The sequence below is a fragment of the Zootoca vivipara genome, chromosome 3 (genome assembly GCF_965207765.1).
Source record: "Zootoca vivipara chromosome 3, rZooViv2.hap1.1, whole genome shotgun sequence".
In the NCBI taxonomy this organism is placed as follows: domain Eukaryota; kingdom Metazoa; phylum Chordata; class Lepidosauria; order Squamata; family Lacertidae; genus Zootoca; species Zootoca vivipara.
Window position 1 is genome coordinate 101,510,302 of NC_142586.1, and position 61,233 is coordinate 101,571,534.

Consider the following 61,233-nt stretch of genomic DNA (forward strand, 5'->3'; position numbering starts at 1 on the left):
GGTTTTGTTGTTGTTTTGCAGAAGTGTGTATATTGGACAAAACTGCATGCAAAAATTTGCAAAAATGCTGATGCACTTTCATGAATTTTCATGTTCCACAAACTGACGTGGAAATGTGGAGAGCTGAACTTAAAATTAGAAAAATGAGAACCTGTTCACCCACTGCTACTCCAAAGTATGTGTGTAAAAAGGTTGCAGCCCAAGTCCCCAAGTTTGGGACACTCAAGGCAACTGCTCTGTTGCCCGTCATTTCCCCCCCCCACCAATCTCCAAAATGTTACTTTCTGCAAAGCATTTGGACAGTCTATGAAGAAGCGAAGCATTTCCCCTTTTGATGAAAGAGGAAGAAATGGTCCGGGATGGACCACCTTTCTTCCCATATTAGAAAAAGGTTTAGTTTTGTAATAATCGCCCCTTGGCATTCATTCTCAGTTTAATTTAAAGGAATGGAAATGGAACTCAGGGGTGGGTAGAAACTCTTGGATGAATGGCTTCCCTTAAGTAATCTGTGCTATTACATTAACTTTTCATTGAATGATATATGGTTCAAGGCTAATTGTATTAATTCACAGCGAGGCATTGCAGCAGAACGAAGGGCCTCTGTGCTGCATAAACAGAGCAGAGGGGGCCTGTTACAGATCAATATAATCCTAAAATATTGATTTGCTCTCCTTTTCTCAGAGCAGTGTCCTTGGGGAGGTCAAGGCGCTTTTTGCAAGGTCATTTCCCTTTAAAGGAGAGAGGGAAATGAGAACACAGGGCAAACTCTGAATATTTCAGTTTGTGGCTTCAGGATAATTTAATTTTAAAAAATTCAAGACTGGAAAGAAACTCAGCGAACGTGCTGTACAGTTGAATTAAAAAACAACCCCACCCTACTAAATTATAACAATGTCCCAGTCAGTCAACCATATTTCCCTCTCTGCTCTCATTTTGAAGACATATCAAGCCATATTCTGAAAATTAAAAATAATTGTTTTGATACTATGCAATACTATACTATACGGAGACATTTAAATGTTTCTTTGATTGTCCTTGAATCTTCCTGCCACACTTGCCATTCCCTTCTGCCATACTGGTGTGAAGCATCAACCAAAATGGTCAAAGGCCTGGAAACGATGCCTTATGAGGAATGGCTTAGGGAGCTGGGTATGTTTAGCCTGGAGAAGAGAAGGTTAAGGGGTGATATGATAGCCATGTTCAAATATATAAAAGGATGTCATATAGAGGAGGGTGAGAGGTTGTTTTCTGCTGCTCCAGAGAAGCAGACACGGAGCAATGGATTCAAACTACAAGAAAGAAGATTCCACCTAAACATTAGGAAGAACTTCCTGACAGTAAGAGCTGTTCGGCAGTGGAATTTGCTACCAAGGAGTGTGGTGGAGTCTCCTTCTTTGGAGGTCTTTAAGCAGAGGCTTGACAAGCATATGTCAAGAATGCTTTGATGGTGTTTCCTGCTCAGCAGGGGGTTGGACTGGATGGCCCTTGTGGTCTCTTCCAACTCTATGATTCTATTTTATTTTATTTTAATAATATATTTATTAAGGATTTTCTCAAACAGCAAAACATACAAAAATACAAAACACAAAAAGAGAATGCAAAAAACAGAAAATACAACAATGCAAAAAAATACAAAAAATACAAAAAACAAAAATTCTAACTTATGACCCTTATTATCAATCTATTGACTTCCTCATTCCTCCTCCTTCTGCGATTCTTTGCATATCATCCATAGTAAACTCTAAATCTTATATAGTTTCTAATTATTACTTTAATATAATCTTATTTCTCTATCTTTTACCTCTTATCCTTTTATATTATATCCAAGTCTTACTTCTTAATTAAGTTATCATTTACTTCTAACAATACTTATTTCACAACAATGTATTATCTACAACCTCTATTTTATCTCCCTCACTTCCACTAATTCTAGTCTATTATATGCTTATTCTTTAAATAAATTTTAAATTTCTTCCAATCTTCTTCCACTTCTGCTTCACTTCGATCCCCAACTCTATGATTCTATGATCCTTTTGAGAACCACTGCTGTACACAATGAGCAAGAAATGTTAAATCTAGAGCTGAGAAGTCATTTCCCCCTAAGAAAATGCCTGAGGTTTTTCCGTTACTCAACCCTCCTAGCAAAGAAGGTCACTTTGCAGTTTTTTCTCAATAGCTCACACACACACACACACACACACACACCCTGGAACAAGGTTAGGTTCAGGACGCAATTTTCAATTGTGGCTGAAAACGCAACAGCAAACCCTGAAGAAATAAGAAGGAAGCTGTGCTAGTGCCACGGATGCTACTAATGGTGAGCCCCAGCCCCAAGAAACTGTTGGAGAGATGTGGTGAAAGGGCCCGCCTTACCTCTGCCTGCTAACAGGGTGGAAAATTTTGAGAGGCTGCTAGCATGCAGCTCTAGTAAAATCACGAAAGTAGTTATCCAGTTTGAGAAACACCTTTAGGTAAAAAGGTAAAGGACCCCTGGACAACTATGGGGTTGTGGCGCTCATCTCGCTTTCAGGCTGAGGGAGCCGGCGTTTGTCCACAGACAGATTTCCGGGTCATGTGGCCAGCATGACTTAACTGCTACTGGCGCAACGGGACACCGTGACATAAACCAGAGCGCACAGAAATGCCGGTTACCTTCCCGCCGCAGCAGTACCTATTTATCTACTTGCACTTTTTGGCGTGCTTTCGAACTGCTATGTTGGCAGAAGCTGGGACAGAGCAATGGGAGCTCACCCCATTGTGGGGATTCGAACCGCCAACCGTCTGATCGGCAAGCCCAAGAGGCTCAGACAGGTGGCTGGATCTAGAGTATATCCTGGCATATGGCTAAATCCTATAGATTGTGGTGTTTTGGTGTGTGTGTGTGTGTGTGTGTGTGTGTGTGTGTGTGTGTGACGTGAACCACCCTGAGATCTATGGATGAAGCGTGGTATGCAAATTTAATAAATAATAGTCGTGGGGTGAGATCCAAGCTATACTGAAGCTCACATCTTTGCAACAACTTACCCCTTTCTTTCAGGCCAAAGCCACAGCAGATGCTGACCTCTCATTTTTGGCAGGGTGGTTAGGAAGGGAATGATTACTTGCAAAATATGTGAATTTGAGCCACATTTCTGTACTGTACAGGTGAGGCTTCTGCTGTGTTTCCAATCATGATGTTTGATGCGTGTGGCAATTAAGAAGGAAGAGAACTGACCTGGGAGGGGGTGGTTGCTTCCTGCCTCTACGATCCCAGGTGCCCTTTGCAGTTCAAGAAAATTTTGTGCTACGCCCTTTTTGTTGTGCAAATGACAACACCAGCAATGGTCTGTTAGGGAATGTCCTCGTGAGCCCTGCTTGTAACTCCAGTCGAACCACGAATGAATTAAACAGCTAAGAGCAAGATCTGGAAATCAGTGATCTCACCAACCACTCATCTCCACGCTGAGGAATGACACCAAAGCAGGTTGCACCCTTCACTTTATTGCATTATCAAATCTAAGCCTGCACACCATGTTTGCCCTTGATCACCTCTTCTGCAAGCCCCAAGCCCCCCATTGATAGCTGCATCAACCTCTCAGCAGGTCACTTTTGTAACGACTGCAGAGGCACGACTTCAGACACCTTCCCATGCAGGTGTTTCTTCCTTTCTGAGCTACAGGGAAACAACAAAGAAAAAAATCACTGCTGTTTGCTGAGAAGTGGAGGCTGGTGCATTAGCACGAATGGAGCAGGGTCTCCCACCAGTTAGCTTTCACAAACCCTCCAAGTGTCCCTATTTTCCAGGGACAGTCCTGGATTTACAGAAGCTGTCCTGGTTTCTGATGCGATCTCGGAATGTCTCGCTTTTCCTTAGGGTGTCTCTATTTTCATCGGGGAAATGTTGAAGGATATGGAGTTATGTGATCCCCAAGCCAAGGAGATAACTATACAACCTTTATAAGACATCTGAAGGCAGCCCTGTATAGGGAAGTTTTTCAATGCTTAATGTTGTTGTTGTTGTTGTTGTTGTTGTTGTTGTTGTTATTTATTATATATGTTGGAAGCTACCCAGAGTGGCTGGGGTAACCCGGTCAGATGGGTGGGGTATAAATATTAAATTTGTTGTTGTTGTTGTTGAATAGGACATCCCGATTTTCATCGGAGAAATGTTGGAGGGCATGCCGTGGATGTCTGCATTCTTTATGCTGCAGGAAGTAACAAGAAATACAACTTCTAATATCCATACTATGGTCATACCAGAGTAGAAAAGAGTCTGATAGACCACATGCCAGTCAAAAGATTTGTATCATAGCTACTGATAAAATTGCCAGATGGTGTTGGAGCTCAACTAGTCTCTGACCAGTGGGCTTTCACTGAAGGACGTGTGTCATCATTTTATCATGTTTTTATATACAGTCGTACCTTGGAAGTCGAATGGAATCCATTCCGGAAGTCCATTTGACTTCCAAAATGTTCAGAAACCAAAGTGCGGCTTCTGGTTGGCTGCAGAAAGCTCCTGCAGCCAATCAGAAGCTGTGGAAGCCCCATCGGATGTTCGGCTTCCCAAAGAACGTTCGAAAACCAGAACACTCACTTCAGGGTTTCAATCGTTCGGGAGCTGATGTGTTCGGGAGCCAAGGCGTTCAAGATCCAAGGTACAACTGTATGTTGGAAGTCGCCCAGAGTGGCTGGGGGAACCCAGTCAGATGGGAGGGGTAATGATGATGATGATGATGATGATGAATAGGGTGTGCCTAGTTTCATCAGAGAAATGCTGAAGGGTATATTTTCAGCCAGTCCTCCACCACCACTTCCTGCCCCTCTGCCTCTCCCCGGCTCTCACCTTCGCTTTTCAACATCCTCTACAGTCTCCGGCAGCTCCATGTTTAACGTCTCAGGGAGGAAGAAGGCTGCCGAGCCGCAGAGCACGGCCATGATGCAGTAGATCACTTGGGGCAGAAGCTTCCATAGGCTGTCCAGCATGAAGACGAGAGGAGCCACCGAGCCACCCAGGCGTGCCATGAAGGCGCAGAACCCTTGCCCATTCTGCCTGGAAGCAAGGGAGAGGCATCCCATAAGGCTCAAGTCCTGCAAAGATATGCTGGGCTTGGGATGTCTTTGTTGGACGATCCCATTCTCAGCTTATCGGTCGGGAAAGTGGTAGCTGGGATGTCCACGGACAACTGGAGGAGACCATTGGCAAAATGGCACCTCTTTGGTGGCTCGTTTCATGTAGTGCCTCACTTTAGCAGCAGCAGGGGCTTCCCCTCACTCTGCTCGCTCTGCAGCTCCTTGGGAGGCTGCTGGCTCTTTTTGGAGCTGGAGCCCAGAAAGGGAATCCAGGTGGGTAGGAAAGGGGGATGCATGTTATGGCGGTGTCTCTCCCCCGCCCCTGGAACCCACCCCGCTTCTCCCATGCATTTGTTTGTTTGGTTGTAAGTCTCTTTGGGTTGCCCTGGGCAAGAGAAAGCAACTAACAAATTCAGTTATGAAGAATAATATTAATAAGGGCTGAAGTGACTTGTAAATGTTTAAGCCTTCCTAGCTTAATGCCATATTGAAAATAGAACCGCTGGTATCATAATGGCACAATACTGTATTGGCTTGAATATAAGCCGCATCCGCAAATAAGCTACACCTTTAAATTTCGGCGGCTTGGGGGAGGCTTGGGAACCTTATGCTCCCAAGCTGCTTCCTGGGGGAAGGAGCCGCACCGCTTTGCCGGTGGCGTAAGGTCGTGAATATAAGCCACACTTTAACTTTTCACAATCGGAATTTGGGGGGGGAGGTGTGGCTTATATTCAGGCCAATACGGTACTTATTTAATTTTTAATTTTAATTTTCTTAGTTTCCCAAATTTTAATAAATCAATCCAAATTATTTAAATGTATGTGTGTGTGTATATATATATATATATATATATATATATATATATATATATATATATAGTTTTCCCGCTCCTGTTGCAAACATATGTCCACTTCTTCCTGATGTGGCCACTTCATAATAGCATACAGTGGTACCTCGTGTTACAAACACTTTGGGTTACAGACTCCGCTAACCCGGAAGTAATACCTTGGGTTAAGAACTTTACCTCAGGATGAGAACAGAAATTGTGCTTCAGCGGCGCGGTGGCAGCAGGAGGCCCCATTAGTTAAAGTGGTACCTCAGGTTAAGAACAGTTTCAGGTTAAGAACGGCCCTCCAGAATGAATTAAGTTTATAACCAGAGGTACCACTGTAATACAAATCTATGGTGCGACCACACTTGGAACATTGTGTAACACTCTGGTCCCCTCAACTCATTCACCACATTGGCTATCCCTGAATAAATCAATTGAACATTGCAGCTGTAATTTTTTGGTAAATCATTTTAGAAAATCCAATGATTGGACTGTATTTATTTGGGGTTTGCAGATCCTGAAGGACGGAGGAGCATGCATAAGAAGGTCTAGCACAGGCATCCCCAAACTTCGGCCCTCCAGATGTTTTGGACTACAATTCCCATCTTCCCCGACCACTGGTCCTGTTAGCTAGGGATCATGGGAGTTGTAGGCCAAAACATCTGGAGGGCCACAGTTTGGGGGTGCCTGGTCTAGCATCATGCCACGGCCATGCACAGGCTTCCAGCGGAGTTATCTACGAGCTGAGACAGGAGCTCCTCCTTACCTGAGGACAGTGGGGTAGAGTTCCGAGGAATACAAGAAGATGGTGGTGAAAGCAGCTTCAGAGAATCCTTTGCCTATGATGGCAACCACAGAACGCAAAATCCCCAGCGCTAGGACGAGAAGCAGTTGGAGAGGGTGAAAGGAGCTACTACAAGCAAAACGTTTGCATGTGCAATAGGAAAAATCGGTGCTAAGAATCCTGAGCATGTTGGCACCTCCTGCAACATTGTCATGGATCCCAGAAAGCCACTGCTTTGTTGATGTCCCTGATGGCACAGCTACACTAGCAACTCTCACCTGGCTTCGATACCCATAAATTTGCTCAGGAGGATGCAGGGGCTGAATTCAGTACTCCCACCCTCAAGAAAGATGCCATCCATGATTGTCCCATGAACAGCTCAGAGGTGTGGGGGTTGGAGTTTCATCCTGTAACGCACCCTTTTTGCATGCTCAGAATTTTATTTAGTGAAGTGATCTGGTTGCAACGTAGAGACTTCATTTGCTAGGCCAGGCGGCAGGGCTGTTCCCCCCCCCCCGGCTCCTCCATGTAACCGCAAACACAACTTGGCTGCCTGGCAATGGCAGGATAGCAACTCGGGGACGGCCCTATCGGTAGGCAGAGTGAGGCAGCTGCCTAGGGGTCTTGAGAAGGAAGGGGGGCAGCTTCCCAGGCATTCTTTCTGAGCCCCCTCAGAAGGACAGGGAAGCTGCAACATGATCATTTGCATCCATTTTCTTGGCTTGAACCACGTTTTAAAAGGAAAACCACCACAACAAGAGGCAATAGGAATAAAGCAAAGCTACTTACACCTTGGGACAGCAATGTTGACTCCTATGCATAACCCGGTTAGGATGAGTGACCAGGCCTGGCTCGGCTTCCGTCCAAATCGATTCACCACGAGGTACACAATGAGTTTGGCCGGGATCTCAATGACCCCAAAGACAAACTGCGTCATGTACATGCTCAGGCCGAAGCCAGTGATGTTCAAGCTCATGCCGTAGTAGGAAAAAGCCACCCCAAACCTGAAGGGGAGGGAGATAAAGAGGTGGGCGGAGGAACCCCAGACTCAGGCCCAGAGAGGACGTCAACCCACGGGTGAGGTGAGGAGGGAGAGAGAAAGAGGTGTCTCACCACACGGCCCCCATGCAAAAGGAGATTTTCCTCAGCATCGGTGTTCGGAAGATGCTCACGTAAGAATAACTCCCACCTAGCTTCTGCTCTACCATGGCTGCTGTCTTGCTCAGCATCTGAAGAAGGGAAGAAGAAGAAGAAGAAGAAGAAGAAGAAGAAGAAGAAGAAGAAGAAGAAGAAGAAGAAGAAGAAGAAGAAGAAGAAGAAGAGGAGGAGGAGGAGGAGGAGGAGGAGGAGGAGGAGGAGGAGGAGGAGGAGGAGGAGGAGGAGGAGAGGAAGAAGGAGGAGGAGGAGGAGGAGGAGGAGGAGGAGGAGGAGGAGGAGGAGGAGGAGAAGAAGAAGAAGAAGAAGAAGAAGAAGAAGAAGAAGAAGAAGAAGAAGAAGAAGAAGAAGAAGAAGAAGAAGAAGAAGAAGAAGAAGAAGAAGAAGAAGAAGAGTAGTTTGGATTTGATATCCTGCTTTATCACTACCCGAAGGTCTCAAAGCGGCTAACATTCTCCTTTCCCTTCCTCCCCCCACAACAAACACTCTGTGAGGTAAGTGGGGCTGAGAGACTTCAAAGAAGTGTGACTAGCCCAAGGTCACCCAGCAGCTGTATGTGGAGGAGCGGAACGCGAACCCGGTTCCCCAGATTACGAGTCTACTGCTCTTAACCACTACACCACACTGGCTCTCAGGAGTGGAGGACTTCCTCCTGGTAGACCATTTGGTCCACTGTCTCCCATCCTGGCTCCGCCCCCTGTGGCTATTCGGCTTGAAAAAAAGCTTTCCATTGTCACCAATGGGGTTCCCCCTGCTCCAAGCCTAATTGCTAACCAGTGGGGGGTTTTCTGGGGCTGTTGTAGCACATGGGGAGCAATTAGGCATGAAGAAATCTTCCACTGACACACATACAAATTATCAGAATTCGCTATTGGCTTGCATGAGCGACAGCAGACAACTCAGTGGGGAATTGTCTCTCGTTCTCCCTCCACTAGTAAACCCTGTTGCATCAGGAGAAAGTAAAAACAGAAACAAAACTGGGTCTGAAAGCCCCACATTTTAAAATAATAATAATAATAATAATAATAATAATAATAATAATAATAATAATAATAATAATTTATTATTTATACCCCGCCCATCTGGCTGGGCCTCCCCAGCCACTCTGAGAGAGAGAGCACGCAAATGTCAGATATTATTCATATTCTTCAGGTCTCTGGCTCAAACCATTTCTGTAGCAGGATTTTGAATATTTAAACAGGCTTTAATTGCTCGGTGTTTGTTTTATTTATAATGGTTTACCCCCATCTTTCTACCCACAAAGGCACCCTCCCACAAGGCAGCTCGTAATATGCATGGAATTAAAATCCAACGGAGTCTGCATTGATAGTATAAAGTACAAATGTAAGAAAACATCATTCAGTCTTGTAGGATAAAAATTAACAAATGGATCCTAATACATTGAAAAAGGGAGGGAGGGGGCACCCTGAGAATGAGGGTGAGGGTGAAATTGTGGAAGCAAAGCAAGGCTGAACAACTCTGTAGCAACGCTACGATATCTGGTTTTCAACATTGCGATAAATCGCTAGCTAAACGTTATGATATACTGATATTATCACGATGGCTGAAATAAGGATGGTGCTATGCAGAGGCCTGGGCTGGCTTCACGGTTTTTCCTGCATTGTGATTTTCACATAGTGCACTCACACATACATACATCATGATTTGTGATATCCGAAAAACAGACTCTGGGCAGGCAGCCCTCACCGCTGTTCCATGTTGCAGTCTGTGGCATTTTCCATGGCAGTAGCAGTTGGTGGTATAGGGGTGTGTGTGTGTTCTCCAATCACGTCTCTTCATTATTAGTTCCCGATGCCCCTACTCAGTGCTATTTTTCTAGAAAAGGGGGTTTCCGGAACTCTTCATAAACACCTCCCTTGTTCTCTTAGAATGGCAATGGTGCCCACCACTGTGTTCTGGTGAGTTCCGGCTGAAAAAATAAAATAAAGCCCTGCCCCATCTCACCTCAAGGTTAATCTTGGCAGCAAACTCCTTTCGTCCATTCATTTTGGCACAAGCTTGCAAATGCCCGCGAGCTTCCTTCAGCTTCCCTTTGGCCAGCAACCACCTGGCAGATTCTGGGACCCACCTGTTAAAAGAGAAAATGATCAGGTTGTGAGATACATTGCCCATATCCTCCAGCTTATTTTGAAAACCCCTAAGGCCACGTCGCGCAATACGTTGAAAGCCAGTCTAATTCCACTTTAAATGGTCGTGGCTTCCCCCAAAGAATCCTGGGAACGATAGATTGTTAAGTGTGTGGAGAGTTGTTAGGAGACCAATGTTTCCCTTCACAGAGCTACAGTTCCCAGAGTTCCTTGGGAAAGGGGATCAGTTGTTAAACCACTCTGTGAAGGGAGTAAGGGTCTGCTTAGGGTTATCTGATTTATTAGTAGTAGTATTGTTATTACCATTGATTTATTATAATCCTAGAATCCTAGAATGATAGAGTTGGAAGGGACCCCAAGCGTCTTCTAATCTAGCCCAACCGCTTGCAGTGCAGAAATCTCAGCTAAAGCATCCATGACAGACTGCCACCTCACCTCTGCTTTAAAACCTCCAAGGAAGGAGAGTCCACAACCTCCTGAGGGAACTGTTCCATTAATCATCTTCTAAACTGCCATCTCAAGGTCATTTACACATAATTAAAAATGCTTAACAGCACAAAAAATATCAAATACATTTAAAAACAAGTCTAAAACCTTAACAAGTAGACACATGTGGCAAAGGCCCATTTACCCAGCTGGGGAAGCCTGTCAGAACAAAAAAAATATCTTCAATTGCTTCTGGAAAGAGCAGGTATTGGGCACCTGTTGTTTCTCAACAGGAATGCTATTCCACAGTGATCTGCTGGGTTTATCAGGCATAAGGTGGTCTCTCAGGTAACATTTTCCTCAGCTGCAGAGGACATTATATGTTAGTACCAACACCTTGAACGTGGGGCCTGGGGCACCTCCATTAGTCCAAGGTTATAGCTTCCTAAGGATGCTTTTCACTAAAAAAAATGGTGGGGGGGAGTAAGCCATAAACCTTGGCATATACTGCGTCCAAAACATGTAAGCAGCATGAGGAGGCATGATAATTGTTAGTTTCTCAGTTCTAGGAGTGGGGAGGTGGGATTCTGAAACATACTATCTCGCTGCCTGTCACCCAGGTTCTAGTTCAGCCTGAACATTCAGCTCTTGGCGAAGGAGCAACTTGGTGAACTATTACTTATACAAGATGCCGGTGCGTGTGGATTTGACATTTGGCTCCAGGTGTCAGATGGCTCATTTCACTTCATACCAAACGTGCTGGACACAGATTAACATAGATTGACACCCTTCTATTAATGTGTACTGGTGCCTGTGTTGGATGCAAAGTGCACAAGTCAAAGAGGCAAGACCCCTTGATGTCTTCTTCGCAGGCACTGGCTGCATGAATACCACACATTTAAAGCACATTCCTGCCCCCAAAGTATCCTGGGGACCGTAGTTTACCCTGAACAGAGCTGCAGTCCCAAACACCTTAGCAAACTACAGTTCCCAGAATCCTTTGCAGGGGTGCTATAAATGTATGTTGTGCTTGCAGCCACTGTTACCTAACGTAATTCTGGTGGGAAAGTTGAGAGGGCAAAGTTCCCAGAGGGAAGGTTTGACGGGTGGGACCAGAGCGCTCGGGGGGGGGGGGAGAGACTCCAGAGGAGGCAGCACAGGCTCCACAGCTGAGCAGCTCAAGAGGAGAGGGTGCTCTGCCAGCCCCATCACCCCAACAGCGAAGGGGGGGGGGGAAGAGGTGCAAAGAGAGGAGGAGATTTCAAGATGCCAAGGGCATTTTGTTGGCGAAAGTCCCGATGGGCAGTGCTTCCGGATTCTGATTCGGACTAGGACAGTCATGGATTTTGATGCTCTGTCTTGTACATATGTATATAATAAAAATCTGCAAAAACCAGGCACAGAGTTTGGAGCGTCTTACTCGTGAGAAAGCAACCAGCATCATTACATGTACACTTTGGGGGTTCGTGTGAAGAATTGGATGTCGCCTTGTACGCCTCCTTCTGGCAACTCCTGCAGCCAAGGCTGGTGCCAAACGTATTGCTGTGCTTTCCTTTGGACCACACCAGCGAGGCCAAGAGAGGGTCTTGTCATCTGGGCAACCCAGGACCTCTATACACACTGGCCAGGCTTGTGCCCCAAAGAGGTCACTTCAGTGCTGCTAACGCAGCAGTTTGACTTCACCCCTTGAGGCACACTCCATTTTCTCTCAAGACAGATGGATGCCAACAACAACAGGTTGAGTTGTTAATAGGAAACCAGGGTTTCCTGGTTTGCTGAAGCTACTTACGCCAAAGGAGGAACAAAGTGGGAGTCATCAGGCAGCATACACCAGCAAATGTCTCATTCCTTATAAACCATGAATGATGACCCTTGGGGCCTCTCCCAACTCCACAATTCCATGATCCTATTGCTATCCAGATGGGTTAGCCAAACTTATCTTTCCTCCACTCTTTCCAGGCATGCAGTGGCGGAGGAAACTGCTCGGGCGCCTGGGGAAGCTGCCCATAGGGGCAGGACGCACCGCAGGGCCTCCGGAGTCTGCCTGCCTCCTCCCACTCAGCAGCCCTACAGCTGGGGAGGCAGTAGGTGGCCCGTTTGGGCAGCGTGGAGCCTGTACCCGCCCAAGCCAGGAGAGACACGGTGGCTTGGATGCGCTGCAGGCCCCGCGGTGAGTGCCACCCGGCATTTTGTCACCCTCCTCAGTGGTGACACCCAGGGAGGCCCGCACCCACCACACACCCCTTCCCCTGCTCCTGCAGGCATGGTCCACAATATAAATCTCCATGTCCGAGCTCCTTTGTTTCTACTTTCCGCTGGAGCTTTCTCCACTAAAACCCTCTCTTTAAAGCTCAATCGGAGCAAATGTCAATCTGCAGAAAAGCCAAATTGGTGTTTGCTCTGGTTCAGCTTTAAAAAGTGGGTTTTCGTGGGGATGCTTAGGGCAAAAAAAAAAAAATTAAAAAAATGGGGGGGGGACCTGTTTGGACAAGGAGCATTAAAGCACAGATCTCTGTCTGGAAAGTGAGTAGCAAAAGGCAAGTCTGGATCGGGCCAGACTGTAGAGCAACAAAAGCAGGACAAAATAATAACCCAGAGCACTTGTGGCATAAAAACTTCTGCAGGAAGTTATGGGATATGCACTTAATGGAATTGATGCTTTAGGCCTGCCCCAAGACTTTTGCAGGCTCAAAGAGTATTGAGTGCAAATCATAATGAATGCACATTAAAAAATGATGTCTGGAGGGCCCCACAAGCCCAGAGCAGGTTGCAAATTAAAACAAACCCATACAAATGCTAAAAACAAAACAGACGGTTGCAACCAGCCAACCGAACAAAGCATCTATAGTAGCCCTGAAGTCTGCTATAAGCCAGTGTGCCTAGCTAGGTTTCCAGCTGGTTCTGTGAAGAAGATGCCCTTGAGGAAAGGCAGAACCACAAGCCATCATGCAAGGTTAGTTTCACCCACCACATAGAGACCACGCCCACCGCACATGGCAAAGTAACAGCAAAGAGCAGCCACCGCCAGTCTCGCACCAGGTAGGCGATCAGAGCGAGAAGCATATTCCCCATGCTCCAGAAGATGCTGGTTATGATCCCAGAAACGGTACGATGCTGGATGTCTACCCATTCCATGCCTGGAACATAGAAATGGAGTTTAGCACACAGACAGACATACACTTGATTGTGACAGCCCAAAGAGAACAGACCTAGATCTTGCTGCCCAGACCCATTGTTTGTATTAAGCCTTCATCTAACCATCGCCTATGTTTGGAGTGAAGCAGCAATGCTCAGTAAAAGAGGCCAAGTCAGCTGCAGTGTCTTTGTTTTCTGGTGGAGACTGGCTTTTGCACCGCTTCTAAGCTAGCCTCTTTTTAAGGACTTGAACCTTGCGGTGCACATAGCAGCTGCAAGGACAGCTCTGTTGGTGCCAGATAGAAAGATAGATAGATGATAGATAGATAGATAGATAGATAGATAGATAGATAGATAGATAGAGTGGTCCGTCGACTTAAGAACTTAATCTGTTCTGAAGGCACATTCGTAGGTCGAAAAGTTCATAAGTCGAAAAGTGGTTTCCCATAGGGAAAAAAATATTCGGAAAAATCCATAAGTCGAGGAAACCGCATTTAAAACCGCCAACGGTTTCCGTTTGGATGTAGAAAAATCCGTAAGCGTGCGGCCATTTGTCCCGTTCGTAAGTCGAAAACTTCGGATGTCGAGTAATTCGTAAGTCGAGGGGCCACTGTAGATAGATAGATAGATAGATAGATAGATAGATAGATAGATAGATAGATAGATGATAGATAGATAGATAGATAGATAGATAGATAAATAGATAGATAGATAGATAGATAGATAGATAGATAGATAGATAGATCTGATAGGGGCAGATCAACTATGAAACTAATGAAGCTTAAGTTTCAGGGCCCTTAATCCTGGAGGGACCCCAGACATTACTTTAGTCCACATCGCTTAACAAATTTGGGTCTAGTAGACCCAATTTGAGTTGTGCAACTCAGATTGATTGATTGTTATATATATTTCAACAAGTTTGAGAGTCAGTAGCACGGATGTTGTAACAGTTCTAAAGGTGTGGAGATCTACTATGCAACAACCATATCGGAGAAGATAACTGTGGATACCCAGACCTTGTTGGTTGTTAAGGGGACCCCATAACAGTTCGAGTTTCAAAAATGTAGGTCCACCACTCACTCACTCTGTGTCTCTGCATATACACTGAGGTCCACCAACTGGAAGCAGGCAGAATATAGTGGCTGAGGGGGAAGACACAGGATCAAAGAACACGTTGCCTCTGGCCCAAGATGCTGTTTTCATTGGCAGTAGAACTGAGTCCTTTTACCCCTGACCATACCTGCCAAGTTGCTGTCAGAGAAATAAGGGACCGGCCGGAAATAGCAGACCGGAAGTAGCGCTGCCGCCATTTTGGAACTGGGCGGAGCATGCTCAGAAGTGACTTTTGATGCTGCTTTGCCCAGTTCCAAAATGGCCACCGCGTCAGAAGTCGCTCTGCAGCCATTTTGGAACTGGGCAGAGCAGCATCAAAAGTCGCTTCTGAGCATGCTCCGCCCAGTTCCAAAATGGCCGCCGCGCCAGAATAAACCGGAAAAAAACAAAAAATAATCCGTTTTTTCAGCTAGGAACAGCTGGAAAAACGGGGATTTCCCGGGGAAAACAGGAGACTTGGCAGCTATGCCCCTGACCTCACAATTGGCAGATGCAGATTTAGGGGAGTGCAACTGGTTTGGTTGCACTGGCCGCAGAGCCTTGGGGGTTCTGTAGGGGGTGCTACAAGTAAACTGGAAGGTGAGGAATGGGCCCCCTGGATTTTGGCATCACACAGGGCACTGCTGAAATTTGAGAGCCCAAGGTCCACACAGCTCCTGGTGGTTCCCCACCTCAGCCAAGCTTTGGGTCAGGCAGGACCTGATTCTGAATGTGTCTCTTGAAACTACATATGGTGATTCAGCACATGGGCGTACCCAGCATGGGGCAGGGGGCAGCTGCCCCCCCAGAAGCAGGGCAGCTGGAGAGGGCAGGCAGGCTGAAGCAAAACGGCAGCAGCGGCAGCGAAGCTGCCTCCGTTGAAAAAAAAACCTGGACCTGGACCTGGGCTAACTTCAGCCTACACTCCTTCAAGTCACAGCGAGCACAGCACAGAAAGTGCTGCCCCACAATGCTCTGCGGCACCTCATTTGCCTCATTTTAGTCACTGCTGCCATTAAAGGAGCAGGCGAGGCAGGAGTACAAGCGTGGGTGGCTCCATGTGCTGCCTTGTAAATGACCCCCTTTTCTCTGGGGTGTGCGGACATTGACCATGCCTCCTGGGGGGATCCTGGCCACGTCATTGCCAGCTAGCCAATCGGGTGGCTGGGGGGCGTGGCTGGTGTGCCCCCCCCCAGCATTGATCCTGGGTACGTCCATGATTCAGCATGTCCTCGTTCAACTTATGTTTTCAAAGGTGGTTCAATATATGTGCTGTTGCACCGCAGGGGAAGGGGAGAGGGCATCAAAGTCCTCTGCATTGCTTAACAAATTTCCAGATCATGGGGACTGTGACCTTTTTCGCTTTTGCTTTTTGCTACAGAAAAAGTAGAGATTCCTAACACACCCAGTTCTGTGCTAGAACCCAGAATCACAAGCTTACAAGGTGAAATCATGGGCATTTGGGATATACTTGATTCCTGCACATATCTTCCGCAAAGGTTCCCAGCTCTACGGCTACAACTTATCAGCCTTGAAACTCTTGTTGTGCTTACCCAGAGGCACCACGATGAGAGAGAGGCCACAGATAGACATGCCTGTCAGGGTCCGCATGACCGCCAGCATACTGTATGTAACAGACGCAGAACTCACCATCCCACAAATCAGGGTGCACACATAGGACACCAGGAGCATGGTCTTCCGGCCGAACCTGCCACAACACCACGGAGGAGGAAAATGTTTTTGTTTTTGTTTTGTTAAAAGGATCTTTATTTCAATTCTTTAAAACATTACAAAATATAACAAAAACAAAAAAAAGATTTACAAAATGTAAAGAAACCGAAAAAGATATAAGAATATCAAAAGCAAAACATAAAAATAAATGCTCAAAATAAAGTTTAATCCAAACTTATACTCCACACAATACACATCAAATGATATACAAAAAGTTTAAATCAAGATGAAATCAAATCACAAAATTTCAAAAAGAAAACAGGGGGGGGGGAGAAAAATTTAAAATGCTTCCGATTGCTAGCATATCGCTTCCTATAGCTTTCACCCGTCTTAACTCGCTTTCTTAAAATTCCTTTATTTGAACCACCTACCACAGGTGTGCCTTCTTCCTTTGTCTAATAAATATCTCTCTTTATACGTTACTTAACTTAAGCAAATCACCAGATCTGTTTTTATACCTTCTTTTTTCAGAAGGTATACAGTGCAGGATTGGCAAGTAAAAATAACAGAATTTGTGAATTTAGCCAAAATGACTGCAGCCATAAGGAACATCTGTAGACCAGAACTTCCCTCACCTGATGCTATCCAGATGTTGATGGACTACAAGTCCCATCATCCCTGGCCATGCTGGCTGGGACTGATGGGAGTTGGAGTCCAAATATCTGGAAGGCATCCTGTTAGGGAAGACTGCCATAAAGTGTGGGGGATCAAATTGGGCAGGTAAAGGTGTTTGTCATGTGAAGACAGACAGAACAAAAGGTTTCAATAAGGAAGAAGCGTGAGAAGATTACCTGTCTGACAGGTAGCCAAAGATGAGAGCTCCAAGCATGACGCCAATGAAGAAGAAGGTTGCTGTGGCGTGATTCAGCTCTTTTTGCTCACAGACCAAGTCCCACTGGAACAAAGGACCCAGAGCAGCATTTAGAATACCTAGAGGCAGCTTGATTCAAGGTTGCCACCATTTCCCCCCAGCGGGACTCCTGTGTGCCTTAAATACACAGACAAGGATTTTGGAACATAAACACAGGGTTAATTTCAAATAGATCTGCTTTATTAATCAAAACTGCAGCAATGCCACTAACTACACTAGGTAAAGTATGGAAGAGCAATTTTGAATTGCCTATGTCAGGTGTGTGGAATCTTTGGCCTGCCAGATGTTGCTGAACTACAACTCCCATCAGCCCCTGCAAGCCAGGCCAATGGGATGGGATGTGGTAATAATAATAATAATAATAATAATAATAATAATAATAATAATAATAATACCCCGCCCATCTGGCTGGGCTTCTCTCTCCTGATAGCCAGCAGGTGAAAACAGCCTATTAAATCTATGTCCTATACAGGGAAGTTTTTAATGTTTGATGTTTTAATGTGTTTTTATATTCTGTTGGAAGCTGCCAAGAGTATTAAGCTAATGAATTGTTGTTGTTGTTGTTGTTGTTGTTGTTGTTGTTGTTGTTATTCTCCACCCCCATCGTTCTGCCCAGACACTGAGGTCCAGCCATAGCTGCCAAGTTATCCCTTTTTTAAGGGAAATTCCCTTATGCTGAATAGGCTTCCTCGTGAGAAAAGGGAAAACTTGGCAGCTATGGGTCCAGCGCTGAGGGCCTTCTGGTGGTTCCCTCATTATGAGAAGCCAAGTTGGAGGGAACCAGGCAGAGGGCCTTCTCGGTAGTGGCACCCGCCCTGTGGAACGCCCTCCCATCAGATGTCAAAGAGGAAAACAGCCACCAGATTTTTAGAAGACATCTGAAGGCAGCCCTGTTTAGGGAGGCTTTTGATGTTTAATAGATTATTTTATTTTATTTTTCTGTTGGAAGCCGCCCAGAGTGGCTGTGGAAACCCAGCCAGATGGGCGGGGTATAAATATATTATTATTATTATTCAGTGGCAATAAGGGGAAACTCTTTTACCTCTTTATATTTTGAGTTTGGACACATATAGCTTCCCACCCAGGCATTTGAATGATGCATTCTGAACACTGCAATAAAGGTGCAGGTTCAATCTATCAAGTTGATTAAAATCAGGACTTTCTCAATTAGATAATATCTACCAAATAAGCTAGAGCTATGACTACCCAGGTGTCAACTGCATGTACTTCATTCTTAAGTATAAATTCAATTTTGAACATTTTAAATATGTGAGTATCTTTCTTCAGGGATGCTTTTGAATGGCAGCTAAAGGTGGCAAGTGTATTAATTGAATTGCAGTTAATTTTCAACTCCCTCGTAACCACAGTAAAGCTTGGAGTTTATAATCAACTAAAAGGGCTGCTAATTCTCTAACAAGTATAATGAAGTATGTGATTTGTTGTCACTTTCTAAGGAGTTTTTTTGTACAATCTTACAGGGCTAAAGACCTTCAGTTTACAATTACAATCATAAAAACGATTTCAACCGGTGGGTGTGGAATGGGTGAAAATATCACAATATCATTGATCATTATCATTATTTTACACTTTCTGGATGCCCCGCGATCATATTATAAAGTAGTTGTGTCCTATGCTACAAAACAAGCACTGCTGCAAGTTTCTTTTCATTTTCCAATGTACTTCTTATCAATAAATAAAACCGTTGTGGCGCAACCAAATTTTTATTCTGAAAATGTGGCCCAGGGGGGAAAAGTCGGAGAACCACTGCTTTAGTGAGTGAGGAGGACTTGGTTCTTATTGAAATTTTTACTGGATGAGCATTTTGTTTTGATCACTGTGTTATATCCCTCCCACCCCTGGTTTTAAATTGCTTTTATTTGTTATGATTTAGTCACTTTGATATTTTTTTATAATGTATAAAGCAACTGATAAAGGAAATAAAGATCATGGTGATAAATACAGTGGAACCTCGGTTTACGAACACCTCAGTTTACGAATTTCCGGTTTACGAACGCCACGGACCCATCTGGAACGGATTAATTCACTTTCCATTACTTTCAATGGGAAAGTTCACTTCAGGTTAAGTACGCTTCAGGTTAAGTACAGACTTCCGGAACCAATTGTGTACTTAAACCGAGGTACCACTGTAATGTATTTATTTATTGCCTTTTTCTCCAGGGAGCTCAATGTGGTCTTCATAGTTCCCCCCCTCCTCTCCCCCACAAGAACCCTGTAGATTAGACTGAGACCGGCCAGTAATGAGCCAAAGGTCACCCAGTGAGCCTTATGGCCAAGTATATATTTCTCTCTGCTCAATTCCAAAAGAGTCCATTCTTTTGCACTCCTTTGCAGTTTCAGATGGCCCCAAAACGTATAGGAAGATGCTAGGCTTACCTGGGTAGCTATGGTGGAAGTGAACTGGGACCGATTATAAACCCACCCATTCTGGCAGCTCTGGACCGATGTGCCATTGGTCAACTCTTGGGAGGAGTTGAGCAGGAGGTGGAACTGAGGCTCCGAAAACATCTCACAGGAGCTGAAGGCTTCTTCCGAATCCCTCGGGATGCTGATGAGCAGCACCTCTGCCTTGGTGAGGTTGGCAAAGCGGTCCTGATGCGGGATGGCGCAGTGATGAGCCGGGGTGGCCGCAAGGAAGTTATGCAGGAGGAAATGGAGAGGGAGGAAGAGCCTCGGGAGGCAGAGCAGGAGCAAAATGAGGACCTGGAATTTGCCAAAGCCTCCAGCCTCGCACAAGAGGTCTTCGAAATTCATCTTTGCCAAGGCCCTTGCTTGCTCGTAGGGGTCAAGGTGCCGCAGGAGGGATCCCCTACAACTCTTCTGCTCCACAAGAGCAGGAAGCCATGACTTTTCATGCCGTCATCCGTGTGGACTTTGAGATCGTGGATCTGGCCCTCACCGGTAGGGGCTGAGCCAAGGGGCCTTTCGCTTGAGCCAAAGGACCTTTCGCTTTCTCTGTCCCAGGGAAATGGCGAGGGCAGTGCCATGGAGCAGGAGAATGTTTAACGCAACAACGCTTAGCAGTTGACAAGTAACCTTTAGTGCTGCTGCAGGGAAGCAGGCTAGAAATTAAATATATTATGGTTACCCGCCACTTCTTGCCCCCAAAGTTAACCTTTAGTCAATGCATATCAGCAACTGTTGAGGCCAGAGTCACAGTCTCCTACCAATAAAGCTTTTCTTCTGGAAGATTGCACCTAAAATGATTCGTTTCTGCCCCAGACAAATGACCTAACCTGGGCATGCAGGCGAGGTCAAAAAGCCTAGATGGGGACCAATATGCTCCATAGGTTTTATTGCCCTGCCCCATGGAAAGGGACTTAATTTTGCTTGGGGTTGTCTTCCGGGGCAAGGGGGAATATGCAGCCTTGAAACAAGCGACAAGCCCAGGCTGTCTGCAGGCTGAAGACCCCCAAAATTGCACAGCCATTTTACAGAACTGGTTGCGGATGGCGGCTCCCACTGCTGCAGAAATAAAGGGTTGTTTTGTCCCCGAACCTTTATTTCTGCTTCAGATCCTTGCCCAGCTGACCATTGCACCTGTGCCTCTAGCAGCATCTTGCAGAAGATGGTGAAACCATTTATATCCATACCAGAGATTTCTGTAGGTAAAAAGCCTGCAAAATGCATAGGAAAAGGCGGGGTTAATTTCCCCCTGGTGATTTGGCAATTCTGTATGTGTCTTCAATGGTGTGTTTTTCAACCACTTTCCCTCCAGGGTTGCGGGAGCTGACTACTGTAGCTGTAGGGCTGACTACTTGGGCTGCAGGAATTAGCAGGTGAAGATGTTTGGTCTTGCCATGAAAAGCTTTTCTAGCTGAACAATTAATCGGCGTTAAACATACTAGAGCAGGCCAGGCTGTTTGGCTTTCTACTAGGCGGCTGGCAACAGCTCTGGTCAGCTGGCACCAAAAACCCACCAGGCCACCCTTCCTCCAAGGATAATACATGCTTCAGGTTACGTGGAGGGACAGGGCTTGGCTCAAAGTCACCCAGGGGGCTTTGTGGCTGCGAGGGGAATTGGATCTGTGTCTCCTCAGTCCTGGTCTGACTCTCTAAACAACTATACTACACACAGGAGGGGCACTATATAAGCATGTTTGCAAAGCATGTTCTATAAGCTGGGTGCCACAGCAGAGGAGGCTGTGCCTCTGGATGGTGGGGGCACCTGCAGAAAACCTCAGCTAATGATCCCACTACTCAGGCAGCTTTTCTTGCCGGGGTGGCGCTGTGGTCTAAACCACTGAGTCTCTTGGGCTTGCCAATCAGAAGATCGGCGGTTCGAATCCCCACAATGGGGTGAGCTCCTGTTGCTCGGTCCCAGCTCCTGCCAACCTAGCAGTTCAAAAGCATGCCCAAAAGTGCAAGTAGATAAATAGGTACCGCTCCGGAGGGAAGGTAAACGGCGTTTCTGTGCGCTGCTCTGGTTTCGGTGTTCCGTTGCGCCAGAAGCAGCTTAGTCATGCTGACCACATGACCCAGAAAAACTGTCTGTGGACAAACGCCGGCTCCCTTGGCCTGTAAAGCGAGATGAGCGACGCAACCCCAGAGTCGTCTGTGACTGGACTTAACTGTTAGGGATCCTTCACCTTTTTTTAGGCCAAGACTAGCACTTTTAATTGCGATAAATGGAAAGTGAACTTCTTTCAATGTGATTTTTTTTAAAAAAATAGCACTAACACGTAATATTTACATCTATCTGGACCACAAAAAGCAGCTCCCAAACGAGGTAAACCTACAAATCTCATAAGTTATCGCGGAGTCTCAACAACTAAGCAGCAAATGAGGAGGAAGCCTTGGGAGTCAGTGCTTCTAAATTTATTGGGGGTTTTACCCTCTTCCTTTTCACAAACGCACACACAAGCTCCCCTGTCTAGCAGGCACAATATAACCCAAACGCTTTATTTCATTGTGCATGACAGCAAATAGGGTCAGTATATCAGATTCAGCCCTCTCTGAAAACTGAAACAAACTAAAATGCCATACAGTGGCATTTAACTTCACGACAGTGTTATCCTCTTATTGGATTTCAGCTCCAATTAGCAGCCAGTTCCCATTATATCAGACTTTTTCCGAGCATCCAGCAGCGTCTATTCCGTTGGCCAGCAATGTCTTGTTACAGTGTTGTTTCCCGTTGCACTCAGTGCTGGCTTCCTGTTGCTGAGAGAGGGGAGCATCTGTGCCGGTTTGACTCATCAGCCCAAGAGGGATTGCTCCATCCATGCCTTGTCCGTGTACTTGGGTTCCCAATGCCTTTTTGTTTCTGAAGACAAGCGAGAGATAAATAAAGCTCTGCTCTGGTCCCTGAGGTCTGAAGGCACTAAGACAGGGGTCAGCAAACTTTTTCAGCAGGGGGCCGGTCCACTGTCCCTCAGACCTTGTGGGGGGCCGGACTATATTTTGGGGACAAAAATGAATGAATTCCTATGCCCCACAAATAACCCAGAGATGCATTTTAAATAAAAGAACACATTCTACTCATGTAAAAACATGCTGATTCCTGGACCATCCGCGGGCCGGATTTAGAAGGCAATTGGGCCGCATCCGGCCCCCGGGCCTTAGTTCGGGGACCCCTGCACTAAGATCTCACAAATACGCCTCTGTCTTTTTCGCCTCCCGTACAGATTTGTCGTGCTTGCTCACTTACGGCAGAGTGCATATCTGAATATTCGGCATCAAATGCGAATTAGGTTTTCTGATTAGAAAATGCCTTATGGATGTATTAATGACTAGGGGCTGCTACCCCTGCTCGTTCTGCCTGCCAAGCACCTTCCTTCCACCTCCCTTTGCACCTCAATGACTCCATCACCTGCCCCCTCATGTGGCTATCCAGAGGCTATATATCTCCAGATACGACTGTTCGCACCAGGCAAACCTTTCTGGGGAAATATTTTTCACAAAGGAGGCTCTGCAGTCAAGAAGACCCTCTCTCTGGTCACCACCTGTCTTGCCTCGGATGAAGACTCTTGCCTGGCAGAGAGACTCTCAAAATGACCTCAATACAGGTGGGTAGAAGGAAAAGCATTCTTCAAGATACCAGGTTTGGTTCGGGGGAGGGGGATTTTTTAATGGAGAGCACCAGAATTGCGTTCAGAAATGTACTTGGGCTGCATGAATACCATGCATTTAAAGAACAGGACGTCTGCCCCCCAAAGAATCCTGGGAGCTGTATTCAGGTAGGGAGCCGTGTTGGTCTGACGCAGTCGTGTGTGTGTGTGTGTGTGTGTGTGTGTGTGTGTGTGTGTGTATTGTCCAGTTGCACCTTGGAGACCAACTAAGTTTGTTCTTGGTATAAGCCAGGCATCCTCAAACTCGGCCCTCTAGATCTTTTGAGACTACAATTCCCATCATCCATGACCACTGGTCCTGCTAGCTAGGGATCAAATAGGAGTTGTAGGTGTAGGCCAAAAACATCTGGAGGGCCGAGTTTGAGGAAGCCTGCTATAAGCTTTCGTGTGCATGCACACTTCTTCAGATATGGGAGCTGGGATACCGGGAGCTGTAGTTTATCTTGCACAGGGCTCTAATTTACAGGAGCATAAACTACAGTTCCCATGATTCTTTGAGCGAGGAAATGCGCTTTAAATACACGGCGTGTAGATGCAGCCTAGATCTACACCTAGGGTTTCCTCCAGATGGCCTGATCACTGAGCATTCACCCTGATTTGCTTGCACAAAGCTTCCTTGGAGGTTATAGCCCAATCTGTGTTGAGTATTTCTTCTGATTTGTTTGCGGGTTAGGTCAGCGTCAATGAGCTCCCACCCCGACTTGCTTCTACGGTGTTTATATGTCTTCCCATTAATCCTTCTTTCGTCCCACCTTTTGCAGTACATTACTTTCCAAATCGCAAAAAGTCCACTGCTGTTGTTAACTTGCTATGCTAAAATGGCAAAGGACTTTAACCCAGTGTCATGGTGCAAGTCTAAGTACTCGACATGCACCGGAGTCCCTCCCTCAAAATACTGACAGTCTGGAGGAACCGGGGGGGGGGAGGAAACCAGCTGATATCTGACTGCTTCCCCTTTTGAAGTGGAAAGCTTATTCAGGCGATGTGCCCTGTGTGTCTACGTCACTCACCTGCCATCTTCCACATCTTCGATAGTCTCTGGCAACTGGATGTTGGTTGTCTCTGTTAGCAGAAAGGCCACCGTCCCAGACACCAGTGCCACCACACTGAATATCAAGGGAGGCAGGTATCTCCAGGTGTCATCTAGCAGCATGATCAGAGGAGCTATGGAGCTGGCCAACCGCGCCATGAATGAACAGCAGCCAACACCACTCTGCCTGCAAAGGGAACACAAAGCAATTTCAATTAGAGACAAATCCATCAAACTGTTACACACCATCCCAATCTTCTGAGCAGTGAGAGGTTCCAGTGGTTCTAGGCACTTCCCCAGGGTTTGGTTTCCTTGGAATGAGGGTCAGTGGAGACTGTGGTGCCTTTAGGATATATGGCTTTATTTGCACATGTGTACAACCTGAGTCTAAGATGGAAGGGCGGACAGCATTCACACCCCAACAGATCTTGCTTCTCCTTTAGTCACAGCCTTGGATTCCAGCACAAATCAAGCATGGGTCTGTGTTTCGTTCTTTTGAAGATGATTTGGGAAATGTAGCCTCAGAACCCAACCCCCCAAAGATTTTGCCTTATGTGGAAGGTGGGTGTTTCTAAATTTATCTGGCAGGAAGGAGAGCCTAGAATTAAACATAACATTTTGATAGATATAAAAGGAAAAGGAGGCTTTGCCCTGCCAGATCTGCAATTGTATTATGAGGCAGCTTGTTTGTGTTGGTTAAAAGAATGGATTGTATTGGATAATGGATAATGCATACATTTCAGGCCATGATTTAAAATTTGACTGGCATGCATGTCTTTGGTATGGGAAAGCTAAAATTTATAGGAGTTTTATTAACAGAGTTTGGGAGAAAAATTTGCTGGAAAGAAAAACACCCTTATGGTTATTTCCTGTTGAAGCAATTTCAATTAAGAGGGTTAATATGGATAGACAATGGGTGGCATACAGGGATTTGCTAGACTTTACAGGGAGGGAATCCAGACTGAAACCTATGGAAAACTTAAGGAGCCAAGTTACAGACTGATTACATCATCATCAGGTACATGATATATTCATGTCAGACAAAAAAAGAGGGGATTTTGGACCAAAGCTCACAATTTGAAAAAGAACTATTACAAAAAAAGGATAAACCTTTGTCTAGAATATATAACCTTCTATTAGAATGGGGGAGGGGAGACAAGCTAGTCAACGCTTCAATGACACACTGGGCAATGGATATAGGACACAATATAGATTTAAACCTCTGGGAGAAACTCTGGAAAAGTGATATGATACCTAACTCCGAGCAGGTTGGCTAGGATATATAAAGTACAATCAGATATGCGTTGGAAATGTAATGAAAGGGAGGGGACCTTTTTCATATGTGGTGGACATGTAAAAAGGTAAAAGAATATTGGGGAATGAGTTGAAAAAAATGTTTAAAATTACCTTCCCCCAAAGACCAGAGTCATTTGTATTGGAAATAGCCCAGAGAGAAATTCCTAGGTGTTAGAAAAGCCTATTTATGTATGCAACAACAGTGGCCCGAGTTTCGTTACCCACAAAATGGAAAATGAGCGAGGTCCCAGAAAAAGAAGATTGGCAATGGAATATGTTAGAATATGCAGAACTTGCAGGTTTAACCCATAGAATAAGAGAGCAAGAAGAACATATATTTAAAGAGAAGCAGAAAACATTTATTGAATATGTGGAAAATAACTGTACACAACTGAAAATGCTGGCAGCATTAAGATAAATTCAACAGCGTAATTAATGTTTGAATGGTGTAAAAATGCAACACTGACTTGAATGGTTATAGGATTAGAAATGCAGGAATGGGAGAGATAGAAAATGAACCATGGAAAGGGAAGAAGGGAAGTCACTGGATATCAATGGGTTTTTTTGGGGGGGAAACCACCAGTGGGTCTGATTGGAGCCCAAGCCACTTACCTGACCACCGTTGGGAAAAGTTCAGCTGTGTAGAGGAAGACGGTGGTGAAAGAAGCTTCGGAGAATCCCTTGCCCAAGATGGCCACCGCCGATCGGAGATGCCCTTGCTCTGAGGGAGGAAGAAATTGGAGGCCTGGAGATTTAAGTGCAGACTGGAAATGCAGGTTTGTGCAACACTTTGATGTTCTGGCAACAGATCCACTTTTTTAAAAAAAAAGGGGGGGAAGACTTTTTGGAGTTAGGGAAATGTACTGAAAGGTGTAGGATGAGGATAAATGGATGGGAAGACTAATAATAATAATAATAATAATAATAATAATAATAATAATAATAATAATAATGTTTAATTATTTGTACCCTACGCATCTGGCTGGGTTTCCCCAGCCACTCTGGGCGGCTCCCAATCGAATATTAAAAACACGATACAGCATTAAACATTCAAAACTTCCCCAAACAGGGCTGCCTTCAGACGTCTTCTAAAAGTCAGATAGTTGTTTATTTCCTTGACATCTGATGGGAGGGCGTTCCACAGGGCGGGCGCCACTACCGAAAAGGCCCTCTGCCTGGTTCCCTGTAACCTCACTGAGGGAACTGCCAGAAGGCCCTCTGAGCTGGACCTCAGTGTCAAACCGGGAGGAATACGCACAAAAAGAGTACCACCTCTGCACAATCTTTCTGCAAAGAAATCAAGGGTGGCTCCTCAGCATCTTCTGGAGGAGTCCCGGGAGGCAACTGATGCTGCTGCAGCTCATGTAATGACTAGGAGGGTGCTCAGTGAAGCTGCAGAACTGGCCAGATGATCCTCTCACCTGCAGGGATGGCTGCATTCAGAGCAATCATGCCTCCCGTCCCAATCAGAGTCCATGCCTGGCAATGCCTGCGGCCGATGCGGTCCAAGACAACATACACACTGACTTTGGCAGGAATCTCAATGGCCCCAAAGATAAAATGTGTCACGTACGGATCCAAGCTGAAACCGCTGATGTTTAAACTGATGCCGTAATAGGTGAACGCCACACCAAACCTGCAAGGAAAACAGAGCCGACTTAGGTTCAGCAACTACCGGGAGGAATATCAGGATCAGCCCTTGCAAGCCAAAGTTGATCGGCAGTGGGTGGTCAATCGCGTGATGCCATTACGGCATCACGTGATTGACAGGTGTCCTGCCCACCAGTCCAAATCTTGCTCAGTTTGAGTGTGCAAATGAACTCCCTGCAGGATTCAGCAGGGTCACTCTCCCTCAATGTGTGAGTGCAGAGGCGAGGGAGGGACCCTGCTTTGTACTGGGCTCAGGTACACAGAGTTCCCTTGTGCACCTGTCCATTGCTAAGCAGGATTGCTCTCTCTACACATCAGCTGATGTGTAGAGAGAGCAATCCTGTCTAGTCCTGGGTTATTGCTTTGTGCAATGCCCCCAAACACCAAAACAAATAAGTTGAGTACAGCAGTTCGGAGCCCAATTTCCCCTCATTTATCAGATTTATGCGACTTTACGGGGAGGGGGAGGACTGGAATAATGCTACCTGGGCTACGCAAATTAAATGGAATTGCAAACAGCGGAAAACACACACAACAAACTCCTGTCCAAAACTTGTTAGTTTCCCCAGGCTCACTGCTCAGGTGTGTGTGTGTGTGTGTGTGTGTGTGTGTGTGTGTGTGTGTGTGTGTGTGTGTGTGCAGGGGAAAGACCAGTTCCATTGGGGTTGTAAAGCTCCAGAGAGTCAGGATTGCACACAGCCACCAACAATGTCAACAGTCATTTAGAATTAGCCATTCCCAGTTGAGGTAGCATTACAAGGCGAGATGACATCTGAAGGAACTGTCCTCCATTTGTGGTGGGAGTTTCATAAATCACTGCAAACTAGCATTTGAAAAATATAGGATGACAACGGAGAAAGCACAGCAATACGATGGTTTGCATTCCTCCTTTGATGTAAAAAAATTGCACACTCGCCCAAGGAAGACAATAAACATCTAATATGACTTTAAAAAAAATAATCCAACATAGGAAAGCCTGTCTAAAGAAAATGTTGTTCTGCATCCTAATTCCCACCACAATTAAATGCAACGCCTTCCAGGAAAGAAAACGGATTCCATCTCTTTCAAAGTCGGGAAATAAGCACAGTCATCAGTTTATGTTCATACCATACGACCACAGAACACAAGGTGGTCTTCCTCAGCTTGGGGGTCTTCACCAGGTGCCAGTAGAAATAGGTCTTCGACTCCTCTATGGTCAGTGTCCTCCGCAGGACCTACATTCACCGCAAAGGAAGAGAGAAAATGCCCCTCAGTGCTGTTTTGCAAAGGCTAGATCCTGTAATGACATCAGAGAGGAACTCATTCTCCTAGGATGGATGCAGGGGGTTGGGCTAGACCAGGGGTCAGCAACCTTTTTCAGCTGTGGGCCGGTCCACCGTCCCTCAAACCATGCGGTGGGCCGGACTATATTTTGAGGGGGGGGGAAATGAACGAATTCCTATGCCCAACAAATAACCCAGAGATGCATTTTAAATAAAAGCACACATTCTACTCATGTAGAAACACTAGGCAGGCCATACAAATAACGCAGATGCATTTTAAAGAAAAGGACACATTCTACTCATGTAAAAACATGCTGATCCCCAGACCGTCCATGGGCCTGATTGAAAAGGCGATTGGGCTGCATCCGGCCCACTGGCCTGAGGTTGCCTACTACCCCTGGGCTAGACCCTTTGGCTCCCCTCCAACTCTACAATTCTATGATTCTATGATTATGTAGCCAAGATGGTACCATCTGTGCACATGAGGGAGATTGTCAGCATGCTTCAAAGACACCCCCCCAAAAGCCTACAGAAGTATGAAAATAAATTTTGAGGGAGGGAGGGAGGGAGGGAGGGAGGGAGGGAGGGAGGGAGGGAGGGATCCCAAACTGAGCTATCTTACAGAGTTTTGAGCATTTGACAGGTACAGAAGGCTGGCTGTGGGAGCTTGGGAAGACTCCTTACACTATTGGTCCACCTCGGTGATGGAAGGGTCAAATTGTTGTTGGTTGAACTTGTTTATATGATTTTGTAATTTGATGTATCGCTTTTTGCTGTTTGTTTTTATGACTTGGTTATCAGCTCTAGGACCGGAAACACTCAATGAAGAGTGGGCTACAATACTGTATTTTTCCGTCTATAAGATGCCCCCATGCATAAGATGCCCCCTATTTTGGGGGACTCAGATTTAAGAATATGGGGGGAGGTGGCCCAGAGTATAAGATGCCCCCTAATTTTTTGACATTATTTTTAGAGGGAAAACCTAGTCTTATACACAGGAAAATACGATATATAAAAATTGATTAGTATGGCCTACACAAGCAGGCTTCAGCTCTCCAGGGTCTCAGCCCGACCTGGAGATGTCTGGGATTGAACCTGGAGCCTTGTTGCATGGTAAGCAAGTGCTCTACCACTGAGCCCACCTGTTGGAAGGCAAACATGGAAGACAGGAAAAGAGAGATAATGAAGTACTAGATTGGCTGGCTTTTTGGAACCATGAGCAGGAAACACTCCACACCACATCATTTTGTTGCGGGTCTCACGCGTCGTGGTTGTTTTCTAGAGGTCCATCACAGCACCTGAGGTGCTGCAAGACCCCTCGCACTCACATCTGGAGTTATCTTGGAGTCGAACTCTTTCTTGCCATTGACTTTGGCACATCTGGAAAGATAGCCGTGCGCTGCCTCCACCTCCTTCTTTGTCAAGAGCCACCGGGCAGATTCTGGGAGCCACCTGGCAAGGGACAGATAAGGCGTTTTGGAGATCAAGCAGGGTTGGTGCATCTGGGATTGCTGCAGATGAGGAAAACATCATCTCTTTGCACACACTCCTGCCCCTGGGAGCTCCTGCGGGCAGTCAAGGCAAGATACGGTGAGTGGCATCGACACTTTGGTTCTCAAAGGTACTGGGAAGAAGAGGTAAAGAATACAAGAAAGAGGAACCGTGGGAAGTTGGAGAAAGGGCGTAGCTGACAAAATATGGTTGGGTGTGCAGGAAACCTTTCAAAGTCCTTGGTGAATATTACGGTTTGGAGGATGAAGTGTAGGTGGCATAGCTGCCAAGTCTCCCGTTTCCCCCGGGAAAACCCCTTTTTTACTTACCTTTTCCCAGTGGTCCCCCGTATCACTTCGTCTCCCGTTTTTCTCCGTTATTTTCTCCTGCCGGCGGCCATTTTTTTCTTTCCGATTTGCCCTTCTATGGGCACCAAAAATGGCTGCCGCCAGCTTCAAAAGCCGCATCTACACATGTCCGGAAGTGCATAGACGTCACTTCCGGTGTTGGCGGCGGCCATTTTGGTGCCCATAGATGGGCGGAGCGACACCAGAAGTTGCGTCGGAGCACTTCCTGACATGCGCACAAGCGATTTTCGAAGCTGGCAACGGCCATTTTGGGTGCCCATAGAAGGGCAAAGCGACACCGGAAGTTACATCGACGCAACTTCCGGTGTCAAATAGCTGCCGGTCCCGTATTCTGCAGTCCGGAACTTGGAAGGTAAGGTAGGTGGGTTCCCACGAGGCAAGATGCAGTGATAACAGCAAGAACCTTCATTGAACTACAAAACTGAGAAACAGGGGCAAAGCAACTGCTTATATACATTCCTGAACGCCTGGACCACTCCCATTCCCTACGTGATTGGCTGCCTAAACTTCCAAGCTGCGAATCACAACTAAGAGTTCAAGGGCCAATGGCAGAGGCCCAAATCCTGAATGTTCTGTGATTGGACATCATGTATCGAATCAGAACGCAGGAGCCCCGAATCCTTAGTCCAGACTCAAGCTCAGGCAAACACAGACCGCTGAATACATAACAGAGGAGTTCCACAGTCACTCACCACCAAATGATGATGCTGAGGAGGCAGGGAGAGGTGACAGCCAACAGGAGCCAACGCCACGTCCGAATCAGGTAGGCCACGAGTGCCAAAAGCATGTACCCAAGAGACCAGGAAATGCCGCTGATGGTGCCGCAGAAGGTGCGGTGCTTGATGTCAGTCCATTCTACAGCTGGAAGTTAATATACAGCAGCAGCTCTCAACGTTTGGACTCAGTTCACCTTCAACACAACACAATCACAGTCAACCCCATAAATCAGGCATCCCCAAACTGCGGCCCTCCAGATGTTTTGGCCTACAACTCCCATGGTCCCTAGCTAACAGGACCAGTGGTCGGGGAAGATGGGAATTGTAGTCCAAAACATCTGGAGGGCCAAAGTTTGGGGGTGCCTGCCATCAATCCACAACTCTAGCTGCAATGACTCAGCAGCCCAAACTGCACTCCCAGACTTTTAGAGGACATCTGAAGGCAGCCCTGTTTAGGGAAGCTTTTAATCTTTAAGAAATCAGTGTATTTTAATATTTCTGTTGGAAGCCGCCCAGAGTGGCTGGGGAAACCCAGCCAGATGGGCGGGGTATAGATAAATTATTATTATTATTATTATTATTATTATTATTATTATTATTATCCCTGCTCAACGTTAGGGTGGGGCAAGAAGAGGGGCAAAGCCACCCTACTCCCCCCCCTATGATCAAAGACCTTTCCATATCCCAAATCTGTGGAGGGATAATCCCTTTTTGCCACCCAGGGGATGCTATCCTGGTCAGATGCAACAGATTGCAGAGGGTGAGGACAGAAGTTTGCTGCAGTTAGTAATCTTCGCAAAAGGAAGACAGCCATAAAGCAACTCTTCTAAGAGTGGTTTGACCATTGACCCCTCTCCCGAGGGAACTCTAGCCCTGTGAGGGGAACAGGGCTTCCCTAGCAACTCTCAGAAAAAGCAGCATTTCCCAGGATTCCGTAGGAGAAGCCACGGCTGTTTCAAGTGCTGTGGTACTTGCTTTAAATGTAAGGTTTAGATGGGGCCAGAGAGAAAGAGGGTGCCCACGATCGCTATTCCCACCTGAAGCGCTAGCATGCGGAGGCACCTGTTGTGTATTGAGTCAAAGGATTTTATATCTGTATTATTATTGTCTGTATTTGCATTAGGATAAAGTTACTGCCTTTTGGTTCCAGAGGGTACAGCTACTATTGGTTCATTTAAGCTGCTGTATTTGGATCCTCTGTCTTATTGGTTCCCTCCAAAAGGCAGCACTGTGATTGCTTGATATTATTCCCTCCAAAATGTATCCCTTCCTAGCTAGTCCCCTGTCCCTATAAATGTAGCCTTCCTGCCCTCACAGTCAGTCTTGTTCACTTTAATAAAGAGCTGTTACTAGAGAACTGCCTCCAGCATATTATGTCAAGAGAGCTGAAATCACAAACCCCACGTCACAACAACTGGCGACGAAGGTGGGATCCGGAATGCTGAGGAGCGGTTAAACACAACCCTGCCTCAGAGTCCGGATTGCAGCTGAGAACAAGACTCACTGGCCAGCTGAGAAGACGACCCTGCCCGCTAGGACAATGGAGAGTCCAAGGGTATTGGAGCCCTTCCAGCCATCAGAGCCCCATACCTGGGAAGACTACGTCGAACGCTTCGAGTTCTTTGCAGTGGCTCAAGGGATCACCGATGCCAGCAAAAGAAGGGCTACATTCCTGAGCTACTGTGGGCCCGAGACCTTCAAGCTGGCCAAGGCATTACTTGCTCCAGCGAAGCTGAGTGAGACATCTCTCAAAGATATTCTTGCCTGCCTAACGAGCCACTTGGCGCCTACTGAGACCAAGATGGCCCGGCGGATGGAGTTCCATAAGAGGCAGCAGCGTGCTGGGGAGTCTGTATCCACATTTCTGGCTGAACTCCGGAAGCTCGCTCAGCACTGCGGCTTCCAAAATCTGGAAGAGACTCTCCTGGATCGGTTTATTGGTGGTCTGAGCAGCAAGAAAGCCAGAAGACGCATCGTGGCTAAAGAAGAGGTTACCCTTGCTTCAGCCTTGAAGGAGGCCACCGCCACGGAGAATTATGAAAGAGAGGAGCTTGATGCCAGTCGCAAGGCCACTAAGCCACAGATAGAAGTTGCGCATGCCATGGACGAGCTAGAGGCTACTCCGAGCCAGAGCCCAGTCCGTGGGGTCGAGTTGGTGCGTCAGGCCTGCACAGCGCACAAAGATCGCCGAGGCAGTTGCCCAGGTTGTGGCGGAAACCATGAGCGGAAGAGTTGTCGTTTCAGGGATGCTATGTGCCGGACGTGCGGAAAGACGGGTCACATCGCCAGGGTCTGTAGATCGGCGGTGTCGGGAGCAACAGGAGCACCTAGACTGGAGCATCGCAGACCGCCCACAGCACCTCGTTTTCTAAAGGACTGCCACTACGTAACAGAGATCAACGGGAGGGCCGTGCAGTTTCCAGCGCAAGGCAAGGCACACGTCAAGGTGAAGATTGAGGGTCAGCAGTGCGACATGGAGGTGGACTCCGGATCTGCATTCACCATCGTGTCGGACCAGACCGCGAAGACATTCTTCCCCAGGGGTAAGTTGCCCCCTCTGGAGCCCTTCCCGGCAACCTTGCAGTCGTACTCAGCAGGCCGCATCCATGTTATGGGAATGTGTGCCGTGAGAGTACAGTTCCGGGACAAACAGGCTGTACTCAAACTGGTGATTGCGAAGGGCAGTCGCCCCAGTCTCCTGGGCACTGACTGGTTCCCTGCCCTGGGACTGAGTATCTCAGGGCTAAATTCAATCCAAACCTGCCCTGAGATGAGCGAGGCATTATGCAAGGAATTTGCTGGTCTCTTTAATGGAAAACTGGGTTGTTATAAAGGGCCCCCAGTTGACTTCGAGTTGGATCCCGGGGTGGCCCCAATCCGACTCAAACCAAGGCGAGTGCCATTTGCACTGCAACCCAAGATCGAGGCAGAGCTGGATAAATTGGTCAAGCAGGGAGTTCTCTCACCCGTGGACTCTGCTAAGTGGGAGACTCCAATCGTCACACCCCTTAAAGCAAATGGGGAAGTCAGGATATGTGCAGATTACAAATGTACTATCAATAAGGCACTCAGGGGAAACTCATACCCCATTCCAGTCATATCACATCTGTTGGCTAAACTGGCTGGGGGCAAGGTGTTCGCCAAAATTGACCTGGCACAAGCTTACCAACAGCTGCCAGTAACCCCACAATCAGCGGAAGCACAGACTATTGTCACACATAAAGGGGCGTTCAGAGTTAACAGATTACAGTTCGGAGTTTGTGTGGCCCCAGGGATTTTTCAAGGGCTCATGGAACGCCTGTTAAGAGGTCTGCCGGGGGTCTTGCCATTTTTTGATGACGTTTTGATTGCTGGAAAAGACCCACAGGAACTGGTTGTGCGTGTCCGTGCAGTGTTGCTCAAGTTCAAGGAGGTGGGGTTGCAACTGAAAAAACAAAAATGCAGTTTTGGGGTGCCAACTGTGGATTTCTTGGGGTTTAAAATTGATGCATCAGGCATCCACCCCACAGATGCTAAGATTAAGGCCATCATTGAGGCACCACGACCACAGAACAAGACGGAGTTGCAGTCATTCCTGGGACTTATTAACTTTTATCATTCGTTCTTACCCCAGAAAGCTTCGGTAGCTGAACCATTACATAGACTTTTGCAGAAAAAAAATGTGTGGCGATGGGGGCGGGGGCAGCAGAAGGCTTTTGACTCCTTGCGAGAAATGCTGAGTAGCAGGAGCGTCCTTGCTCATTATGATGAGTCGAAACCGCTGGTCCTGGCATGTGATGCCTCTCAATACGGCCTGGGGGCTGTGCTGAGTCATAGGGAACCGGATGGGTCGGAAAAGCCCATCTCTTTCTATTCCCGTACGTTGTCACCCACGGAGCGCAACTATGCTCAAATTGATAAAGAGGCACTAGCAATTGTGTCAGGAATCAAAAGGTTCTATGATTATTTGTACGGTCGCCATTTCTCCATTGAAACGGACCACAAACCACTGTTAGGGTTGTTCAACCCAAACAAACAAACGCCACAAATTCTCTCCCCCAGAATGTTGCGTTGGTCAATATTCCTGAATGGGTTCCAGTACACCTTGACCCATGTGCCGGGGAAACAGTTGTGCCACGCTGATGCGCTGAGTCGATTGCCCCTTCCTGGCGGGAGCAATGAGGATCCTGCTCCAGCGGAGCACATTATGATGCTAGAAACACTTCCGGGGGCTTCTGTAACAGCTACTGATATAGCTGAGAAAACGAGGAAAGATGCTGTTCTCTCCCGTGTGCTCACTTGGGTGGGGAGGGGGTGGCCAGGTGGTCCGTATGAAGAAAAATTCAGGCCTTATGCGACAAGGCAGCACGAATTGTCCATGCATAAGGGTTGTCTCCTATGGGGAGATAGGGTGATCATCCCAGCACCACTGAGAAACAGGGTTCTTGAGACGCTTCACATGGGACACCCGGGAATGGTCAGGATGAAGTCGCTAGCCCGATGTTATGTGTGGTGGCCTGGAATGGACCAGAACATAGAACAATGGGTACGAACATGCAAGGCATGCCAAGAGGTGCGGCCAGAAGTGGCCAGAGCACCAGTCCACTGGTGGGAGCAGTCCAGGACTCCCTGGAGCCGGCTGCACATAGATTTTGCTGGGCCATTCCAAGGGAAGGTCTTTTTGGTTATCGTTGATGCATATTCCAAATGGTTAGAAGTTGCGATGGTCCCTAGCATGGCATCAGCTGCTGTAATCAAGGTGTTGAGGCAGCTGTTTGCAACCCACGGGTTACCTGAGACCATTGTATCAGATAATGGGACAGCTTTTGTATCCCAAGAATTCAGGGCATTCTTGGCTGATAACTTCATAAGAGGGGTCACATCCGCGCCCTTTCACCCATCCTCCAATGGGCAGGCTGAGCGCATGGTAAGAACAGCCAAAGAATCTATTGCGCGCTTAATGGAGGGTAACTGGTCGGCTCGCATTGCACGAATGTTATTTTTGCAGCATGCGACGCCGTGTACTGCGACGGGCAAGTCGCCAGCCGAGCTGCTCTTAGGTAGAAGACTGGTAACGGTGCTGGATTATGTCCACCCAGATAAAATGCCAAACCGTAATTCAAGAGCAACCCCCCAGGCTGAGACTGACACAACAAGGTATCTCGCCCCTGAAGATTTGGTCTGGGTGAGGAACTATTCACGAGGTCCGCGGTGGGTGGCCGGTGTGATCACCCGGGCTAGTGGACCTGTGTCCTATTATGTGACCTTGGAAAATGGGCAAGTTTGGAAGAGACATATAGATCAGCTGAGGCGCCGGGCACTCAGCAGGGAGGAGTCAGATAATTCATCCCTGGCTAATGACGCACAGCTGCAAGACCAGAGTGAAGATGGCCCAGAGGTGCAGTCACCAGGGGCTTCAGCAAATGAACCAGGGTCTGCTAGTCCTCAGGATGACGAGGTACAGGTAGGGGACCCTGAGATGTCTGGGACTCCATCTGTTCCTGACGAAACCCCTATAGCAGCCCCTCCACCACAGGTAACACCCAATCCAGAACCTGCAACACCTGTTGTCAGGAGATCAAGTAGAAGTTGTAGGACCCCACAGTACCTGAGGGATTACGTCTGCTGTGCTCACTAGGGGGGGAGGGGTGTTGTGTATTGAGTCAAAGGATTTTATATCTGTATTATTATTGTCTGTATTTGCATTAGGATAAAGTTACTGCCTTTTGGTTCCAGAGGGTACAGCTACTATTGGTTCATTTAAGCTGCTGTATTTGGATCCTCTGTCTTATTGGTTCCCTCCAAAAGGCAGCACTGTGATTGCTTGATATTATTCCCTCCAAAATGTATCCCTTCCTAGCTAGTCCCCTGTCCCTATAAATGTAGCCTTCCTGCCCTCACAGTCAGTCTTGTTCACTTTAATAAAGAGCTGTTACTAGAGAACTGCCTCCAGCATATTATGTCAAGAGAGCTGAAATCACAAACCCCACGTCACAACAGCACCTGGCCTGAAATGGAAAGAAATCATAGAATCATAGAGTTGGAAGAGACCACAAGGGCCATCCAGTCCAACCCCCTGCCAAGCAGGAAACACCATCAAAGCATTCTTGACATATGGCTGTCAAGCCTCTGCTTAAAGACCTCCAAAGAAGGAGACTCCACCACACTCCTTGGCAGCAATTTCCACTGTCGAACAGCTCTTACTGTCAGGAAGTTCTTCCTGATGTTTAGGTGGAATCTTCTTTCTTGTAGTTTGAATCCATTGCTCCGTGTCCGCTTCTCTGGAGCAGCAGAAAACAATCTTTCTCCCTCCTCCATATGACATCCTTTCATATCAAATCACCTCTCATCTCAGAACTTCTCACCTAATATCAAGGAGATGATGGACACGCCCGTGAGTCCCATCCCACAGAGCGACCTCGTGATGCTGAACATCAGGTAAGACTCTGAAAACGCAGCCAGGGCCCCAAAGATCATCGTGGAAAGGAAAGAGAGCAGGAGCATCCGCCTCCGGCCAAACCTAGGAAGCCAAAAGAAGAGCAGCAGCGCCCATTTTCGTCCCAGTCAAAATGCCAGAAGAATTGCCTCGCCAGGTAAGGCATCTCTCTCCCACGTCATTCACAGCATCTAAGCTTGCCTTCGCCTCACACAGGGGTTGACAGCCTTCCCAGGCCCATGGATACCTTTGCGTTTCTGGGGAAGTGGCACAGGTGTTTTCCCTTCTCGCTTCCCTCCCCTTCTCCAAATCAGCTCAACCCCCACCCCCACCCAGAAAGACAGGGGGAGAAATGACTAGGGCCATCATTTGCTAGAGGGATTTCTTTATATGTGTTGATAGCATAAGGGGCAAAAGAAGGAAATGTTTCCTTGCTGTCTTTTGAGCATTAATATCTCACCCGCTCCATCCTTCTCAATACAAGCTAACAGTGACTTCTTGTGGATAAATGAGCGCATCGCAAGTCATCCGAAATGGCAATTTCCATATGACAAAGTATTCTTCTCTCTCTCTCTCTCTCTCTCTCTCTCTCTCTCTCTCTCTCTCTCTCTCTCTCTCTCTCTGTGTGTGTGTGTGTGCGTGTGTGTGGAGAGAGAGAGAGAGAGAGAGAGAGAGAGAGAGAGAGAGAGAGAGAGAGAGAGAGAGAGAGAGAGACTTCATTAAGATCACTCCAATATATGATTACAGTTGCGAGATTGTTATATACACAAAGATGGAAATATACAGCTCTACCTACTATAAAGAAATGGCTGATAAAACTATTGGAGTTGCAAAGTTAACATGTCCAGTTAGAGAAAAATCAATATTGACATTTATTCAAGACTGGAAACTTCTTATGGATGTTTTGCATGAAAGAGAAAATGAACTTGTAATCTTTGGATTTGAAGATTGAAAAAATACTGGTTTATGGCTGGGTGTTAATGAGTCAATACTATGTTTAGCTGCAGGACAGAGAACCAAATGTCTTTTCATCTTTCTTTATTCTTTATTCTTTATTCTTTTCTCTCTTTTTCCTTTCTTCCTTTATTTCTTTTTTAATTTGTAATTTTTTTAGACTAAGTATTTCAGAATATTATAGAAAGATGGGTATTAATTTTTGTATGTATTTGGACAAGTGTCGAAAGAAAGAAAGAAAGAAAGAGATGGTTTATCTCACAAAGAACCAGGAAGACTTCCCCAGTTTGCCATAGCTGGTAAACTTTGTTAAAAGAGTCATAATAAATAACAAGATGAATGATAAAAAAAAATTATTGAAAGATGATCCAAAAAGAACTCCCATAAGAAAGTCTTTTTGTCTTAAGACAGTCTTTAAAAGAATCTTCCCCCCATTTTTTTAAAAAACAATTCCAGTAGCACCTTAAAGACCAACTAAGTAAAAGCTTTCTAGGTATGAGCTTTCGTGTGTATACACACTTCTTCAGATACTCTGAAGCAGAGGTCACTACAGAAGCCACTAGAGTGACTTAAGAACCAACCCCTCTCCCAGGGACTCTGGAAATTATATCTCTGTGAGGAACCCTCTCGGCACCCTTAACAAACTACATTTCCCAGGATTCTTTGGGGGAAGAGCGGGAACAAGTATTGCTGGAAGACAAATGTGCAATGTCATGCATGCCGCAGCTTTTGTTACCTTTTTTTATGTTGATCCCACTGCTGTTCCTTGACAGAGAGGATTTGAGCTTTTTGAAATACAGTAGTACAAAAAACCTACAAAACCCAGAGATAAAGATGAGGGTGCACAACTCAGGCCTCAATGCCTCCTTTGTACATGGTTACAGGGTCCCTTTACCTTTACCTTTTTACATAAGAAGAATCTTGTCGGAGGCCTATCTTGCCCACCTCCTGTTGCACACAGGGCTCATCCCACAAGCAGGCTGTGAGAACAGGAGTCCTCTCAGATCGTTTCTACACTTTATTCCTCGGTGCAGGATCAAATGATCGTGGCTAGTACCCATTAATGCCACTTCCAATTCTCTGAAGAAATAGGAGATGGTACCGGGGTTTTTTTATCAGCCGAAACTCACTGGAATTCAGTTTCGGCACCTCTCAGGTAGGCGCCAGTGGCATTTATAAGAGAACGAGGGAGGCGTTCATGGTGAGTTCTGGCACTTCAGGAAAAAATAGTGTTATTAATGGCCTCTAGTCGGCTTTAGCTCTTTTATTCAGTGCACGCTGCGCACTGAAGTACAGCAACAATCAATGTGCATTGATTTTTAGCACAGATAAATATATATCCAACATGCATTGATCCTACTGTCTGCCCCCTCCTGTCTCCCTTTAATACGATGTTCAGGACCTAATCAAGAGGTTCTAAGGCTGCATGCAGCACCAGTGAAAGTGTGAATTACTTTTCCAGATTTCCACTCCTGGCCTGACTCCACAGATGATGCTGGAAGATCACAGTCTTCTTTCTTCATGGAACAAGGGCATTATTAATATTCTCATTAATATTTTTTTCAAAATGGCACTTTGCTTCCTCAGAGTCCATCCTCTTTGGTGGAAAGCTGGACCGGAGTCATGCCTGGCCCCAGAAATCTGGAGCCACCATGGGTAGGGACCCACAGAGAGAGCTCAAACTTCAAAAACGAAAGGAGAGGCCTGGCTTAACTCTGTGAGGTGAGACAACCAGGGGAAACCTTTCTTTGGAGGAGGGAACCTGAGTGGTTAGCATGTCTGTAAGGGAAGAAATTGGATTAAGTGAAGGGAATATCAGTTTTGAGTGGGATTGGCATAGGAAATGAATTAGGAGGGGGAAGAAACTGAGTGGGAAATACTGTAGATCTGCAAAGAGACAGTATTTTATTTAGATGTATGGCAGAGGTGTTCAGGGGCTGGTGGAGTTCTGAACAGTACTCAAGGGCGCCATGATGTCTCCCCCACCATACATCCCAGTGCCCACCAAGTTTTCTACTGCAATGCGCTCTCCGTGGGGCTACCTTTGAAGGTGACCCGGAAACTGCAATTAATCCAGAATGCGGCAGCTAGACTAGTGACTGGGAGTGGCCACCAGAACCACATAACACGGGTCCTGAGAGATCTACACTGGCTCCCAGTACGTTTCCAAGCACAATTCAAAGTGTTGGTGCTAACCTTTAAACCCCTAAATGGCCTCGATCCAGTATACCTGAAGGAGTGTCTCCACCCCCATCATTCAGCCCGGACACTGAGATCCAGCACCAAGGGCCTTCTGGCAGTTCCCTCATTGCGAGAAGTGAGGTTACAGGGAACCAGACAGAGGGCCTTCTCAGTAGTGGCACCCACCCTGTGGAACGCCCTCCCAGCAGATGTCAAGGCAATAAGCAACTATTTTACTTTTAGAAGACAACTGAAGGCGGCCCTGTTTAGGGAAGTTTTTAATGTTTGATGCTGTACTGTTTTTAATATTCGGTTGGAAGCCGCCCAGAGTGGCTGGGGAAACCCAGCTAGAATGGCAGGGTATAAATATATTATTAATTATTATTATTATTATTATTATTATTATTATTATTATTATTATTATTATTATTATTTTCTTCCAATTGAGGTGGGTTTAGGAGGGTAGATAGGAAAGGTTGTCTGTCTCAGGGGGGGGGAGAGCAGTTGTCCAAGGTTGTACAGTTTGAAAATTCATATATGTCCTTGTAATTAAAGATTTATCTACCTAAGACTTGGTAGTGAGACAGGTGAGGCAGAGATGGGAAGAAAGTGGATCAGGGATCTACTGGCATCTCTCTTGAGTATTTGCAGCAGATCAGCAAATATCCTCATTCGTTTAAGAATAGCAACAATGAATAATCTCCACCCCTCCGGGCAAAAACCCCACACATCTAAGTTAGGCTCCAAGTTGAAGAAAGCTTTGAATGAACACCAGAAGTTGATTTTTGTGTGGGAAAGGACTGTAGTCCTTCAGTGCTGGTACTGAAAACAAAATATTGGGTTGAGCATGTGCCCAGAGGCAACATATTCCTCGATTCCAATAATTGTGCAGCTTTTTACCCTAACCCACCCCAACAAACTACCTGGCTGCAGTTGGTGGATTTCAAGATGATAATAATGATAATCATCATCATCATCCACAGTAGATCCCACAAGCCAGAAGTCTGTCTGCCCATGCACTAAAGACCAAAAGTAAACTCTACTCACCTGTCAGACAAGTAGCCAAAAAGTACAGACCCCAAAGTAACACCAATGAAGAAAAAGGTAGCAATTGCCTGGTTCAAGCCTTTCTTCTCACACACCAGGTCCCACTGGAAGGAAGTATCATGGGTTGTAATTAAGGTGACCCAGATTCAAAACAGGAATAGCTGGGCAGAAGAGGGAATTTCAGCTGGAGTAGTTTGCATGAGAAGCCAACCAAGCCCAAAGAGTGCTCTCTAATGGTTCCTCATCAATGTCTTTATAAACAACTTGGATGAAAGAATGGGGGGGGGGAATGCTCATCCAATTTGCAAGTGGCACCAAACTGGGAGGGGGCGGCTAATGCTGCAGAGGAAAGAATCGGGGTTCAAGATGACCTTAACAAATTGGAGAACAGGGCCCAAGCTAACAAAATGAATTTCAGTAGGGGCAAGTGTCAGGTTTTACCAGCTGCACAAATATAAAATGGAGGACACTTGGCTGACTTGTAAAGGTAAAGGGACTCCTGACCATTAGGTCCAGTCGTGACTGACTCTGGGGTTGCGCGCTCATCTCGCATTATTGGCCGAGGGAGCCGGCGTATAGCTTCCAGGTCATGTGGCCAGCATGACAAAGCCGCTTCTGGCAAACCAGAGCAGCACATGGAAACGCCGTTTACCTTCCCGCTATAGCAGTTCCTATTTATCTACTTGCATTTTGATGTGCTTTCGAACTGCTAGGTTGGCAGGAGCAGGGACCGAGCAACGGGAGCTCACCCCATCACAGGGATTCGAACCGCCGACCTTCTGATCAGCAAGCCCTAGGCTCAGTGGTTTAACCCACAGCGCCACCTGGGTCCCTTGGCTGACTTGTAGTACATGTGAAAAGGGGGTCTTAGTAAACCGCAAGCTTAACATGAGGAAACAGTGTGATGCAGCAGCAAAAAAAAGCTAATGCTATTCCAGGCTACATCACAGGGGCCCGTCCTCTTTTTCACCTGGATCCTTTCATTGCAATAGAAGTACATTGAAAGCTTACCTCAGTGGCCGTGGTTGATGCATATTGTGAATAATCGTAGACCCAGCCATGCTGGCAGCTCAGGATCAATGAGGCGTTGTCCAGCTCCCAGGAAGAATTTGCCAGCAACTGAAACTGTGGCCTAGAAAACATCTTGCAGGGGCTAAATGTCCCGTCGGGCTCTCTTGGGAGGCCAACGGAGAAGGCCTCATCCTGGCTGAGATTGGAAGTGCCAGCAAAGGCTGGAAGCACACAGTGGTGAGGTGGAGAGGCAGAGATGAAATTGTGGAGCAGGAAGTGCATGGGGATCATCAGTCTGGGAATGCAAAGCATCAAGAAGACCAGGATCTGGTATCTCCCAAAGCCATTCACCTCCCGGAGGACATCCTCAAATATCATCGTGCTAGGGAGGGAGGTTTGGTTCAGAGCAAACGCTTGTGCACTGTACAAGCAGACCGAGCGACTGGGGAGAAGCTTCGGCCATTTAGCAATTAAGTACCTTAGCGAAGCAAGTTTAACATGGCAGTTTCACGGAAAAACAAATGACCTTATAAGACCGAACCCCCATCAAGTCATGTGGTTCAGGAGAGGCAATCCCTTAATGGCGAGCTCACAAGAGCGGTATTGTATTCTTTTCAGCTGCTTGGAAAGGCTGGGAGATCAACCAGACACAATTGGACACGCGGAGGAAAAAATGGAGCCCAAGGCAGACAGAAACGAGGAATCTGACCTCTTGAACTGATGAGCAGCTCTTGAAATAACTGGATCCAGCCTATATTTCCTAGTTGTAGAGCTAATGTAGTAGCAGTAAGAACTATTATAAGCGCTTATGCACCAACACTGGATGCCGATGAAGACATTAAAGGAAAAATTCACTCTCAGCTGGATACCGTCCTATCAGAAACAAAAGAGGTTTAAAGACTGTCTCTCAAGGCAAATCTATATTTTAAAAAAGTAGTATAAACACCAACAATTGGGAAACACTTGCCTGAGAGCACTCCAATTGGAGAACAGCCATTACCAAAGGTGCCATGGGCTTTGAAGACACTCAAACTCAGGATGCAAGAGAGAAATGTGCTAAGAGGAAGGCACGCTTGGCAAATCCACACTGTGATCAACTCCTGCCCAGAAACCAATGTCCCCACTGTGGAAGGTCGTGTGGATCCAGAATTGGCCTCCACAGTCACTTACGGACTCATTGTTAAAACCGTGTTTATGGAAGACAATCTTACTCGGCTACGAGTGATCGCCGAAGAAGCAGCAGTAAGAGAGCAAAAGTGTTCAGATGGTGTGGCCATGGGCAGCTATTGTTGTTGTTGTTGTTGTTAGTTCATAAGCTATGCTAATTATTTTATTCAGAACGCTTAGAGATTTTTCTGATTAAGCAGTCTATATGTGTGTGTTTTTCCTAATTAAATAAAAGCCAGCCTTCTCACAGAAGCAAACATTGTTAATGTGAAAGAAGGAACTGCAACAAAATGTTGCTGCATAATGACCTGTTTCTTTTCCACTACCAGAGTTCCAGCCACTCCATCATATCCCTTCAGTTTTCCTCTTCACCTCCCAACAGTCAGTCAGCACCCCATGTTCTCACTGGTATTTTCACCCACTTTTTAAAATAAAAAACCCCGATGTGCATACCTCAGAGTCTGCCAGGTTTTCTCGCTTGTGCCCCAGTGGGTTTTGCTATGTAAGGACAAGTATAGGGAGTTTGGAGTTGGCATTAGTATATACTAGAACAGATGAAGCATAATTAGGAAAAAGCAGGGAATGAACTCTAGTCTCTTCCAATAGAGAGACCCTTCTGCATCTCATCACCCAGAATTCATTCATGCTTGCCACCGGGGACCAGGAGAGTGGCTGTTTGCAAACCTTTTATCATCATTCACAACTCATTTCTTGTACCCCAGCCACTCTGGGCAGCTTCCAACGAAATATAAAAGGAGCACAACAAAATCTCAATCATTAAAAGCTTCCCGAAACAGGGCTGCCGTATTTAGGTGTCTACCTTATTTAAAGCATTCTTTTCTTTAGAATCTGGTGGCTGTATTGGAAACATGTTATAAATCAGTCTGGAGATTAGATGATCATACGTCCATATCATTGTGAGTTGTATCCTTCCACCAACAGGCTAAAACCTTCTTATTCAGAAGACTAAGGCACAGTCAAAGCTGAGCACTACTGGACTATTGCCAGGGCAAACGGTAATGCTGGTTCGAAATGTGTTTCAATGTATTTTAACTATTTGTTAATTTATTAACAAATTTATTAACAAATAATTTATTATCAATTAATTTATTACTATTTGTATTACTGGTTTATCATTCTGAATTTTATAACAAAGTTTTTAAATGTTGTAAGCCAACTTGCATCCGAGTTTGGGAGAAAAGCAGGATATAAATGCATCCTATATAATAAAGTCCAAGTGTCCCTGCGTCCAGTTGTCCCGTGTGTCCCTGGGTTACTGCGCATGGGCCCCAGGGACACAGGGATTGGACAGCAGAGACTGGACGCACACACACGCGCTCCCCCCCCACCTACCGTTTCCCTGCAGCTGCCAACTGCCGCTCCTGGCTGGACTGAGCGTTGGCGGGGGGAGCGCGCACGTGTGTGCGTCCAGCAAGGACAGGTCCTCCTTCCTGTCTGCGGCTTGGGGAGAGGAACGGAGGAGGAGAAAGCAGCACTTTCTTCTCCTCCGTTCCTGTCCCCCTGCCGCCGACAGCAAGGACAGGTCCCAGGGTTCGGAGAAGCACTGCGCAAGCGCTTCTCCGAACCCCAGGATGTTCTAACGCCCGTTATTGAACGGGCTGAAATACACTAGTTTAATAATAATTACTTTAAAGTTACCTTTGGTGTTGAAAATGGGACTGCCTGTAGGGATGATGGGAGGATCCCGTTTGATTCATATTTAATGGGTGGTATCGTTCAGAGTAGACTCATCAAAATGAATGAACATGACAAAGTTAGGTCCATTGATTTCAATGGGGTCTACTATTTCGCAATGCAGTTCTTTGTCCAAAGAGCATGTACAGAAATATGCATATTAAGAGAAAACGTATGCTAAAATCCTGATGCTTCATTTGTGATGACTTTTTAAAAGGCAAGCTGATAGGGAGATGTGGAAAAGTGAATTTACGATTGGAAAAATGAGAACCCAAAATGGACGGGTTCATCCATCCTTAGTCTTCACTGGAAGACTGGTGGTTTCTGTATGGAAGAACAAAGTCAAGCAGACTTGGGAGTCATGTGCTGTTGACCTTTTCTGTATCACAGGTGCATGAAAACCACATACAAACACGCACCCTGGTGTCAGCCATTTTCTTTGTGTCTTGAGGGGTTGTAGACCCCACAAGGAAGATAGACAGCCCAACAGCTCCATGAGTTGTTGTAACCCCTCTACAGTGACTGCTTTGAGATTTTCTACAATCAAGCGTTATATAAATTTTATGGAAAAAATAAGTATATAAGTGGCACAGGTGGCAGATTTTCTATCCTGGGGGAAGGGTCTTGAGACTAATGTTCCTGTGACTTTGAACCCAGGACTAGCAGTTCAGATCTTTTGAGGAGTGACGAATCAAAGCAAATCACACTTGAGGCAATTTGTTCCTCCAAAAAGTCTGCACTAGTGAATGCAGAAGGTCCAGCTGTTCCCCGGCACTACACACTGTTCCAGGCCAGAACTTCCCCTCTTCAAGTGCCTCACAACTTCACCCATTTCAAACTGAAACCGGAACACCTAAATCTCAGGCACATCCTTCCGACAGGTGAAGAACCAGCTATTCATTCAACTGGGCCTGTCACACATTGGTAATGGCACACCCTCCTGAATTAAATCTCACCATGTGACCTGCAGATAATTTCGGTAAAGTCTCCCCCCCCCCCAAAGCAACATTTCTTGCAGCGTCTCCCCCTGACTTGGAGTCAAATAATGCAGGAAATGTGAAATTTCACATCAGTGCCACGAGCCTGGCTAACTCGAGCATGATGGGCGCATGACTCCCGCATGTGCTACTAGGAACAGCAGCAGTTGGCAGGTCTAGTGTGTGGCTTTGATGCATTCCTGAAATGAAACAATTCAGTCAATTGGATTTTCTCAGTTAGACATCATTTTCCCATTAAGATTGCATGGTTATTTGTTCAGGGCTAGTAATAAAATGACCTTCAAACCATCCTCTGGGCTGTAGCCAGTGCATTTTCCTCCCTTTCAGCCAGGCCAGACCATGCTGTCGCACAATTCCTGCACCTCTGAGGTGGGTGCCATTGCAGGCTGGTGCTCCTCCTGGCTGCTTCTTGGCTGTATGTACTTCTGAGAAGCCCCAAACGAGCATTTCAAGTCAAAACGGAAGCTGGCCAGCATGTGCAAGTCTACTTTTTTCTTTTCTTTTTTAGATCTATGACTCCACCTAGCTCCTAGCTGCTCCTAGCCCATAGGTGCCAACTCCCAGATTGAAAAATCCGGGATCGGCAGCGGCACGGCCATTTTGAAACTGGGCAGAGCGGCACCGGAAGTTGCTTCTACGCATGCTCTGCCCATTTCCAAAATGGCCGCAGCACCGGAAGTCACGCTGCAGCCATTTTGGAACTGGGCAGAGCAGCACCGGAAGTTGCGTCTACGCATGCTCTGCCCATTTCCAAAATGGCCGCAGCGCCAGAAATCGCTTCTGCGCATGTCCAGAGACTCCAGACATGAGCAGAAGGAGCCTCCCCGGGCTGGTAAGAATCCGGGGGATTTACGGGGTTTTTTAAAATCTGGGCTGCCAGTGGGAAACGGCTGGGAAAACGGGGGTTTCCTGGGGAATAACGGGAGACTTGGCAGCTATGTCCTAGCCGTGATCGGTCAAGCTATGGGGCAGGGGCAATTTGTATTTCTTTTTATTCAAACCCTCTCCCATGTAGCTACGGTGGGCTTGAAGCTTTCCAGCCAGGCCTCTACCGTTGCACACATGTGCCTTTGTCCAAGGGACCTTCCAAAATGTCCTAGCCATCTGCCTGAATCTCAGAGATCTGACACCTTCATTATACCCCTGTAACCCCTGCAACCCCATAGTCGCCCTTGACTGGACTTAACTGTCCAGAGGTCCTTTACCTTTTTTTTACACCTGTAAAATGAAAGTGTCAGGTGCATCTCTATGGGGAGGGCATTCTTAGGACCACTAGGAGATACCCTCTCCCAGGCCAGAACCCCCTGAGCTTCTGTGGGTGGAGAAGCAACCAAGAGGGCTGATCTGAGCATTCAGATGGGTCTGTAGGGAAGGAGGCAGTCTTTCAAGTATTTGGGGCCTGAGTCATTTAGGCACCTTTGATTGGGCTTGGAAACGAACTGGTAACCTGAGAGCAAATTCCACTGGACTACATGGGACTTACTTCTGAGTGGATAGCTCAGTTGGCTAGAGCACGGTGCCAATATCACCAAGGTTGCAGGTTCGATCCCCGTATGGGACAACTGCATATTCTCAGGGTCCTCAGGGTCCCTTCCAACTCTACATTCCATGATTCTATGACTGCACTGCAAGGCATTAACAGCTGTTGCGAGGCTCTAGAAGAAATTTCTTCGATAGGTCCAGAAATGTAGTCTCCATTTTACACTCACTTAGGCAATGCAAATCCATCTTATTAGATCTTGGAAGTGTAATATTATAGTTCAGGGTTTTCTTTTAAGCTACGTGCATGCTTTTTTTTTTTTTGCAGTGTTTGGTTTTAGACATCTATTTGGGCACTGTGTTGGGTTTTTAGAATGTTTTTATGCTGCGTCGGTTCGCTTGAACATTGGATACAGTGGGCTATAAAGATCCATGCTTAGTTTTATTCCTCATTCTGAAGCCCGGCTAGAGAACATGAGGAATGTGTGGCTGCTGGCAGTAGCAAGAGTCCACACTGCTGGTAGCAAGAACCCCAGCCATGATGCCGTCTTTCCACACTCCCATTCCTCTGCAGCAGTTCATTGGCTATTGGTCATCATGAGGGTATGGCCTCTTGGGCGAAACAATGCCCTGCCAGGTGTCCTCCGCTGGACAGGAGGAGGTGCAAGAACGTTGGAGGACCTTTTTTCAGCACTGAGCAGGCTACATTTCCTTTTGTGCAGACTGTGTTGGGCGGGGCCAGAGGCAAAAGTGGGCAGGGCAATGAATGCAAGCATCGCCTTTGCTAGCTTCTATTACACCCACACACCCTTCTCTATCCTATATCCAGGCATTATCAGAGCACTTTCAGCCACACAAACACACTCAAGGAGGGTATGAACTGAGGCCGGAGAGGGGCTTGTTCCCTGGGGATGTGGTCCCTCCCTCCCAGAGATACAAGATAGCTGCTCTCAGCAGCAAATCACACATCCACCATCATGTCCACTTTGGCCCCGGAGGGTCAAAAGTTTGCCTGTTGTACCTACCCCCTCCAATTAGAGCCAGTGAATGGGTTTGCCCATGCTTTCAGCTGCTGTATCTTCCTCGTACTCTGATGAGAGCAGAACAGCTGGTCTCCTGTCCAGACAACTCTGTGAAGGTACGGTAGGTCTCATTGTTATCTCCTGGGCCTTTAATCCTCTCTGAGCCCTACAACCCATTACTAGAACTGATGCCCATATGTGCTTTGTTCCGATAGACAGCACAAGGGATCGCACAGACCCCACTTCCAGCACTTCTGTGGTGCAACCTTGAGAAAGTACCAGAAGTGACTCCCTTCTGCCATTTTGACGGCCTTCGTTTGTTGGCCGTTCATTAAACAAACGGGGAAATACACATCAACAAAAAGGTAGGTGAGCTTTTTAATGGCACGACCCAGAGTTCCCTTGGAATAACAAAGCTACTATGACTGCCGGTTCTCATACAAACAAGACATCCCCTCTTATTGGTTTGTTTGTTTTATTTTAAAGTCATCATCTGGAGTTATGAAAATGCCAGGTGGATCTGTACACAGATTATAGCTTCTCTGTGATTGCATGCCAGGCTTTGGTGGTTGAGAAATGTGCCATGCAGTTTAAATCAGGTTTTTTGTTTTTATTTCCGTTTGCAATTGTACATTCTAGTTGCAATGTGTAAAACATTCTAGAGCTGCTTTCCTAAAAGAATGTGAAGGAGATATGCCGAGAGGGGCTTTTAAAATTACTATTATTTTGGAGCCTGGCAATGTTTTAAGTACACGATACCAGACGACGGAAGTCCTGTCTCCAAACCGGAACAGCCTGCTCGGCGGAGTGGGAGATGATCTTAATACACAGCTGCTCCTTGACAGGACTCCGACCATATGGAAAGCAAGCCTGAGCCTCCATTACCAATTCAAAGATACCTGCATTACAGTTGCAGTTTCAGTCCAAAGAAATAGCCACACAAGTTACATTGCACAGCACAGTGCCCTTTACATGTTACATACATATCACATCCTGCTCTTGCATCTTTCGGAAGGGATGATTCATGCCATCTTTCGCTTCTTGACTGACAATTCAAGGTGGAGCGTCTTGTAGCTCAAGAGCTGAGCCTCGCCTGTGTCGCCAACTGGCAAAGGTGCACCCATGCTCCAAGTGACTCAAAGGATGAGAACATCTCATTTTTAAAAAGCACAGAATCTCCCAGGAAGCACTTTATGGTCCCTGTCGATGAAATCCCTCCCCTCCCACCTCCCCCCCAGTTTGTAGGAAATCTGCCACCTAGATCAGCAAGTTTTTCCCAGCCCTGGTGACCAAGGGGAGTGTGATCTCTCAGACAAAGGTTTTGTGTCTCGAAGTGCATAGTAGAATCACAAACACAGCAACGTTAGTGCAAGTGCGGGAATGAGTTTGCTTCGCATTAGTTGATCCAAAAAACCCATTTCTCATATTTACAGCTTCCTCTGTGCATTATATAGGAACAATTTTTTCGAAACATTTCCAGGGCCCAGCTTAGAAGTTACAGTAAATGCTGGTCCCTGAAAGTGGCTCCACTCCCAGCTCTGCCGCCATAATTTCCTGGTCAACCTTACCATGGGTCATAATGACATCACACCATTCTGTGTTGCCCCTCCCGCCCACCACGCTATTGGTGGGAGGAAGGGAGACACGATGTCACAATGCCCACTGGGGGTGGGGGTGAGATGAGGTTATACATTTACTGTGAAATCAAGTTTGACCTCCCCAGATTGCCATCTTGCTCAGCCCGAATCTTCTGCCTTGGAAACACACCAAGTTCACAGCCTGCCAATGGAGGAGGATAAAATCGGAGAGGGGGAGCAATATACTGCCTGAAACAATGCTAGACCACCTGCATTTAAATTCATATTCAGTCCTACACTACTTTTTCCTGCCAAAAGGGAAGAGCTCTGGAAGCGCCAAAATCTTACACACATCCAGAACCTCATAGGCAGATGGAGTCTGAGGCAAAAGTAGACAGAGCAACACATACTATTTTTTACATTTATATGGAAGGCTAATTTTTGCACACCCGTTTTCCCCCATTCACGTATGCAAGAGGCATGATCAGAGTTCAGGGGCACATTCCAGCTAGGCAAAAATACTCAAGGAAGGTGTGCAGCAGCGCCAGTGAGGGCCGAGTCTTGGAGAGAAAGGGAATGGCTGGAGAATGTGTGACATGGGGAAGGTCTCAGGACCCAAAAAGAGGCCCAGAGGGCCACATTTGACCCCAGGTTCACCCACCAGGTAGCCAACATTGTTCTGGGATTGCAACCCCCACCTGCCCCAGCCAGCATGGCCAATGGTGAGGAATTATGGGAGTTGGGAGTCCAGCAGCTTTGCAAAGGCACCATGTTGGCTACCCCTGGTTCAAGGAGAGGCACCACCCGGACTCGCTTAGAAACATCGGAAGCTGCCTTACGCAGAGTCTGACCCCTGGCCCAACTCTTTCAGGATAGTCTACCCTGACCGGCAGCAGCTCTCCAGGGTTTCAGACTGGAAGTCTCTCCCAGTGCTACCTGGCGATGCTAAGGGTTGAACCTGGGACCTTCTGCATGCAAAGCAGATGTTCTGCTACTGGGTATAGCCCAAGGGGTGGAGAGACAAATGGGTAGATAGCACAGTTGTGTTGCCTCCACAGACAAACCCGCAAGAAGACCCTTGACAGCTTTCAGCAGAGGGTGTTGGTCTTGCCACTCCACCACCTTGCAGTTTCCTGCTCCTTCTCATAGATTCATCCTCATGCGCCTTCTTAATCTGTCTGTTTTGCTCAATCTAATATTGCGACAAAGCTTGGTGTCTTCCCATCCTGGCCCATTTTCAATAATTTGCTCTTGTTGCTTCTGGAACTTGGTGCTCACTTACTCTTAGAGGCCAAGCTACATATGACAGACATCCTGGTGCAGAGGTTTTTTTAATATATAAATGAAAAGGTGGTGGTGGTGGAGCTACACATTTGATTGCACCCACAGTGCTGGTGGAGGAGATGCTTAACAATTTCCTGGTGAGCCCTTTTTTTTGCAATCAAAGTCCCCACAAGTTGTTTTCCAACCCAAAGGGAGAGAAACATAGGTCTCTGTGAAGTTTGAATGGCAGATACTGCCCACAGGGGAAAATAATAATAATAATAATAATATAATAATAATTTATTATTTATACCCCACCCATCTGGCTGGGTCTCCCCAGCCACTCTGGGCGGCTTCCAACAGAAAAATAGAACACAGTAATTTATTAAACATTAAAAGCTTCCCTGAAGAGGGCTGCCTTCAGATGTCTTCTAAAAGTCTGGTAGTTGTTTTCCTTTTTGACATCTGTTGGGAGGGCATTCCACAGGGCAGGCGCCACCACCGAGAAGGCCCTCTGCCTAGTTCCCTGCAACTTGGCTTCTCGCAACGAGGGAACCGCCAGAAGGCCCTCGGTGCTGGACCTCAGTGTCCCACTGTGCCCCACTGTCAGGTCTGCAATCAAATTCCAAGCCTGGAAATTTTGTTGGTTTTCAAAAGGACGATGGGCCAGGAAATCCAGCACAGATCTCCCAGCATCATGTGCAGGTTGGCCCTTAAAAGCTCTGTTGTCTTTTTCAAACTCTGTATAGCAGTTCCTTCCAGCTTATGCTGTTCAGAACCACACCATACACTTAGAAGCACATCCAATGTACTTTTACAACACATGGCTTCACCCAAAGAATTATGGGGGTTGTAGTATGTTAAGGGTTCTGGGATTCTGTAGCTGTGTTAGAGGGGAACCAAAATTCCCAGAATCCTTTTTTTTTGGGGGGGGGGGGAGATAGAGTCATGTGCTTCAAATGTATGGTGTGCATCAGTTAGCAATCACCTGCCCATCCCTTCTTTGGCTTCTTTCCCACTTGAATGTTTTCCTATCCTATGAAACCCATTCATTTTAAATTGTGAACCCCTTCATCATTTTGGATGCTTCACAAATTAGAGATGACAACGAACACTGGGCAGTTATATGGGTACCACCAAAGAGACTGGTACACTCCTGGCGCTGCTGAGATGGCACTAGGACAGGGAGGTTGCCTAGGCAAAGCAGCCTTTGCCAACCTGGTGCCCTCCAGGAGTTTTGGACTACATTTCCCATCAGCAGTGTTTCCTGGGGCTGGTGGAAATTGTAGTCCAAGGCTTCTGGAGGACACTCTCGAAAACAGAATTCCACCCATCTCAAATGAGAGGAAAGCCCCCAGATTTGTATGTCTCAAAACGAAATCTGCGCCAAAGGATTTCCTGGCTCCGCCCACCCCTGCTGGCAGTCTCTGCAAGTATTCCCCACTCCCCAAAGCTATCCCTCCTTTATACTAGAATACACTCACTTCTTCCCTCTAATTGGCCGTGATCTTGGTGAAGATATGCATCAAGAGAAGGTAGGTGCTCCCCTCCCTCCCCTCGGTCACTCTGATGTGCTAGGTAAACAGCATGTAGGAAAAATGGGATGGTGGGTAAGATGTACCGTAGTTCTATAAAGGGTGCTGCAGCGGCAATCTTGCCTCTGTGCTGCCACTGTTCCCGTGGCCACTGCTGATGAAAGATAAGAAAAAGAATGGTGGGAGTATGTAGTTTTTGGAGGCTGGAGAGTAGTGGGGAGATGGGTAATTTGTAGAAGAACTTGGTTTGATCATGCTGGTGGGTCCTTGGGGCAGGGCCTTTTCAGTGGTGGCTTATACTTGTGGAATTCCCCCTCTAGGGAATTCTGATTGGCCCGCTCTCTTCTGAACTTTGAGTGGCCCCAAAGGACTTTCCTTTTCCCGCCAAGCTTTTATCTTGACCTTATTGCTGAGCCCCTTTATGTTGTTGAACTGATTTTGCTTCCATTGTGTTTGTTCAGTTGTTTCATTTTTAACGCTTTAATGAAACGCCACCTTGTGAGTGAGGACTCCCCCCCCATAGTCATATATTCATTAAACCAGCAAACAAATGAACAAAAAACTATGTACGGTGGTACCTCGACTTACGAACAACTCGACAACTGAATTTTTCGACTTACGAATGGGGCAAATGGCCGCACGCTTACGAATTTCTCGACATCTGAACAGAAACCGCAGCGGTTTTAGATAGGGTTTTTTCGACTTACGAATTTTTAGAAGGGGTTGCTTCGACTTACGAATTTTTCCGTTTCCAATGCATTCCTATGGGAAATCGCGTTTCCAATGGCGCTCTTCGACTTATGAATGTTTCGACCTATGAAGGTGCCTTCGGAACGGATTAAATTCGTAAGTTGAGGCACCACTGTATAAGAGAGCACTGCTAACTTGTGAGGGCAGCAGTGTTGAGTCAAGAGCAGGCACATTTAGTAACCAACCCTTCGCCTAGGCCCCAGGTTGGCCACTGTGAGAACAGGATGTTGGACTAGACCCATCAGGGCTCCCCTTATGCTTTTATATTAGCTGTTTATCATAAGAGTAATAAAAGAGTATAGCACCAGGAAGGTGGCCGGAAATGCAGGTCAATACTCATATGTGGCATAAAACACATATTGCTGTCCCTAACTTGTGCTGTTGCACCAGAAGCGCAGAACCTATAGCAAGACTGAGTGTGCCTTCTGCCACGATGCTCAATGAACCGTTTATCCGATTGACCATGCTATGAGATTGACACAAGCTAAGAGACTGGGCAAAAAAAAACTTGTATCGGGTGTGTTCATCAGTTAAAGTCAAAATGCCAAAAAGGCGACGAGGGCCATGTAATAAGCAAGTCTTGGGGAAAGACACAAAATGAGTGGGCTTTATGATAGGGAGGGATAATGGAGAGCATGCAATCAAAACGGCCTGTACTCCTAGGAAGAAGAATGACCGACGTCCTCTTTGAACCTGCGTTTATGCTTGCTTTTAATAAAACATGAATATACATAATATGCAGTCGCTGACTAGCATCCAAGAGACGACCTTCTTGCGATGGCGTTTTGGGGAGCTTTCATAGAGAAGCTATTTAGAACCCTGGAACAAATCCTATTAGACCCGGGACAATCCACAGCTTCCTCTGCCATAACAGATGACTGTCAGTGCTACTCCCTTTGGCTTGCTTCTCAAGAAAACAAACTGTGTCTCCATTTCCATATTTGGCTCAATGAGGGCCCTGTTCTTTAATGGGTGTTCATTCAGGGCGCACTGACGCACAACCACAAGGAAAAGCAGCTAAACCCCTTGTACCAACAATCCCTTAACCCTTCGTGGTATTGATAGAGTACTTTTTTTTTGTTGCTACGGTAGGCATTGATGGCGTGTACCCATTTCTTTACCCAATACTGATGCTCTTTGGATGGCAGACGAAAGCTGTCTTGCTTTCCAACCTTGCTAAATGTATACAGTGGTGCCTCGCTAGACGAAATTAATTCGTTCCACGGGTCTTTTCTTATAGCGAAAAATTCGTCTAGCAAATCCCATAGGAATGCATTGAATTTTTATTGAATTTTTTTTGCCCATAGGAACGCATTAATTGAATTTCAATGCATTCCTATGGGAAACCGCAATTCGCTAGACGAATTTTTCGTAAAACGCATTCGTCTAGCGAGGCAACCTCCGCTCGAAAAATCCTTTCGTTAAGCGGAAAGTTCGTTAAGCAGGGCATTCGTTAAGTGAGGCACCACTGTGTGTATATATATATATATATATATATATATATATATATATATATATATATATACACACTGGTACCTCGCAAGACAAATGCATCGTGCAACGAAAAACTGTTTTTGGTGACTCGCAAGAAGAAACTTTCAATGGCCGCACTTCGCAAGACAAAGTTTTCCGGCGGGGGTTTTTGGGGGTTTTTTGCCGCGGCAATTGGCACTTCGCAAGACGGAATTATCACTAGACGAAGCGACTCGTGGCACGAATTAATTTCGTCTTGCGAGGCACCACTCTGTATGCGTGTGTGTGTATTTACTGATATTTGAAATATTGTATTTCAGGGTGAAGAGTGGTACAACAATGGGCCTGCTCATCTCATATTGCCTGATAAAATTACATGGGACCACACTCTCGTACAAAAGAAGACAGAGATTATCAGATGATAGCCTTGTCAGAAGGAGAGACAGAGGAGTCCCACTGGAGTTGGAGAAGGAGCAAAAGTTGTGTGTGCATTGCCCACATACACATGCCTACTTGCCACCCAAACCTGGAAGCCAAAAGGGCTGTTTCGGTTCCAGGCAGGGCCTCCAAAATGGTGCCAATTTCAACTCTGACCTTTGACACAAAAGCAGAAAAGGGAAACAAAGTAAAGTGAGGAGTGGGTGGGGTAGAAACTGCATTGCCCACCTAGTGTGGGGGTTGAGAAATACCAGTAATGGCATACTCCCTTTGGGGGTTAAGAAAAATAAATGCAGAGTTCAATGGGAAGCAGCGGGTGTGAAGAGGAATGCCATAAAACAGGCTGGAAAAGAATTTGAATCATGAGGTAACCTTTGGCTGATGACAGTTACTACATTTTGTGGGACAGTCAAAGGTCTCTAAAGTGCCTTGCAAACACAATCCTTTGAAAACAAATCTCAACTGAGGAATAAAATACTGTGATGAATTTTCACCATTTGTTGAGAGCCAAAGGAACTCCTGTTCTAAGGGCTGCTTCATATATAATGCTACAGGCAATCTTTCCCCATCCCAAACAGATGACCAAATAAAATTCCCAGTTTATGCTGAAGCATCCCATATAATCCCAGGGCAACGGAGCAGTCTAAACACCTTTGGATTCAAATTGGTGCCGCTCAACTGATATGGTCCTGATGGTTTAAGGCAGGGTTAGGTGCTCTACAATCCTGCACAAAGACACAAAAAATCCAGAGAATCTGGGATTGGGCACCAAATGTAGCATCCTATAGCTTTTGAAAAGCTTCTGGTCCAAGCATGTGAGCAACATCTAGTATGATCTTCAAAGCCAGAGAGCTCTGGAGGATTTGCAGTGGTCAAGAGGTGGGGCTTCAGTGCCTTAACCATTCCTAGGGTTAGTAGAGGCAGAATGATGTACAGACACTGGCATGCAGTGAGTTAGGCACCTGGATCCCTTGCAAGGCTTCTGACTTGCATTTGCAGGCTGAGGCTTAAGCTGCAGGCTACGTGAAGTTCTGCAAACCCATGCCGTCGGTTCCCAGCTATCACGGCCTGGCTATTGCAGAGATATAAAGACCACTGTGTGCATTTCAAGTATCCACACATCCATGCCTCCATCCCTATCCCACTTGGTCTCCACATTCCTTTCTTCATTGTCACCCTATTTCCCTTTGACCACGAGATTATTTCTCCATCTAGCCTAGCATTGTGGCTGGCAGTGGGCCTCCAGGGTCTCAGGAATAGATCTTTGCTATCTCCTGCTACCTGATCTTCTCGGCTGCAGATGCCAAGGGTTTAAGCTGGGGCATTCTGCATGCAAGATATGTACTGTACCACTGATCTCCAGTGTGATGGGCACTACTGTCAGCCCACAGCTCTGCCCTGAGACTGGCCAAGAGCTTGCCCTCATGTCAGATGTGAGAGCAGTAATGATTGCACAGTCTCTGGGATGCCCTTTGGAACTTGCCTCAGTCTGAAGACCCCACAGCATCAGGTGTTGTGTGAAAACAGGTCAAAAAGTCAAGAAAAACACCGTTCAAGAACGGACTCTCCTAAGCAATGGAAGGGGAAAGAGTCAGCTGATGGTAGTCCAGAAAAGCCGATGGACAAAATGAATCAGGAGGACACATATGCTGGGGCAGAGCAGGATCAAGCGGAAATAGGGCAGAAACTTCAGGGAGCTCATCAAGGGAGAAACTTGTCCCAATGGAAATGCATGGTGAGGTTTGCTTGAGGGAGTAGAGAGGAGGATGTGAAGTCTGGGCATGGGCAGAACAAAGCACAAGGGAGAGCTGAGAAAACAGGTGTCAGAAAAACGCGGGGGGGATTGTTTTGGTTTAACTATTTAGTTGTTTTTTATATTGTATTTTATTCTGTGAATCGCCCTGGGATCTCTTGATGAAGGGTGGTATATAAATTTAATAAATAAATAAATAATAAACAAACAAACAAACAAACAAACCAAGGGCATCCAAATCAGAATACAGAGCCATGATGAACAACCTGCCCCAAATGAATGGCACAGAGACTCAAATGCCTCCATTCCATTCTCACTGGGCTTGTCCTACTAGAGGGCAGCAAAGTGATCCAGGTTATTTCAGGCGGATTTAGAAGGAATTCATGTCCGAATGCTGTGACAATACTGTATGTACTGTATGTGCATATACATATACATATACATATACAGTGGTACCTCTACTTACGAATAACTCTACTTACGAATGTTTCTACTTACGAATGGAGCTCCGTCCGCCATCTTGGATGCGGTTTAGATAGGATTTTTCCTACTTACGAATTTTTAGATAGGGTTGCTTCGACTTACGATTTTTTTTCTCCCAATGCATTCCTATGGGATTCGACTTACAATTTTTTTCTACTTACGAAAGTATGCGTTCGGAATGCATTAAATTCATAAGTAGAGGTACCACTGTACATATACATACATACATACGTACATACATACATACATACATACATACATACACATACACACATACACACAACATGGCAGTGGTCGTGGGACACCATTTGGTGCTCTCCAGCAGGCAGAAAAAAGTCTTGGGCTGGCATTGTCAACAAAGCAATTCTAAAATGACAGAACTTGCCCTTAGTTTGATTCCCCCCGCCCAATACCCTTCTTCTGTATTTCTTTCTGAATGCTCAGTGTCCTGGAAGGAAGGAAGCCTTTGCAAGAAGGGGTCCACTGCAGGCCAGTTCACTCGGCCGTTTCAAACACAGCGGCTACATGGAACAGCCACCATTAATACAATGCCATTTGATGGTACCTGCAGCTTTGTAGTGAATTCTCTGAGACATACTGAGCCTTCAGCTCCTGACCTCTTGGCATTTGGCATGTGCTCCAAAAGGGATATATAGTGGAATCACTGTCTCAACCTATCTCCGCAGATCTGCCTGCCACGCCAAAATAACAATTCACGTGGGAGAAGGAGTTGGGAGGGTGTGGTCAAAATAGGATGAGGAGGGCAGAGAGAGTGCATGCTTTAAAGATGGGGTGCTTATTTTTTGCCAATGTTTAAACAGAAAACTTCAAAATTGTGCCTGAAAGATGCATGGAAAGCTACTGATATTGGAGAACCTGTAACAGGAAGGAAGGAGGGGATCTCATGCACACTAGAGTCCTGAAACCACATCATGGGTAGTTCAGTGGCAGTAGTGGGGACTGCATGAAAACATGGGAGATAAACCCCGGGGAAAATGTGGCGTTTGCTCTCAAAACCCCTCTCCATCCCCATTACTCCAAGATACATGCTGCAGCTCTCCAAGCTGTGCAAGCCCAATTGGGGCTGTTGGGTTATCTTTGCTAAGACCACATCTATAGTCTCAAACAAAAAAGTCTGTCTTTATGGCTCCCGTCCTTTTCCTATAATTCAGATGCAGATCTGAGGCCCTCCCCCAGGGCTACAAATCCCACGGCTCCTTGAATGACAGTCCTAGCAGTCATACTGTTGCATGCCCTTGGTTTCCCTCTGCTGGACAAACTGGCAAAGGGATGACAGCGCTTTTATCTGTGAACAAATTCCATCTCCTTAATAAGGTACATACTTTTAAAAAAAAGACAGCCACCAGCCCTCCAGTGGCGTGTTGACATGCATGGGCAATCTTGACAAAATAGCTACCAAGGATTTGCCTCTGGCCACTGAGTCCCCCGATCCCTACTGGGTAAAGGAACAACGGGGTCAAATCTCCCAGATAAAGTATAGCACCAGGAATCATCTTCTCCCGAAGTCAGCTTACGAAATTTAGCTCAGCAAGCATCTGCCTAAATAGATAAGTGAGCAGGCCAGGCTCCCTTTGCTCTTCATACACCCTTGCCTGTTAGTTGCAGAGGTAAAAGATAACTGGGATAAGGGAGGGGCCCTTGACCTAACATCCGATTAATTCTTCAGCTCAGGCCTTCCATTTCATGAAGTCTGAAGGCCAGGGATGAAGAACCCTCCACATGTTGTTGGACTTCAGCTCCCATCAGCCTCAGCCAGCATGGCCAGTGGTTGTGGAGGAGGGGAGTTGGAGTTCAGCAACATCTGGAGGGCCTCTGCTTTCCCACCTCGTCCCAAAGCTGTTGCCACATAGCTAGGCTCCTTTCACTTTTTCAAAGCTTTTCGGGCAAATTGCAGGGTGTTATTGGCTGGTTTGTTTTGTGCTGCTGTCCCACATCCCAAAAAGCTGGAGCCTTAGAGGTAAGCCGCTATAGAGAATGCCCTTTCCCTAACCCCACTGGCAAGTGAAATCATCTCCCACGTGGGAGAGCATGGTGAGAAGGACGCTGCAAAACTGACCTCCCCAAATGATACTGTTTGTCAAGATACTGTTTTGTCAGCAAGCACCAACCCCGAAAACCAGCTACTGTCACACAGACCAAGCAGTAAGTACTGTAGTTAAGGTCTCACAACTATGCTTCAGAAGCAAGCAGATACTGCCAGTATAGGGCATTTGGGGATAAGAAGCCTATTTCAGGAAAGAAATATGTAGCCGCTTGCATGTTCAGCACAGAGACCAAGTCCCAGAGCAAGAGGCAGAGACCGATTCACAGATTCCTTGCACGCTGAGGTTCCCTGCACGCTGGAACCATGCGATGGCCACAGATCATACTTTGGAGCTAAGAGGTTGTTTTGTTTTTACCATTTCTGCCAAGAAAGAGACCAGCTAATGGGTCCCTGGGAAGCTTTTACAGCTGCCTTTGCCCGCAATACAACCTCCCGGTGGACAGGTAACTTACAGGTGCATCGTTTGAACAAATCAGGGCTAAGGTCTCTCCACTTCACAAGACACTGGAGCAGCTGCATGCTTGTAGGGAGGGGAGAAGCTACCCCTGCCTTAACATGCTCATCGTTTCACCAGCAACGAGCTCCTCACTCAGGCCTGCCAACAGAGAGGCCCTATATAAGCCAGAAGCAACACGCAGCTCCTATCCTTCTGGGTAGCAGTTATTGTCACACATTCCTCTTGCTTGACACTGCAGGCAAGGCAGCCACCGAGGAGTCCAGTTGTGACTTTTGTTCCATCAGTGCTCGGGGTCAAAATACTATGGGAGAGTGGACAGGCAGCACGGCCGGAGCTGCCCCAAAGACGGCCCGGGGACGGCAGGGTGGAGTGGCAAAGGGCAGGGTAG

General features: G+C 46.5%; 2 protein-coding genes across 2 annotated transcripts; both read right to left on the minus strand.

Moving 5' to 3' along the window:
• Window positions 1-3,582: 3,582 nt before the first annotated feature.
• Window positions 3,583-19,955, minus strand: SLC22A7 (solute carrier family 22 member 7). The gene is made up of 10 exons (XM_035110551.1): window positions 19,578-19,955; window positions 17,104-17,207; window positions 16,135-16,289; window positions 13,323-13,491; window positions 9,786-9,909; window positions 7,779-7,894; window positions 7,455-7,669; window positions 6,648-6,756; window positions 4,823-5,029; window positions 3,583-3,652 (listed from the first exon to the last, which is right to left on the minus strand). The coding sequence occupies exons 1-10, from the start codon at window positions 19,953-19,955 to the stop codon at window positions 3,583-3,585; spliced, it is 1,647 nt and encodes a 548-aa protein (XP_034966442.1).
• A 2,122-nt stretch (window positions 19,956-22,077) lies between these two features.
• Window positions 22,078-43,156, minus strand: LOC118082724 (solute carrier family 22 member 7). Its single transcript, XM_060273050.2, has 10 exons — window positions 42,691-43,156; window positions 41,680-41,783; window positions 37,427-37,581; window positions 31,059-31,227; window positions 29,836-29,959; window positions 28,353-28,459; window positions 27,017-27,231; window positions 26,208-26,316; window positions 24,280-24,486; window positions 22,078-22,464 (listed from the first exon to the last, which is right to left on the minus strand). The coding sequence occupies exons 1-10, from the start codon at window positions 43,066-43,068 to the stop codon at window positions 22,263-22,265; spliced, it is 1,770 nt and encodes a 589-aa protein (XP_060129033.1). The 5' UTR covers window positions 43,069-43,156; the 3' UTR covers window positions 22,078-22,262.
• Window positions 43,157-61,233: the final 18,077 nt, after the last annotated feature.

What these genes read in the sequence shown, in the direction of transcription:
- SLC22A7 (XM_035110551.1), bottom strand. Translation starts at nt 19,955, where the DNA reads ATGAATTTCGAAGACCTCTTGTGCGAGGCTGGAGGCTTTGGCAAATTC. An exon ending in GTGGGCGTGGTCTCTATGTG is followed by an intron (nt 9,910 to 13,322) that starts GTGGGTGAAACT and finishes CTCTTTTAACAG; the next exon opens with GTGGGTCCCAGAATCTGCCA. An exon ending in GAGGATGTTGAAAAGCGAAG is followed by an intron (nt 3,653 to 4,822) that starts GTGAGAGCCGGG and finishes GTTTCCCTGTAG; the next exon opens with CTCAGAAAGGAAGAAACACC.
- LOC118082724 (XM_060273050.2), bottom strand. Translation starts at nt 43,068, where the DNA reads ATGATATTTGAGGATGTCCTCCGGGAGGTGAATGGCTTTGGGAGATAC. An exon ending in CTCAGCATCATCATTTGGTG is followed by an intron (nt 29,960 to 31,058) that starts GTGAGTGACTGT and finishes GTCCCTTGCCAG; the next exon opens with GTGGCTCCCAGAATCTGCCC. An exon ending in TTGTGTTCTGTGGTCGTATG is followed by an intron (nt 27,232 to 28,352) that starts GTATGAACATAA and finishes TTTTCCTTGCAG; the next exon opens with GTTTGGTGTGGCGTTCACCT.